General features: G+C 43.0%; 1 protein-coding gene across 2 annotated transcripts; it reads right to left on the bottom strand.

The window, feature by feature from the left end:
* Window positions 1–12,518: 12,518 nt before the first annotated feature.
* UAP1 (UDP-N-acetylglucosamine pyrophosphorylase 1) lies at window positions 12,519–42,939 on the bottom strand. Of its 2 annotated transcripts, XM_061584013.1 has the most exons (11): window positions 42,879–42,939; window positions 40,556–40,850; window positions 33,510–33,714; window positions 32,548–32,723; window positions 27,176–27,348; window positions 21,431–21,624; window positions 19,920–20,063; window positions 18,981–19,169; window positions 17,567–17,614; window positions 14,071–14,137; window positions 12,519–12,700 (listed from the first exon to the last, which is right to left on the bottom strand). In XM_061584013.1, exons 2-11 carry the CDS (start codon window positions 40,845–40,847, stop codon window positions 12,608–12,610), a joined length of 1,581 nt encoding a protein of 526 aa, XP_061439997.1. In that variant the 5' UTR covers window positions 40,848–40,850; window positions 42,879–42,939; the 3' UTR covers window positions 12,519–12,607. The 2 variants fall into 2 exon arrangements, with proteins under 2 accessions (XP_061439997.1, XP_061440005.1); XM_061584021.1 differs by lacking the exon at window positions 17,567–17,614.
* Between the last annotated feature and the right edge of the window lie 20,523 nt (window positions 42,940–63,462).

Here is a 63,462-nt window from a genome sequence, read left to right as displayed (position 1 = left end):
CAGTTCTCAATTTATTTCAAGTTAGAATGAATTAGTCCCAAAGAAGAAAAAATTCTCTCTACACCTGCAAAGAGGCTACTGCTGTTAGGAGCTGGATTACCACTTCACAGTGGTCTCCTCCTTCAGATCTACTCCATCTCTCCAAATTCTCTATTCATTGACCTTCTCTATCTTTGCACTTAGAGAGAGACAAGGCCTAGCGAGACAGAGTGTGCACTTCATGTACACCACCTGCAGAATAGGACTGTTCCTGTCTCCATAAACTGCTGTTAGCGTATTCATAGACTATAAGTAGAAGTTGTATAATTAGTATTCATGATGATATCTTTGACCTAGGCTCTTGTGTTAAGAAAATTTTGCAATCTGATTTAAATTTTAAAATTTTCAATTTAAATAAAAAAATTAAAAATAATTTATTTTTATCAACTCTGGTCCTGAATCTTCCAACTTTCAGCTTCATTGAACGTCCATGAGTTCTAGTGTTATGAGTAGGGTTGCCAGACCTCCGGTTTTCAGCCGGAGTCTTCGGCATAAGGGGGCCCTCTCCGGTCTCCGGCCATATTCACGATAAATATGTGGATCTCCAGTTTTCCAGCAGCCCCCCCAGCCACGCATGCATGATTCACGCATGCATATGCCGAAGGCTCTGGCCGGCCGCCCACCCTTTCCCAGTCAGCTAGGCGCAGGCGCAGGTGCAGGAGGAGGAAGGAGCATCTGCCTGCAGGTGCCTCAAGAGCCACCACTGCCGCCGCCACCGTCACCACCTTTCCTGCATCCGAGCGAGGCCGCCCACGTGGCCCGCATCTGCCGCCTGGGCGCCTTCTACATCTGCTTCAGCGACTTCGAGCAGTTCACCGCCGAGCATGTCCAGCCACTGCCCCTGCAGGGACCCCCCCAGCAGCAGCCCCCGCCTGCTGCCGAGCACACAGCCACAGCTGCAGCAGTGGCCCCGCCGCCCATGCAGCCGCAGGTGGGGGTCCTGGAGCAGAGCCCACAGCCGCCTGGCCTGGGGGGCCTCTGGGCATGCACAAAGTGCCTTTCCCCTTGGCGGTCCAGGGACCTCTCTCTCAGGCCCATCAAAGGGGGGCCTGCAAGACACCCCCCACTCCAGGGAAGGGCCGTTGCTAGGCAGAAACCGGCCACCCGGAGGGAGGGAGGGGCTCGTGGAATCCCAAGGGAACTGAGGGGGCCTGCAGGGCTGTCATCAGGCCCTTGGCCATCTTCTTACTGGCAGGCTGTTCTCCACTCGGATTTGCATCCAGCAGGAGCAATTCTGAAGCAAAAAAACCAAAACGGCACCTCAGCCAGAAGAGGAAGAAGCGCTTAAGGAGGTTGGCTCCTCCCGCCCCTTCTGCACCCCCAATCTCCCCAGCCCACCTCCCCTTTTATAGTGGGTTGAGGGGAGGCCTCCTCCCCCTCAGTGAGGGCCTCGCAGACCTGTTTTTTCCATCCAGGGCCTTAGGAGTTAACACACGTTGAAGGGTTATGCTGGCCCTTTGGTCTGTGTTGCTCTGGTTGAATTCAGGAAATAAATGTTACGCTGTAGTACTGCTGTGGCACCCATAACATGGAAAGCACACTTTGAACCTGGCCTGGTAGCAAATCAGCAACCAATGCAGATTTCAATGCAATACCATACCAACCACAACAAGATTCCTATGAGTAAGGCAGACAACTCAGCATCCCACAACCAGTCCGGATTCATAACCGAAAACCAAAAAAATCCTGGCAACCTGTCAGTTAATGCAGAATACTGCAACACGATATCTGACATGAGTGAGATCCTATCAGCACATGATACCTCTGCTCTGAAATCTTGTTGTGGTTGGTATGGTATTGCATTTAGGAAAGCATCACTGTCTTTTGTTTTTCATTTTCTGTTTGCATTTCATGTATCTTTGATCCTCCTCCCTTACATCCATAGAAGCAACAGCAGCGGTTGAATGTGCTCAGCTCAACCCCCTAAAACCCATTGATGATGCGCCTTGTTGGTTGCATGGCAGTTTGTTTCTTGCCCAATAGTGGTAAAAGAGAATTCACATATTTGGAAGTGTGGTGCAGTTGTTGTTCCCAAGCTGCTGCCTGTGAAGACAGACCAAACCATGGGTGTTTTCTCTCTGTCAGTTATTACTCACTAGATTTGGGTTGTCTTTCAAAGTGAGTTTATAGCTGCCCACAACAGGGTAGCCAAGAAATTGTAGAGAATCTTCTTAACCATTACTCATTCCTGTCTCTGCAGCGAAGGATAGTCTGTGAAGAAGTTTGGAGGATCATTTGATTGACTTGTGAAGCACAGGCAAGAGCACTGTGGTGAGTTTTTAAAATTATTGTTATTATGATGATAGAACTCTCACCAGGTAGCCTGATCCTATGCATGCTGGCTTCAGCATATTCTTACTACATTTAGTAACACAACCTAAAAACCACATAGCATCCAATTAATCCAACTACCCAGTTTCAATTCTAAACACATTTAAATGCAATGAGATTTGCAAAGTAATCAAAAGTAACTGTGTAATCCCCTATATGTCTGGTCAGAAGTAAGTCTCATTGACTTGAATGAGGCTTTTTGGCAAGTAAGTGAGAGGGCAGCCTAAGGATACAAGCCTAACTCCACTTATTTAGGGGTAAGCCCCATTGAATTCAGCAGGACTTACTTCTGAGTTTAGGATTGTGCTGCCAGTCTGCTATCTCCGTCCTGGGCTCCTACTGGGAGAAAGGGCTGGATATAAACCTAATAAATAAAATAAATAAATAAAATACAATCTCCTCTTCCTACACTCCATCCAGACTGCGACCAGATGTAGACACAGTGGCAACAACAGCAAGCCAGCTTTGCCATACAGCTTGGTAAAGCATTCTGGAGAACTTGACAGTTTGCTTCCTAGTTTGTGACATTTTGGTTGGTCTTAACAAAGGTATTGCTTGGCTGTGGATGTAGGCATTTTTCTTATGAACACTCTCTTCTTCCTGTACAGGTGCTGTTGTGCTGCACAACTGTTGTTTCAATGCAGCCAGAAGGAGAGAAGCCGAAGAAGAAATATGCAGCATCATTTCAGACTGAATGGTTGCAGAATGATAATTTCAAAGATTGGATCATAAAAGTAGATGACTCTCTTGCCAGATGTAAGTACTGTAATTCTACTTTCACTGTGAAATACGATGGTGTCAGGGCCGTTCGGAGACACAAGCAAAATGGTGCACACATTAGAGCCTCAAGAACGGTGAAGCAGAGTGCTGCCATGACATCCTTCTTTGCAAAGAAAAGTACATCAGAAATGCTCCGTGTTGCTGCTATAGAGGTTAGCAGCGTGTATCATGCAGTTATGCACCAGCACAGTTACAGGAGCATGGATTGTGGAATAAAACTGATTTCTACAACGATCGAGGACTCTGCTCTTGTTAAAAAACTGCACTGTGGAAGAACCAAGGCAGAGTGCATTGTTGAAAACGTGCTTGGACCAAAACCAATAGAAAATGTGGTGCTGGCACTGGGTGGACGTTCCACTAAAAAAGTTCCTTTTTCTATTGCCACGGATGCCTCTAACAAAGGCAACCGTAAAATGTTTCCTGTGGCTGTGCGTTACTTTGATGCTGACCTTGGAGTCCAAGAGAAACTGCTGGACTTCTATGAGTTACCATCAGAGACTGCTGTTGCCATCAGCAATAGCCTTCTGAAGACTGTGACTGATCTGGGATTATCTGCTGAAAATATAGCGGCTTACACAGCAGACAATGCTGCTGTCAATTACGGTGTAAGGAACTCTGTATTCCAGATCCTAAAGGAACAAAAAATTTCCATTGTGAAGGCAAACTGTTTTTGTCATGTTCTACACAATGCCGCCAGACATGGCTGGTTTAACAAGAAGTACGATGTTGAGTATCTGGTTCATAAGGTATACACAGAGTTCTCCAGGAGCACCCTTAAAAATGAGAAACTCAGAGAATGCTTTGATGAGCTAGGCATGCAGTACCATGCACTAATTAGACATGGAAACACACGGTGGCTCTCTCTTTTCCCAGCTTTTGAGCAGCTACTCCAATTGTGGCCTATTTCCTGCAGCTTGGGGAAGAGTGGACCAGTGAGATGATATGGAATTTTATTGGAGACCAGGCAGATGAGGCAACTAGTGAAACAACTGAAAAGATTTCTGTCCCAGAGTGTTACCTCTACTTTGTGCATCACTACATGCAACTGTTTCATGAGACTATTAGTGTTTTGGAAAGAAAGCACTCAGTAAGTCCACACCTCCACACCTTCATGTGCAGCTTGAGGGAGAAGCTGGTAAGTCATGTAGACAACAGATTTTTTGGAGCAAAGGTGCTTTCTGGTCTAAAACACCTCCCTGAATCTCAACGTGCATCTTTCACTACAGATGCTCTCCAGATGTAGAGTCAGGCAGTAGCATACCTTGATAAATGGTATGATTTTGAGAACTCACAATTAAAAGACTTCACAGCCTTAGATCTGGACAGAGAGTCAGATGAGCTAACAGTGGACCATGTTAGTAAAGTGGCTTCAAATCTGGGCATTGAAGTCGATGTTGATGGACTTTTTGATGAACTTTGCCTGGTTAAAAAGTTTGTGCCTGAGGTCAGAACATCTGATCTCCCTCTGGATGAGAAATGGGTGCAGTTGCTAAAGAGCATCAGATCAAGAATTCTGGTGAAGGTTGTCAGTGCAGTGTTTGCCATCCCAGTAAGCAATGCTTTCGTGGAGTGTTTTCACTCATGGGCAACGTACGGACTGACAACAGGAACCGTATGTTACCTTCCCTTGTTAAAGCAGAGCTTTGTGTCAAATTAAACTTTGGCATGAACTGTGCTGATTTTTTCAAATATGTGAAGGAAGAACAAAGGTTGCTTAAAGCTTGTGTTTCAAATGAGAAGTACAAATTCTAAACTCAGCCTGTTTAGTTATTTAACACCAGTTCCTACAGTGAAAGCACCTTGTTCATTCTTTCTGTTTTTCTTTTATAAAGAGTAATACTGTTTATAATGTTTGTAATGTTTGAGAACATCCCTTGGATGTCATCCACTTCTCTTTCGTAAGAGAGATAAATGCCTAAATCCAGCTGCTAGTCCCAACTAGAGTAGACCCATTGAATCGATGGGAACTTGGTTAATTGACACCATGTAAATTCCATTGCTTCAGTGGGTCTCTACTCTAGTTGGGACTACCAATTGGATTATGATTAGCAGTTTGATTGGTGATGTAACCTGCCTTTGTTCTCTAAAAGACAGTGTTTGTTAATAAAAAAAATTGTTTCTAACCTGGTGCTATTGGTTTTATTTCTCTCTCACGTTTTTACCTTTACCTTAATACTAGAGGTAATTGTATAATTGTGATTGTTCGATTTCTTTGAATAGAGACGGATAGAACAGTAGCCAGCCAATACATAAAGTTGCAGTGGCCTATGGATAACTTTGTGGACAATCCCCAGTCAAGTCTTAGCAACAGCACAATGCTAACAGGCAGTTGCCAACTGCTTGCCTAGAATGCCCTCCCTTGTCCTTAACACGGCTGCACCCATATCTACTCAGAAGTAAGTCCTATTGAGTTCTATGGGGCTTAGTTCCTTAATAAGCATGTTTAGAATTGCTGCCTTCAGGGGCATCCATCTGCGCTCCCATCTAACATCTCTGCAACACTAAGCTCCTTTCTTCCAATAATGGCCTGGCCTGAGGGCACGTAAACCCTTCTTGCCAGAAGCAAGTAAGCTAGATTAAATGTTCCCTAAAGGCATTGAACTGTGACCTGGCAGACCAGGGTTCGAATCCCCAAAGCCATGAAGCTCACTGAGTGACCTTGGGCCAGTCACTGCCTCTCAGACTCAGAGGAAGGCACCTCTAAACCACCTCCAAATACCGCTTACCATGAAGACCCTATTTGGGATCAACTTGAAGGCAGTCCATTTTCATTTTGCATCCATGCTCCCTAAGTTTGTGAGAAGGAATGACCTTGTCACTTCAGATGGACCTGGGAACACCCTATTTTAGGTAAGATTTCCATTTTAATTTCCAATGAGATAATATTCTTTAGAATGGTATGCTCCAAGCAACTGTGGCTGATACTTAATGTATCATACTTAATGGCATCATTAGGACCCGCCCCCATTTTCTCCGGTTTTTGGATGGTTCCGACCTGGCAACCCTAGTTATGAGGGAGAAAAACGTTTCTCTATCTGCTTTTTCCATGCTATGCATAATTTTATACACTTCCATCATGTTGCCTCTAACTCAGCTTTTCTCTAAACTAAAAAGCCCCAAAAGTTGCAAGGGGAGTTGCACCATCCCCTTGAACATTCTGGTTGCCCTTTTCTGAACCTTTTCTAACTCTACAATATCCTTTTTGAAGTGAGGTAACCAGAACTGTACACAGTATTCCAAATGTGGCCCCACCATGATATCAGTAGTTTTATTTTCAGTACTTTTCTTAATGATCCCTAGCATAGAATTTATCTTTTTCACAGCTGCCGCACACTCTGTCAACATAACTAATTATCCTTAATGGCTGATGGCCTGGGTAAATAAAAATGTTTTTGCCTGGTACCCAAGGCAGACAGCGATGGCTCCAGGATTCCATAACCAGGGAACTGTCACTGCCCTCTGTTGGACACGGGGAGAAGGGCATCAGATGATGAACGCAGTGCTTGGTTTTGTGGAGAGAAGCACCCTTGAGGTATTGGGGTCCTCAGCCACGTAAGACTTAATAGGACAAAACCAGCACTTTGAATTAAACCCAGAAACTAACTGGTAACCAGTACAGGCATGCCAAAATTGGTGTTATATGCTCAGACTATCTTGCCCCAGTCAGTAATCTAGCCACTGAATTCTGCACCAGCTCCAGTTTCCAAACCATATCCAAAAGCACCCCACATATAATGCATTGCAGTAATCTAACCTAGAGGATATCAGAGCATAGACACGAGAGGTTAGGCCATAATGTCCAAATAGAGGTGTAGCTGAGCCACATTATTGTTTGTTTTTGGTTCTTTGATTTATTGTATTTATTGTACTTATACTCTGTGCTTGTTTTATCTTTTATGTACATCGCCCAGAGAGCCTTCGGGCTTAGGGCGGTATATAAAGTAAATTAAATAAATAAAATAAAGGCACTCAGTAGCTGGTGCACAAATAAAACAACATAACTGTGCCTACTGAGTGGTGGTGAGGGTGGCAAGGAAGGCCCACTTCTCTGTCTCCATTGCATATTCAAGTAGCTGTCCAGTGGAGCTTTTTCATATTGCCCAGGGTCTGCTAACATCTTCTCTGAATCGAGGGAATAAAGTTTTAGATCCTTTGGAAGCCCACTGTGAATTTTCTCCAAGGTACTTTAAAGGTAACGTTGCTTGCCTTTATAACAATCTACTCCACATTCACTGTAGTCCCCAATGAGGTGTCCAGCGCAATGTCTACTGCAACTTTTTGGAATCAGTTTCAGTTGATGCAGCCTGATGATGTAGACAAGGTGCTTGCGACGATGTGGCCAGCAACATGTCTCCTTGACCCTTGTCCCCTCATGATTTATTAAAGCTTGCCAAGGGGATATGATCAAGTGGCTCCAGGATCTGATCAACATGTCTTTGTGGCAGGAAGTGGTCCCAGCCACCCTGAAAAAGGTGGTGAGCCAACTACTCCTGAACAGTCCACCCTGGACCCTTTGGTTTGTGAGAGTTACAAATACCGTTTTCAAGGAAGGTGATCAAGAGGATTGGGGTGCCAGAACTGCAGGTAGTCTTGGATGAAACAGATTATCTTGATCCATTTCAATCTGCATTCAGGCCTGGTCATGGGATTGAACTGGCCTTGGTCGGCCTGAATTTATCAGGAGAAGGGCAGGGGGAGTGTGATCCTGTCATTCTTACTTGATCTCTCAGTGGCTTTTGATAACATTGACAAAAAAGGAGGAAAGCACCCAAAAACACTCCAGCCAAAGACAGGGGGACCCTCAAGGTGCCCAAACAGCAGGGAGTTGAGAATGAGTATTTATTGCTGCTCAGTGGCTTTTGATATTTGATAACATTGAGTATCATTCTGAGCTGACAGTGAGATGGGTATATCGGAGACACTGTTTTGCAGTGGTTCCATCTCCAAGGTCAGTTTCAGAGAATAGCATTGGGCAATTGTCTTTCATCCCCTTGGCAGATGTGCTGTGGAGTGGTGCAGGGTACCATCTTGTTCCCAATGCTGTTTAACATCTATATGAAGCTGTTGGGAGCAGTCATTAAAGATTTGGGGTGGGATTTCTGCAGTACACTGATACAGCCCAGTTCTATTTCTCTGTAGCATCTGAATTGGGAGAGGCCATGCAAACCCTGGGACCAGTGTCAGGACTCGGTGGTGGTCAATATTAATTGTGAGTATCAGAATTCAGTCAATCTTTTGACATCTTGTGAAGGTTGAGAAAACCAACCTGTTATTTCTTTTCAGCAGTAAACAGATTTCTCTTGGTGGCTGCTTGGAATCAAAATGGAGGGTGGATGGGGTTTAAATTGACCAGGGTTGGGCCATTTTGATGTGCACAACTTCCTGCCCAGCCATGATAATCCATAGTTCTTGGCACACTACCTGAGCCCTTGTCAAATGAATTCACTTCTCTAAAACAGAAGTGTTGCAATTGACATAAATGCATTAACGACAAATTTGCATGAGTCATTTAGAGCACAAGACTTGCATGTTTTCATTGGCATACAATTTGTGTAGTCTGATGCAACAAACTGCCATCCCTAGTGATTAACCTTCAACAAACAGCTACCCTTGCCATGCTTCTGGTGTTAAGACACCAGAAATGGCAGACATTCATTTTGATTCTCAAACTCTGGGCCAGCAGGCACCTAGCAGTATACAAAATTCCAGGACGGGATAGATTCCTCAGGTAGGCAGAGCCTTTGTTTGGCTTCTCCCCTAAATCAGTCTAGCTCTGGGTGGATTGAATGCTCCCTAGCAGATGGCCCTCACTGTCCCTAAAGCAATCTGGGAAGAAGGGAGTTCAGAAAGAGTGGCTGTTTTCTTCTGATAATTCTTTTTCCTTTCCTCCTTGGCTGTAGGAGAGGGGTTAAGAGACCCTGTTCTAGCCCTCTCACTGTTGGTATTTGGGATTAGTGTCCCAGTTCACAGACCTTCACAAGTAGCAGGAGGTTCTATGCACACAATTCAATGCAACAAACCCTTATGTGATCTCATGTGGAACATCAGCCCCTGCACTCCCTACAAAAGAGTGTATATTTAAAAGAGAGTTCAAGAAGTTTGAGGAAACACAGTGTTGGGGGGGAAATGACAATGGAATCCAGTTTCATTCCTTCCCTATTATTTCAGCTGTGCAACCTCTGTAAGATACAACTGTTAATAAAAATATGGGCAGCACACACATTTTAAAAATTTATTTTATTTATTGCACTTGTATACCGCCCCATAGCTGAAGCTCTCTGGGCGGCTTACAGCAATCAAAAACATTAAAACAAATATACCATTTAAAACACATATTTTAAAAACAATTTAAAACACATTTTCAAAATTTAAAACAATATAAAAACAATTTAAAACACATGGACTGCCCAGGAGGATCCCTCCGCCTGTGCTGCCTCTGAGACGGGTTCCCATCTTGGATGAAACTTATCCAGTTTTAAATTCAGTCAGAAGGGTTTTTTCTGACTGGGGATGATTTCTTCCGGATAAGGAAGAAGTGTGAGATCTGCCACATAGTTTTGTTTTGATTGTTGGAGCCTGGAATTCATCAGAATTGTCTGTCCTCCAGCAGTTCAGACAGAGCGAGGATTTTATGCTAGCTCAGCTGGATAAGTGACCCGTTTTTTTTTAACGGACTAGCAGGCAAACCTCCTGTCTACATTTATCATTTTCTTATCTATATAGCTAAAGAGATTTGTCAAAGTAACAGCAATTAAGATAACCTAGATGAGGTAAGACTTTCCTTCTTTATTTACGGAACTAAGGGGGAAGAAAATATAAATAGCTTATCTTTTTTTTTATTATTGCAAAAAGCTGACATGGAAAATTGCGTTTTAAAGATTACAACGGATGAGAGCTTTCTGATTGGGAGAGATAAGAAATCTTTTTGATTTACAAGACTTTTGTGTAATATATATAAGGGACTATTTTTTCTGATCTACTTTTTTTTTTTTGTTGACGAATCTGCTCATTCTCTCTGCTACTAGTTATTTGAACGCTGTGAACTAAAAGCTGTTTTTGCACTTCTGGACATTTAAGAGATAAGGACTGTCTAGCGTGTGACGTTAGTTGGTTGGAAAGATTAACTCCTTTGTAACTGGATAAAGAAATAAACTGCTCTTTGCTTGGGACATTGAAAATTGAAGGAGTTTTGTTCTTTTGGTTTTAAGAATGGCAATTAAGAAGATCATGGATGTACAAGAAGGGACTTTATTTCTAGACATGCTTCAGAAAATAATGGATGGGATTAACTCAATAAAACAGGAGAAGAGGAAAGTCTTGACCTGGTGCCGAAAAGGTAACAGTGTTGGCGCCAGGCGCACCTTGTTGTAAAGATCATTCCATAATTTGGGGGCCACCACTGAGAAGGCCCTCTCCCTTGTTGCCACCCTCCGAGCTTCCCTTGGAGTAGGCACCCGGAGGAGGGCCTTTGATCTTGAACGTAGTGTACGGGTGGGTTCGTATCGGGAGAGGCGTTCCATCAGGTATTGTGGTCTCAAGCCGTGTAAGGCTTTATAGGTCAAAACCAGCACCTTGAATTGAGCTTGGAAACATACAGGCAGCCAATGCAAGTGGGCCAGAATCGGTTTTATATGTTCGGACCGTCTGGTTCCTGTTACCAATCTGGCCGCTGCATTTTGCACAAGCTACAGTTTCCGAACCGTCTTCAAAGGCAGCCCCATGTAGAGTGCATTGCAGTAATCTAATTACGAGGTTACCAGAGCATGGACAACTGAAGCCAGGTTATCCCTGTCCAGATAGGGACGTAGTTGGCCACCAACCAAAGTCGGTAGAAGGCACTCCGTGCCACCGAGGCTACCTGAGCCTCAAGTGACAGAGATGGTTCTAGTAGAACCCCCAAGCTACGAACCTGCTCCTTCAGGGGGAGTGCAACCCCATCCAGAACAGGTTGGACATCCACCATCTGGTCAGAAGAACCACCCACTAGCAGCATCTCAGTCTTGTCTGGATTGAGCCTCAGTTTATTAGCTCTCATCCAGTCCATTGTCACAGCCAGGCACCGGTTCAGCACATTGACAACCTCACCTGGAGAAGATGAAAAGGAGAAATAGAGCTTTGTGTCATCAACATACTGATGGCAATGCACTCCAAAGCTCCGGATGACCACACCCAAGGGTTTCATGTAGATGTTGAACAGCATGGGGGACAGAACTGACCCCTGCGGAACCCCATACTGGAGAGTCCAGGGTGCCGAGCAATGTTCCCCAAGCACCACCTTCTGGAGGCGACCTGCCAAGTAGGAGTGGAACCACCGCAATGCAGTAATTCCCACTCCCAACTCAGTTAGTCTCCCCAGAAGGTTACCATGGTTGATGGTATTGAAAGCTGCTGAGAGATCAAGGAGAATCAACAGAGTCACACTCCCCCTGTCTCTCTCCCGACAAAGGTCATCATACAGGGCGACCAAGGCTGTTTCCGTGTCAAAACCAGGCCTGAAACCCGACTGAAATGGATCCAGATAATCGGTCTCATCCAAGAGTGTCTGGAGCTGGCCTGCAACCACTCGTTCCAGGACATTGCCCAGGAATGGAACATTTGCTACCGGCCTATACTTAAGATTTTCTGGGTCCAGGGAGGGTCTCTTCAGGGGTGGTCTCACTACCACCTCTTTCAGGCAGCCAGGGACCACCCCCTCTCGCAGAGAGGCATTATCACTTCCCTGGCCCAGCCGGCTGTTCCATCCCTGCTAGCTTTTATTAGCCAAGAAGGGCAAGGATCCAGCACAGAAGTGGTTGCACAAACCTGTCCAAGCACCTTGTCAATGTCCTCAAGCTGCACCAACTGAAACTCATCCAAGAAATTGGGACAAGGCTGTGCTCTGGATACCTTGCTTGATTCACCTGCTATAACACCGGAGTCTAAGTCCTGGCGGATGCTAAATATTTTATCCTGGAAGTGCCTAGCAAATTCATTACAGTGGGCCTCAGATGGTTCTACCATGTCCCTGGGGCCAGAATGTAATAGCCCCCGGACAATTCTGAAGAGCTCCGCTGGGCGGCAGATTGATGGTTTGATAGTGGCAGCAAAATATATTCACATATATTTGAAAAAAAATAAAATTTCAGACTAACTCCAAATCAACCCCCGTACCATAATGACTTTTTGCAGGTATACTATAGGATTTGATACAAAATGCAGGTGTCTTGAAGCACTGCAGCATGAAACGCAGCATCTCTTCTATTTTAAGTGTTAACTTTTTAAAAAGTTATAGATGCCACCAAGATGCCAAGAGGAAAAACGACTACATCCTTTCTTACTGCAAAAACCTCCTGGATTTTGAGGAAGCTCGTTAAATGAAAAACCCATAGGGCGATACTGAAACCTTCATTTGAATATTGACAGTCTGGCAAGAAAGGTTCACAACGAATTCCGAACCAGAAAGATGATCAGGGGGATCTCACAACCCATTCTTCACCAACTCATGGACTCCACTTCTGTCAATAATCAAAGGGGCGTGGAATTCTTTGTCCTTCACAAACTCCTCCAGAGCCTAGCAAAATAAGCAGTAGCAGATATTCAGAAACTCGGCACAACATATTTAGTAGCATTAAAGGTTCGCTAGTCAAAACCTAAGTGCAATTCAGTGTGCAGCTTTGAACTTGAAGAGAGTGCCAGGTTCAAATTCCTGTTCAATCAAGAACAAGAATTAAGGGCTGTCTTAAATAAACAATTCAACTTCATTTCTGCACATAAAGTATTAATGACCTTCATTTAGGAGTTAAATTATAGGGATAAATGAGATAAGAATGTTAGAAACACTTGGATTATTTAAAGCTTCAAGCTTAGAATAAGTCATTTATCTTCCATATACAATACAGTATAAGTGGCTGGAAAAGCCTAATTAAACTTTGTCACCCCTCTTGCACAACTGAATAGGTATTTTTAAAATGTCCAGACTGTTGTTTTGATCAAAGCCCCTCAAGGAAGTCTAACAACAAATAAATAGTCTCTTGGTTAGTTGTCTGTGGCAAGGCAAGAGTCTCCATCATACATGGGAGCTTTACAAAATAGTGCCTTAGATTTAGGACTTCTTGTCATCTGGTGCTTGTAAGAACAGGCTAATAAATGTTTGTGGGCTTATCTGCAATGCTGGTTTCTAATAATATAAGACACACAGAGTGTAAACACAATCTAAAAGCCCCGTAGCAAGTAGTAGTAAACAGTCAGAAAACTTCCCTAGAAATCAGAAAATTAGATTACAAGTAAAACAGAGTAAAATCCAGTTTCACCAGAATAAGCAGCAGTTTTACATATGACCATATAAATTGCCTGTCCATAAGTATAAAATAGGTAACTATAGTAATAATGGATGGTATTCAATGCTAGTCCTACTCAGAGTCAACCCACTGAAGTTAATCAGCATGACTAACTTGCGTTCCGAGTTGAATATAACCCAATGTGTCTATCTGGTTTATTAACCGCTTTGCCACACAAGCACTCAAAATGTGTATTTCACAACTTTCAGAATATATGGGTTTATATACCCTCCTCACCCGCCCCCAAATACTAGGAACACGAATAGTTACCTAGGGGGGCTTTTGGCATGAGTTCCAGTTACACCACTGCTTGGCTAGCCAGACAAAATGGACATTATTAACTATCCATTTCAAATCCACCCATGCACCTATAAGGTAGAATGGCTCATTATGCCAGGTGCTCTAGGCTCACCTTACCCATTCTCAGTTACAGTGACAAGGATGGACAGGCACCAGAGGTAGGGCTTGCACAGAAGACCTTCCCAGGGGATTGCACCTGATGTTTAAGCTCTGCAATCTGTCCAGAGCATTAGGACAGGATACTCACAAGTTTAAACTGGAGTGGGGTGGCGAAAGAGATATAGAGAAGACCATAGCAACTTACTTCACCCCCGTAGGACACAAGAGGAGAAATCTCACACTGAATTGGCAAGTCACTGGCATCTTTCAAACTAAGGAAGAAAAGAGGCAGAGGGGGGGAGGAGAGAGAACCACAAACAAATTAGGCAAGAGATACACGTGCCAGAATTTGGAAGGTCACTCTTTGGCACTATGTTAAAGGATTAAGCATCTTGCTAAGCACCTGCCAAAGAAGCAGTTCAGCTACAGTGAAGAACCAAGATGGTGCCCACGCAACAGCTACATCACCTGAATCCAGAGATATTAGTTAAGCATGCATTCTGAGCTTGTTAAAACACACAATAGAGATACGCTAGCAGCATCTGAGAAGACGAAGTACAACATATAAAACCCCAGGCACCCCAGGCACCCTTTAATTTGTGAGCAACGAAGTTAAACTGAGCAGACAAGTAGCAAATAATCACTTCAACACATCATTTTAAGCACTCTGCTTTCCATCTTTAGACAGACCACTTCAAACATTATGGATCTCTAGGGTTGTGCAATTTAACAACTATAGAGCAGGCAACTATAAAGATTTAGTTGGCCAGTCTGAGGGGGACAAACTTTAAATAAGCAAGTCTAAGAGTGAAGAGCATGCCATGATGTTTTACGGTGGCATTTTGGTTCTGGTATGTTAGTGTAATACAGAATTATTATTTTTTTGTAAAATGGCCTTGCCTTCTCACCATGAATGGTAGCTGGCTGTTAAGGTTTTGGAACTGTGTAAATTATTTTAATTTAACTGAATAAAATCAATCCATTCAGAGGCATATGACTGACAGCCCTGTGGGTTTTCTATTTAGAAAGTATTTCAAAATAGAAAAGAGGCATACAAACTTGTTCACATAGTGGCAAGCTACAGTGCTTGTGGCTTTTCCTACACTGAAGTGTTTTCCATGTAGGACATTACACCAACAAATGTTTGAAGTGGCCCATAAAGGTCTCTTCACAATCAAGAAATTCATAACCACTTTGTTCCAAGTCATCAGCCCAGCCTAGCAGTAAAACAAGGTAGAACATATGAAGTTGTCTAACACCAAGCTGTCCTATTTATTCTCCCTTGCAACAACCCTCACCCCCACCAGAATTTCTCTCCCTTCCGATGCAGTTGTGAAAAAGAAAGAGCAGGAGAAACTGGCATTTTCCAAGTACAACTGAGACAAATTCTTGTTTTTCCCTTGAGCACTCTGGCAAACAGAGAACGCTTGAGGAAGGAGCCTTCTCTTACTTGTGGAGATTTGGAGGAGTGGAAAAACAGCAAGATACTCCTTTGCTTCTTATCTTCTCCAAACTGCACTGCAAGTGAATGCCTGTCGAAGGAGACTGGGAGTTTCTGGCCAGAGGTATTCACCCCCCAGAGAGTGGATTTGTGGGTGCCTGGCAGAAAGGGATTTCCTCAACTGGACAGGCACACCAGGCTTGAGAGGGTTTATCTCATTTGTGCCAACTCAGAAGCAGCAGGAGACATACCTTTGCTCTCTTCTGCAAGCCACAGCATAGGGAAGGGAAGACTCCATCTCTTCCCCAGTGCAGAGGGCTTGACAGAGATATATGCATTGTGCTGAAGTTTTAAGAATGTACAAAAGAGCAGGAGTTTCTCCACAGGGCAAATAAGGCAGGCCCTTGCCTCTTCCTCCCCCCCCCGACTTGCCAGAAGATTTTGGGGTGTGTGGAAGAAAAATTGGTGGCAAGGACAAATAGAGGCTGGCTAATAAGCCAATCCAGTATCTGTGGGCCTCTAGTGATTGCTCACATTCACTCCCACACAGGTTTATGTTTTAAGCAAACCTATGCTTAGGATAGACCTATGAACGACAGAAACTTCTTCCAGAGCGGTGAAATTCACCAGTTCTGTCGGGAAGTCTTGGGTTATTATCAGTCACTTTTTATTGTCTACATAAAATCTGGAATGAGCTATAAAACTCATTCTCAGTTTAAAAAACCAATGACACCCCCCTCCCAAACATAAGCTGCTTCTAGAGCAGCACAATCTACACATCTCTTAACACATTCCTGTATACTACTCTTTCATGCATGGCAGGACAGCATAAGGCACAATGCAATATGCTGTGGCTGAACAAGTATAGTGACAATTTAAGTCAAATAATTTCAGGGCTCTCTTTAGATTAAGCACTCTTTCTATACACACACACACACAGGTCCCAGCTACTCTGACTGTGACTGCAGGATTACTTGGTTACATTCTGCAAACCTTTGGTTCCCTTCATTTATCACACCTTCCAGCGTTTCCATATCTATGAAGCACTGCATTTTTTCTAGTCTCATCCAGGAGTTGCTAATGCATTCACTGGGGCACAAGAAAGGGCCCCTAGACTCTAGGTTTTCATTAAAAAAAAAGTCCCTAGCCCTCCTAGAAAAAAGTTATGAAAGAAAATGTACAGAAAGTATTCTAAGTACTTTCTGTGAAATAAGCCAGCCTGGGTGCTCCTACCTGTCAGTGTTTTTAGACAATGAGTGAAGTCAGAGTTGTGACTGATAAGTTAGTTGTTCGGATGCCTAGAGAGCTGTTTTCCTCTCCCATTTATTGCACTTTTCCTGCTTCTGTCTTTTTTCCTAGCAGTCCTTGGAATCTCTATGTTTGCCCTTCCTTTGATCCTAGCAACCAGGATGCATCTTTCCTGTGGTGGATTCATCTGAGATCAAGTACTCCCTAGAAGTTATTTTCTGCAACTACTACTACAAAATAAGTGAGGGTGGATGTTAAAGAAGCCCCTTCCCAAATGGCAAATGCAAAATGTGAAGACTTTGCGAAGAGGCTTAGGCCTGTCTCCTGCTGTGCAGGAGCTGATGTCCAGGCACTCATTCAGAATTCACTGTATAGTTAACATTACAGTACAATTATACACATCTACTTCAAAAGTAAGTCAGCTCTCAGTTAAGCCTTGCAGATTTACAGACTCCCCGGAGGAACGCAGCCAAGTTACTCTTCAATTTTAACCATAATAATAAGCAGCTAGCAGAGTGGCATGGGGTGGCGTGGAGGCAGCATTGCTGACCTGGTTTCCCAACATGTTGCTGTCAGTTATCAAGAGGGAGGGGCAAGGAAGTAGGGAGCTTGGTGCAGTATGGGCAGAGCCAATTCAATCCTTCCAACACTGCACCCATACTGCACTGAGCTCCCTGCTGCCTTGCCCCTCCTCCCTGGTAAATGGCAGCAATGTACAGCACTGGGAATCTTTGTCAGAAATGCCTGCTTCACTTGCTAGCTGTTACTGATAATAATAAGCTCCAAGAATCTATAGTCAAGACATTACCCTTTCCCAGCATGCATCTTGGCTACCATTCCATCAATAGTTCCTGAGAGACAAGTATATTTCAGCAACAAACACCCACTCCCTGGGAGGAAAAAAAACCCATAGGTTGAGCACTAAGACCCTGCATGCTGCAGATTTGTTAGTCAGTACGCAAGCACAGCCCCATCACCATGCATTTCTCACAACCCAAGGTAGTATATTTACTTGTGATTGACATCAGCTTGGATCGCATCTGATGTTCCATTAGTGTAACTGTCTCATGGGAAGAAAAAGGATTAATGAGAAAATGAAGTTATGGAATATGCCAAAACTAAAACCAGACTTTCCTGAGAGTCTGTTATACAAAGTTTGGTGGGGCTAGTTCCATCAATATACCCTTAGGGGACCTTGGAAGCACCATTTGCTGGACTGAATGCTGAATGCTGGATTTGCTGGATACTGCTTTTGACTAACTGACTGTTACGCACACACTGTTAGCTTGGTAGACCTCTGCACTCAATTCCAGTGCCAGATTTAATGGACACCTTGGTCATTTTTTCAGAACAAAGAGAAGCAGTCTCCAACAGACTTTGTCTTCATCATATGAACTCTGTGTAAATATTTAAGCACTGTTTCAAGATCCTTTATGACTCTCATCCACCTAAATTCTCAATTCTGCCACCCCCATATGTGGACACTGATGAGATGGATCATACAAGTCCCACGATCAAATGTTTTGAGACACTCAAGTATGAACAAGTGAGTCTGCTTTATCTTGAGCCAGTGACCCATCTGCTAAGCACTTTCTACTCTACCTGGCTGCAGCTCTCCAAGGTCTACCATTATGAAGCTGTTATCCCAACTGTTCCCCAACCCATGAATTAGATATTAGCCTTGGTCACTCAACTGGCTCTGAGAGACCAGCTGCTTTTAGCCCTTCTTCCTGAAGAATTTTCATTCCAGGTGGTCATGATAAGAACTGTTGCCTGTGTTTGTTTTCCTCTTCCCTCTCCATCTCTTTTCCCCTTGTTTATCACATCTTTTAGATTTTAAGTCTGTTTTGTTTTTTATTCACTTGTTAGCTGCTCTGCAAGGCTTTTCAGTAGAGAAGTGGGGCAAAAATGCTTATGTAAATAAATACACTTCGACGTGTAGAGATTTTGTAGTCTCCTGCTTGCTGCCACTATTCTAAAGGGGCCAAATCACCTGTACCTACCCACATGTAAGGATGGCAGATCTATTTAAGGAAGATGAAGCCTAGGAGAGCTGTTCTCCAAAGGCTCGGATATCCTGGCTCCATTTTGACTCATGGAGTGTGCTAGGGTTTCATTCATTCTTCCCAAATCTACTCTAAGTCCATGTATCCTTCAAGAATGTCATAGATGCAACTGTGATGACAAAGTACACCATCAATGAAGATTGCTGCCTCACATCGTGTAGTTGTCTCAGCCATGCAATGCACTCAGAAGGTGATATTATGAACTTGCAAGCCCACTGCACAATACAATTGGGAATCCTATCAACTGGAACATCCTGCATCTTTGCACACTCTCCCAAGTGGGCAGGCATTACGTCCACTCTCACTGGGCAAACTCAGGGATGGAATGTAAAAGCAAGAGTAATGCTAAAATCATTTTACCAGGGAATGGCAGGAAGGCGTGTTCCATTTTCATCCACAAAGTGGCCACCAGCATTGAGAACCCAGCAGTGATGCAGCGACATCAGGGAGTGCCGTGCAGTGGTGGGGTTGTCTTTGCCATTTTGGCTGTCTGCATTCTTCAAAGGAGAGAACTCATCTTCTCGCAGTACTTCATAAACCACAAATTTCCTGGATGTGCAACAAATCAGAAATCGGTCAAGTATTTTAGACTTTATTTTTCCATCAAATCTGAAGGAAGCCAACCAGCATTCAAGAAGATTCTTAAACTTTTCAAATTATGTAGAAGACAAAGCCACTCAACCATGCAAGCTTGTAGCTGGAAATCAGTTGCCAAGGAGAGGGGTGAGGATTTGTAAGAGCCATTGATTTCAAAGTCTGCACAAACTGACATTTCCCCCCTCTTTCTAGTGATTGCTGGGGCAGGCCCAACCTTACCCACCAAGGACTGATGAAGATCAATGGGTGCAAACAGACCTTAGTACCAGAGCCTCAGTATACAGAGGGGAAGGGCATTGACCAGCCACCTCCTCCTGTCTAAGCCAGCTCCCTGCCCTCCTTCCACCCCCACCTCTGTGCTACTAGTTGCCACAACAGTCTCAGAATGAATTAATGCTCCTGACCCTTAAGTCACGATCTATTCTCACCACCTCATGCAACATACTTCTTTCTGCTCTCTGAATTGCAAGATCATCTTAATTCCTTTCTTTGCTTTCCTCAGCTAGTTTCCAAGCAACTCAGCTCCCCAGCCTACATGCCGCATTGAGCTATGAGCACCTTCAACATTCTACAGTTGTGAAGACCCAAAAATTGGCCGTTTTGTTTAAAAGTAAAGACAAGACACCAAACTCCAGTTGACAACATACAATGTAAAATGCTCTCAGAGCTAGATGGACAAAGAAGCAGCAGCTAAGGACTTACTTGGCAAACTGGAAGATATCAAATACAAACTTCTCCATCTTAATCCCATTTGGTTTATCTGGCTTCACAAGCTTCCCAGTGGCTATATCTACGTACGGGATCTTCTTTTGGGCTATGTGGTGCTGCAGCTGAGGTTCATAAACACTGAAACATCAAAGTAAGAGTTAGCAGAGTCCACAGCATGCAGGGAATCAAGGGCCATTAGCTAAATTAAACTTCCATGTACCAGAAGTTGGGGACAGAGAACAGGGGTAGACAATCACCTTTGTGCCATGTTTGAGAGCCATTTGGCTGCACGGCTGCTGAAAACCAATATGGAATGAGATAGAACTGCTTAGTTATATCAAGGTCCAAGGTTTTCATTGAATATTAATGTATTTCCAGCAGCAGACTTCTGACATCCAGACAATCTATCCCAAGTCTGGATATCGGGTCCCCAGCTTTGCTCTACCTTTTGGCTGCAAAGGGAAAAGATGTCATTTTCTACAGAAGCTTTGCAGTTAGGAATCCCTGCCACTTTTCCCAAGCACATACAGGTAGCAGCATCTGGTGCAAATCTCAGTGCAAGTGCATTGCATCAGCATGCCGAAGTCTGCACTAACTCTTCATTTTCTTAATGGCACCATTCAAATTGCTGCTTTTGAATGAGAACTGTAGCATTTCTCTTCTAGGCCTAGACACAATCTGTATATCATGTGAAGCCATAAAAATAAAATTTATACATTTACTGTTCCAATTGCTACAAAATAACACTGAGACTAGAAGTTAGAGCTTTATGGTGGGATTAGCATCATGCACTCACAAAAAGCCTTGTCATTTCCACAAGCAAGTGCCACTGAGCTTCAAAATCTGAGAAGCGTTACCCTAGTCCCCATTCATTTCAGCCTTTAAAATGAGAAAGGGGGACATATAATCTGCAAAGAGACAGTATAAAAACATAGTAGAATCAAATGGTAACTTTTTTTTCAAAATTGTACCATCTCAGGCTTGAGAGAGGTATTTGCAGCTTCCCCCCCTCATTTGGCTAACGTTAAATCTCCCTAGACCTAGAACAGTACCATAGGGATGGAACCTGCGGCCATCCAGATGTTGCTGGATTACAACTCGCGTCACCCCTGACCCTTGGCCAGAGTGACCGGGGCTGGTGGAAGCTGGTGTCCAACATCATTTGGAGGGTAACGGGTTCCTCATCCCTGCAGTAGCATGTTGTGGAGGAGCTAAGCCTAGCTGAATTCTCTTCTTAACATGCTAGTTTCTGTTTGGAGATAGTAGTTCTCTCTCCACCCCAGGAAGCATTCCAACATGCAGCCCCCTACCTTCAGCCTAAAGTGACACAGTTCAGCAAGATTTGTCACTTGATTCTGTTGCATATATAAACTGGTCTTGTTCACTGAAAAATTCCAATACAAGGGGGAGGTAGCAATGGCAGATACAGGACAGAAAGAATTAACATATGGAAAAGTTATACCACTCCCCCAGGACAACGTTTCATGAATAAAGGATGCCCATACTTGACAACGTCTTTCAGAAACTCCATTGTGAAGTAGTGGTTGGCTATGTTCCCAGCATTAAATAGCAGCCGACCATCAGGACTCCTTTTCTGTGCTGTGGCCAGAGAGATCTCACTGTACTCCACCACCTGGTAAACACCAGCCACTCGACACACCACACCAACTGGCTCCGTGGGATTGGTCTTTTCGACTACCTAATAGAGGATAACAAGAAGGAGTCTTGCAACTAACAAATTTATTATGGCGTAAGCTTTTGCGGACTAGAGTCAACTTCATCATATGCACATTATCCTTAGTTGGACAGTATAATATTCATAGGTATAGAAGATGAAAAAATGTAAATAATGGGATCAAAAGGCAATAAAATTCAAAAAGTCAGGTCTGACAATTCAATTAAGAGGCTATTCACGAGATGAAAGGGTGTAGTTGCACCGTAAGGTATATGCATATTATCAAAATGCATAGTAACCAACAGACTTCACTTAGCAAAAATCAAACCCAGCTTTGGAAAGCATTTTAATACATTTATTATGGTCAGAGAGATGTCTAGCCAGTTCTGGCATCCTCCTTGCCACCAGGATCATAGGCAAAAAAATGGGTGGCATAGGACCATGCAGAATTTTCTGTGACAAAGAACTCTTCCATCATCCAAAATGAAAGTAAACTTGTTCATGATAACCAAATCATTTAAAATTGGGAAACTTCACCACTAGAACAAATGTTTAGATGCGCACTCCTGCACTGTAATCATCTCTCTTTATCTCTTTCCATTTTACCACATGGGGGTGTCGTGCCACAGCACTGACACTATGAACTGGTAAAAATTTACACCAGACTTTTTTTTTTTTTTTAGAAGAGAGTCAGAGTCAGTTGTCATAGCTCATGATTCTTTATATGTAGCTCACAGTTCTTTATTCATTTTTACATATATTGACTATTACTGGTATGGGGTACCATGTCTGGCAGCGTCTTGTGCCCAAATGAAACATCGACTGGATGTGCTAATGCACCTGTCATGAAATTGTAACACTGTTCAAAATAGTTCATTGTAACATAGCTCAGATGCAGAGAATTGTGGGGATTTCATCTTGGGAGAAGATGGGCCTCTGTGTGAGTGGAAAACTTTTAAGTTTCGTTTCTCAGCTGCCACTAATTAAGAACTGGAGAAGAGCACCTGGTTATCTCTGTTATCTGGTGAGAGCCTGGTACTCAAGGCCAAGCGGGCCTGAGAAGAGTTGAGATCAGGAAGGGAGGGGGGGCCTGTTAAGGCGCGAAAAGTGAAGAAGCTTCGGGAAAATTACTTCATTTGGAAGCCCCCTGATTGGCTGAATCATAGTGAACTGTTGCTAGGGTTTTTTCCTTAAGTATAGGGGGTGAGACCCATAGTCTTTGTTCCCCTGGGTTCCATCTAGACGGGTGGTTACCTGTGTGGGGTTCCACTGCCTTCACTACCCTACTTATGTCTCTCTGAGGAGAGATGAAATTTACAACAACTACCTCTTCAAGTAAGTAGAATAGGTCAGTCAGTTTTGTTATTTTTGGTTGTGTCTGAACTCTCCTGTATGTCTTACGTAAATCCCTGGTTGGATGTGGGTTTTGAGGAATTGTTTTGCTGCTATTAATTGTGCACTTATATCAGTGGTTCTCAAACTTTTTTGGTGCATGGCACACTGTAAAACATATAAAAAATTTCTGGCGAACTTCGTGTACAAAATTAAAAATATATTAATATATTTTAAACTATGAATAAAAATAACTTAATAATAATATACTTTCATAATATTCACGGCACACCTAGCCACCTCTTGCAGCGCACCAGTGTTTCCCGGCGCACCATTTGAGAATCACTGACTTATATTTTTTTAATAAAGCTACTTCTTATTTACCCTTGTATGTTCATTGAGTGAGAACAATTTTGGTTCTGCATCCAGTACCTTGACCGCTGACCATGAACTACCTAGAGTGTGTTTTGGCTTTACCAGAGGCTTCTGGACAAGGAGTGCCTGTTTGGCTCTTGTCCTTAGGAATCCTTGGTTTACCTATTTCTGGGCTCTGGGTTCCCCTGACTCAGAGTGAGAACCAGTAAAAGGGGTGGTGGCAGCCTATCTTATTTATTTATTTATTTTATTTGTTAAATTTTTATACCGCCCCACTAGCATAGCTCTCTGGGCAGTGTACAACAAGAGATACAAATATATACAATGAAATCCCATAATAAAATACAACAAAAATATAAGAGAATAAAAAATCTAAAAACAGTTACAGCACATTTTAAAACTAACTTAAGTTAGATTAAAATGCCTTAGAAAAGAGGAAGGTTTTAACTTGGCGCCGAAAAGATAGCAATGTCGGCGCCAAGCACACCTCATCGGGAAGACTATTCCACAGTTCGGGGGCCACCACTGAGAAGGCCCTAGTTCTCGTTACCACCCTCCGAGCTTCTCTATGAGTAGGAACTCGGAAGAGGGCCTTCGATGTAGAACGCAGTGTACGGGCAGGTTCATATTGGGAGAGGCGTTCCAGCAGGTATTGTGGTCCCGCGCTGTATAAGGCTTTATAGGTTAAGACCAGCACTTTGAATCTGGCCCGGAAACATATTAGAAGCCAGTGCAAGCGAGCCAGAACAGGTGTTATGTGTTCAGACCGCCTGGTCCTCGTTATCAATCTGACCGCCGCGTTTTGCACGAGCTGTAGCTTCCGAACTGTCTTCAGAGGCAGCCCTACGTAGAGCGCATTGCAGTAATCCACTTACGAGGTTACCAGAGCATGTACAACTGATGTGAGGTCCTCCCTGCTCAGATAGGGACGTAGTTGGGCTACCAACCGAAGTTGGTAGAACGCATTCCGTGCCACCGAGGCTACTTGAGCCTCAAGTGACAGGGAAGGATCTAAAAAAACTCCCAGACTACGAACCCGCTCCTTTAGGGGGAGTGTAACCCCGTCCAGGACAGGGTGTATATCCACCATCTGATCAGAGAAACCACCCACCAACAGCATCTCAGTCTTGTCTGGATTGAGCCTCTGTTTGTTAGCTCCCATCCAGTCCATTATCGCGGCCAGGCAGCGGTTCAGCACATTGACAGCCTCACCTGAGGAAGATGAAAAGGAGAAGTAGAGTTGAGTGTCATCAGCGTACTGATGGCAACGCACTCCAAAACTCCTGATGACCACACCCAACGGCTTCATGTAGATGTTGAAAAGCATGGGAGACAGAACTGTCCCCTGCGGGACTCCACATTGGAGAGCCCACGGTGTCGAGCAATGTTCCCCAAGCACTACCTTCTGGAGACGACCTGCCAAGTAGGAGCGGAACCACTGCCAAGCAGTGCCTCCAACTCCCAACTCCGCGAGCCTCTCCAGAAGGATACCATGGTCGATGGTATCAAAAGCCGCTGAGAGATCAAGGAGAATCAACAGAGTTACACTCCCTCCGTCCCTCTCCCGACATAGGTCATCATACAGGGCGACCAAGGCTGTCTCGGTGCCGAAACCGGGCCTAAAACCCAATTGAAATGGATCTAGATAATCGGTCTCATCCAATAGCGCCTGGAGCTGGGCAGCAACCACTCGTTCCAAGATCTTGCCCAGGAATGGAACATTCGCTACTGGTCTGTAGCTATTAAGGTCTTCTGGGTCCAAGGAAGGTTTTTTCAGAAGTGGTCTCACTACTGCCTCTTTCAGACAGCCAGGGACCACTCCCTCTCGTAAAGAGGCGTTTATCACTGCCCTGGCCCAACCGGGTGTTCCATCCCTGCTAGTTTTTATTAGCCAAGAGGGGCAAGGATCTAGTGTAGAAGTGGTTGCACGTACCTGTCCAAGCACCTTGTCCACATCCTCGAGCTGAGCCAACTGAAACTCATCCAATAAAACATGACAAGACTGTGCTCCGGACGCCTCATCAGGATCAGCTGCTATAAACTGGGAGTCTAAGTCCCGGCGGATGCACAAGATCTTATTCTGGAAGTGTCCAGCAAACTCATCACAGCGGGCCACCGATGACTCTACCATGTCCTGTAGGCCTGGATGGAGTAGCCCTCAGACAACTCTAGAAAGCTCCACTTTCTTCTACCTTGCAGGGTTGGTGCTGGTTTGCACAGCCTTGGCAAGGGGGGAAATTGGGTTCCGGATCAATTACCCAGGGTGGGGAATTGGGTCTGAGGCATGCACCTGGCACCTGTGGGGGGTTAGGGCATGACAGCACCTACTCAGCAAGGACAATCTGCTGCTGTAAGTGACAGCATTGGGGGCCACACACAGCACTCTGGAGCTTTTATTCTTCCTCACCCACCAGCTTGCTCTGGGTAAGATTCATACAGAATTATGATGATACACAAAACTGCTAGTGGCAGGTCTACCCCCTGTTTTTCCTTGTTTGGGGTGTAGGCCTTATACACACACAAAAATCCCATTCAGCATTTATTTATCCTCTTTGGTAATATTTTTCATCCTGGTAAGTAGATATATCAAATAAATGGTGAATTACTGGAACAAATGAGACATTATTGCTAAATCCTTCCTACTCTCTTTGTTTATTGATGCAAACCTTCTTCACTCCATCTGACTCAGTCATCTCACTCTAAGGGCCCCTCCAGATGGGTGTTTTATTGCAAGTGAATTCTGCAACATGTCAACACAAATAATGCATTAGTGGTACATTTATTCTGCTTTAGTTTGCTCTGCGATGCTTCCCCATTGCTGGGAATTACATATTATTGCTGTCTGGAGGAGCTAGAGCACAACAAAAGCAGAACAAAAATAAACCAAAATATTTATGGTGCAGAAAGTTAAGAGATTCCCACAGGAAGTAACATGGGAAGAACTGAGTGGAAGTGAAGCAGTGTCACTGCCCAGAAACTTTTGCAAACAGTATTGAAATCAGGATCGCGTGTGACCACCCCAATAGCAGCAAGGGTACTAATCATCATTAATGTGCCATAAAGGATGCGGGGGGGGGGGGCGCTAACTGAATCTTACTTACCTTCCTAAATGAATTTAATGGATTTTTAACTGCCTTGAACGTTGCTGTTACTCGAAAGCTTCTCCTCCTCCAAAGTTTTGCTAAGGCATTACAGGGATATCAGAACAATGATAAAGGTCTTAGATTATTATTTCTGCAAAAGTGTTTGTGAGTTCACTCTTGCTTTTCCATCCCGAGTTACACAGAATTCAAAAGTCTGCATATTCTTACATCACCAGTTAAGTTTATCAAGATCTATATTAAATAGATTAGGTACTATTACTATTAATAAAACCTGCATATAGCACTTTTTGAGTTGTTCCTCATATACTGGTATTGCTGAGATAATATATCCTTATGTATTAATGCTGAGATAATTATCCTTATGTATATCCATCATACCTTCCAACCATGTCCCCTCCAGATGTATTGGCTGGGACTGAGGAAAATCAAAATCCAACATATATGGAGGACACCAGGTTGGTGAAGGCTGAAACATACACTGTGGATGGAGAGGCTGGTCCTGAAAGAACAGATGCCCAAGGCCACCTGACAAGTTTGTGACTGAAGTGAGATTTGAACCAGGGGATTACCAGCTCTCCTCTTAGCCACTATGGTACACCATATCTCCATTTTCTCTCTCATTCTCTGGGACCAAGATCACACTGGTTTTCTACACCTAGCATTCCCACCCCCAAGGTCTTACAGAGTCACTTGCCCAAACACAATGATAGCAAAAGGAGGTGGGGGGCAACTTATTATCTACAGTCTGTGTAAACACTAGTTACCTTTGCTCCACAGTCTGCTCCCTTCTGTAAACAGAACCCAATGAACCGAGGGTCAGCCACTTTTACCAAAATGTTGTCAACACAATAGACATGGATGCTGCCAATGCCTCGCTTTTCCATGTCTTCCATGATATGATGGGCTCCCAAAGCACGGTACAGGCCACCATTGCCATCTTTGAGGGAGGGGGAGAAAAAGAAGCAGTTCAGTATGTCAGATAAATAGATGTAAATAAATATTTTTGTCCCACTTTTAGAATTACCCAACGCAAAGTTATCATAGCTAACATTTGTCAATAAAAATCTAGTGCTATAACACAAAAAGTAAATTAGTAGCAGCACCTCTGAAAATTTTGATTTAGTCTCCTCCAAATGCTTTTCAATTTTTTAAAAAAAGCTTCTTCCCCCTCCTCCCAACACAAACCACAGAGAAAGTGACCCATTCTCTGGAGAGAGTTCTGCAGTGATGGTGCTACACCTTATGGTCACCTACATTACCTCACATGCCGCTGGCACTTGGAGCTTGTCTGAGGGACCAGCAAGGCCCACATGGGAGGAAGCATTCCCTTTAGACAGGCAAAGCCTATTTAGGGATTTTAAAACTAAGAAGCAATGCTATGATCTGGGCTCCACAAGGGATAGCATTTCAGTTCTAACTGCCAGTTGGGCAATCCAAAGATAATATATACATTAATCACAAGATTTGCTGGACAAGAGATGAGACACGGAAGCAGCCACAATGGTTGCTGCAAAAAGGACAACCTGTGCCTCTACAACACACCTTCAACTAGCCTGCAGCCCTTCTGTATCTTCTTTCATATACATGTTCTATTAACACGCTGTGGTCTGAAGGCACAGAAGGCTACCATTTTGCTGAACCTAAGCGGGTCTGATCAACAGCTTAATGACAGACTGCTTGAGAACCACATGTACTCTCTTTGGATTACATCAAAGAAGAAAAGCAGGACACACGTGTAAGAAAAATAAAAGTTGTGTTCTCCCCTTACCCCTTAAAAAGGTATGAATTGGTTGAAGAGAAGAACAGGTTACTCTCCAGAATGATGATGAAGCAATTTAAACTCTGAGTATTGGTCTTATGTAGCCAAAACAGCACAATAAAGATATCAGCAATCTAAGGGGAACCCCAAAGTATGCAGAAGTAAAAATAATAAAATAGAAACCCACAGGGCAAAAAACAGTCCAATCAGGACTGAACATCCTCAGTGGACACAGAATGTTAACAGTTGGGGGGGGGGGAAGAGAAAGAGAGAGAGAAAAAGAGAGAGAGAGACCAGTTGGGAAGGGAACTAAAGCTACACTTTTTTTAATCTATACTGTTTTGTTTTCACTTTTTTATCATTGTAACTATTTTACTTGTTTTTATAGGATTATGTTGTATTATTGCCCACCCTTCACCAATAAGTCCCAGGGCAGGTTACAAAATCTAAAATACAACATTAAAAAGAATTAAAACACATTTCAATCACAAGAATAGGTGACTGAAAACATACATCTAAGGAGCCGAAGGCCTGGGTAAAGAGGTGTGTTTTTAGCATTTGCCGAAAACTGTATAGTGAAGGTGCCAGAAGGATCTCTGCAGGGGGGGAATTCCACCATTTAGGGGCTGCCACAGAGAAAACTCTCTCCCGGCCACCATCCCCCAAAATTTTAAGGATGGCAGAACTACCAAGAAGGCCCCCTCTGCTGATCTTAACACCCAAGAGAGTCTGTAGGGAAGGAGATAGTCTTGAGATATTTGGGGCCTAAGTTGTTTAGGGCTTTAAACACTAACATGAGCACCTTCTATTGGGCCCGGAAACAAACTGGCAACCAATGCAACTATTTTAGAATAGGGGTTATAAAAGTTCTAAAAGGAATCCCAGCCTTGACGCTGCATTTTGGACCATTTAAAGTTTCTGAGACACCTTCAAGGGCAGCCCCACATAGAGCACATTGCAATAATCCAATCTAGAAGTTATCAGAGCATGGAGGACTGCTGCCAAGTCATCTCAGTCATAAGAACATAAGAACTGGATCAGGCCAGTGGCCCATCTAGTCCAGCATCCTGTTCTCACAGTGGCCAACCAGGTGCCTGGGGGAAGCCCGCAAGGAGGACCTGAGTCCAAAAGGAGCCATAGCTAGCAAACCAGACGGAGCTGGAAATAGGCACTCCTAGACATCGAGGCCACATGCACCTCTAGTAACAGTGCTGGATCAAGGAATACCCACAAGCAACTAACCTGTTCCTTCCAGGGGAGTGCAACCCCATCCAGAATAGGCCGTCTTTCCATAACTAGAACTTGGAACACACAACACCTGTCTTTTCAAGATTCAGCTTTAGTTTGCTGCCTCACATGCAGTCCATCACTGCATCCAGACACTTGTCTAGCACCTCAACTCCCTCTCCTGATTCAGATAAAACTCCTTATGAATGCTCCCAGAGGGTTCATACAGATGTTAAATAGCATGGGGGACAAGATGGAACTTTGCAGAACACCACAGGAAAACTCCCATGGTGTTGAACAGAAGCCTCCCATAACTACTTTCTGGCAATGTTACTGGAAGCAGGGGCAGAACTGCTGAAGTAAAGTGCCTCCAGTTCCCACCTTCCTGAACCGCTCCAGAAGGATACCATTGTCAATGGTATCAAAAGCCGCTGAAACATCAAGAACAAGCAGGGTTGCACTCCCCCCATCTCTCTCTCAGCATGTGTCCAGGGCAACTAAGGCAGTCTCAGTGCCATGACTGGACCTAAAGCTAGACTGAAATGGATCCAGATATTCCTTCTCCTCCAAGCATGCCTGAAGTTGGATTGCCAGTACCTTCTTGAGCACCTTGCCCCAAAAAGAGATATTTGCCAGTGGGCAATAATTATTTTACACTTCTGGGTGCAAGGACGACATCTTAAGGAGAGGATGCACCACCCTGAGACCTTATGGTAAAGGGCAGGTAAGATATAAAATCAATAAATAAACAAAGCACTATGGAGGAAGACATGACTGATTGGAAAAGTGAATAGGAGCCCTCCAAAAAGCAACATTCTGTTGCAGGTCACACTTTTTCTTTCAGATTTAACAATTAAAAAGAGCAATGACTATAACAAGAAATGGAAGAAAAATGTTTACTAACCTATCCTTCATGAAATATGTAACTTCCTTTTTAATAAGGACTTACACTAAACATAAGTCTTAAATTTTAAACAAAATGACTTCAGGAGGCACATAGAGCAGTATTTCCACATTTGAAATATCTATAAACCTATCAATTGAAGACGTTGGCTTTGTGAAAATAACTGAGGGGAGCACTGTGTAAGGGCTCAGTAATGCTGGGGCTTGGTTATATAATTCAAGAAATTCAGCATCTTGCTTTACTTAAAGGCCCCAACACATTTTTATTGAGGTATGTTAAAAAAAAAGTGTTACCCACCTGAATAGCATGAGCTAAATTTCTGCCTCACTTGCATTTAGAAAATACTGGAGATCTTATTCGGAATCATAAAAAAAGGACAGTCACTCAAAGTTTGGACTTGTGAAATCACCCACTACTGAGAACCAAACTGAAACTACAATTTAGCAATCAAATGTGGAGATGAATTATGTAATACCTTAAGAATACACATCAGAAGACAAATTCTTACAGTGTCTCTATTATAATTACTGGTGTTAGTCAAGTTTAGCTACTGATTGGTATAATGCTGTATAAAGTTTGGAAATCTGTCTTATTTTTGTTTATTTCTAACTTTTACACTGTTTTGTCATGTTTATCACTCTTTGTATTTTTTTGTATGATAAAAAATTGAATGAGTTAATGTGGAAAGCCAGCAAAGCGGGGTGGGGGGGGAGAGGAATGAGGACAAAATGACAATTCTTTTATCAGGGCTACACCATTATGTTAAACTGTGGATTTGCCTAGATATTGTGAAACAAAATGTGGGAGCAGGGGAGGCTTGCTGGTGAATGTGGCAGCCTGAGCTATTCAGCAGAAGCCCCAACATCTTTCTCTCCTCAAGTAATGGGAAGCTAGTCATGGACATGAGCAGAAGCTCAAATCCCAAACAGCTTACATCTTCATGCCACTTGCCACAAGGCAAGATATGCTGTAGGCTAGAGCGCAGAAACAGAAACCTGGTCTCCTTCTCTCATCCACTCTCCAAAGAGGAAGGACACCTAATTGTTCCTCTAACAAGTTGAGGGTCATAATAAGGTTACATTCCAGAGGTCCCTTGTAATGGCTTCTGGCAAGATAAGCTTTCTTAACAAATATAGTATCTGAACAAAATGGAGATTTACAGAAAAGAACAAAAATAGCTGTATTCAAGTAGATAATCACATGTGGGTTAATTATTTAAAGTGTTTATATCATGCCTATCATGAAAGCTATCTCAAAGTCAGTTTATAATAAAATCCATTAAAAATACAATAGCAAAATAAATCCAGAAGTATTAGCAGTCTGGTAACACAACAACCTTGGTTTTAAAGCTAACTAGCACTGTATAGTTATGGGATGTTTAGACCCACATGGATGCAAAACTCATATTGCTACCTGGTTAACATACTATATCAAGACCTGTCAGAAATGAGGGTTTTATTTCTTATTCAGGATTCATGGCAGAACCAGAGTTTTGACATGCAAGGTAAGGCTTTGGGAATGGTTCAAAAAATTCCATTTTTAAAAAGTGAGGGGAAAGGTCTCCTTTTTAAAAAAGGAAAGGGATGGGGGACTCTGCTGTATCCCCATTATAAATACTAATCTCTCACTGTCCTACAAACTAAGGCTCCAATCCAGTGTGCACTTATATGGGAGTGTGCTCTACCGAACACAGTGGGACTCACTCCTGAGTAAGTATGGATAGGATTAGACTCACTACACATTAAGCACTGGATCATAACAAAGGCTCTCCTGCTGGCTGTAATGGAACCTGCTTGCTCTTGTTTGTCTAAAATTTTAGGCTGCTAGTCTGTGCTAGCAACCCCTTCAAAGAAAGGGAGAGAAATATAAATGGTTCTTTTCTTTACTCACTCTAATTTATTGTTGGTATTTAGTCTTCTGCTGTTCAGATTAACTGTCTGAAACATTATAATTGAAGCATTTGCTACAATTTGCTTGCACGTCCTCCCCACACGCACACACTTTTTTTTTAGACTAGCATACCGCCTAGCTCCGATGAGCAAAAGATAAGATGGTCCCTCCCTGCAAAGCTTTTTCAGCTTCTTATATCTCAACACCTTTAGAATTTGGATGGTTAGCACAAGCAAGTCTGCTTGAACCTTGTATTATTGGCTCATTCACTTGAGCGAAAGGAAGGGACACTTGCTAGAGCGGGAGAGGGGCAACTGCCATGGTGGATTTGGTTAGTGCTTTTATGGATGTTGTACCTGGTGCCATAGAAACTTTGCCCTTCTCTTCCAGGAGAGTTTTCCCATCAAAGTCCATAGCAGGCAGCATACCCTGCTGGAAGAAGATCACATTCTCCTTCTTTAAGCCAAAGTATTTGTGCTTCAGGAAAAAATTCTTAGTCAACTCCATTGTCCTACCACTTGTCATGATGTACCTGTTTGGCACAAACAAGAGACTGATAGATTATTAAAGCAGGTACAAACATGTTATGGGACAGGCAGCCCATGACCTTTCCCATCTACTAGCCTTGCTCCTCGAAGAGCCATAAGGAGCCAGGCATTCACCAGGATTATTTCACACTGTTTGTGGGCTCTGAAAGTGCAGGTGCCCAAGAACTTCAGAGAGCTCAAAAGTCCAAGACATTAAAGGTCAAGGGCAAGGGGTGAGGAGGAAATCGCTCAAAACAGGGCAAAGGGATCTTTTGGCAACTTACGGATATCTGCCCCTTGCATTGCAACCCTGTAAAATATAGTTCCACTGTTGAGGGCCTCCCATGGTCCTCTGGAGAGGCTTGGGGTAGGGACTGAAGACGGGAAGGAAGGGAAGAGAAATATTCTGCGTGCAAGCTGTCTTCTGCTCATGCATCTATTACAGCCATGAATAGAAGGCTAGCAAAAGTTACCTTTAAACCAACAAAATAAAAACTACTGCCAGGTATCCTCAGCTTCTTCCAACTACTGAATGACACTAATACTATGACCAAGGGCGGTATCCAAAGTTGCTCTAAGTCAGGGTCCGTCAGTGCAAGGATTTCTGCATTGAGACTTCCTCTCCCATGTACCCCCTAAATCTGTTCTAGAGGTTGCCCCAAACTTCTGGAGCAGATTTGGGGAAGGTGCTGGGTGCGCATGAGTGGGGGGAAGCTCCCATTGCATAAGTGGAAATTCTTGCAAGTGGAAATGTTAGTTGGATGCTGCCCTGAAGTGTCCAAGATGCTTACCATGTAATAACACATTTGAGGCCATGTTGTTTTTCAGCCAGCTGCTGCAGTTTCAAGATGCGCTCTGCTTGGATCTGGAAGAGGGTTTTGTGGGATGGCAGGCCTACATCATACATTCCTTTGGGGTATGAGACACCCAGCCTTGTGCCTTGTCCACCAGCTAGGAGAAGAACAGCTACTTTGTTTTGAGCAATCTGCTGGAGACCTAAACAGAGTAAAAAAATAAATAAAAGTGAATTATCTGTCCCAGAGTCTAAAGCATATTGTTCCTTTAACTCCAGTGATAAGGATAGCAAGCTTATTATTTGCACACAACTCTTTTTCAGCCACGCAAGACACAACTAAAAGGAAGTCACTAATCTAAACACAAGTGCTTCATGTGGTGAAGCCAGAACCATTGTACCCTTGTCGCTCTTGGAGACTCTTGTCCTCACTACTCATCTGAGATTGTTTTAGGCTCCATTTCAAACCAAGAGCAATGAGAAATTCTTTAGCATCCTTCTACATAACTGGAATGTTATGTCTTGAATCAAAAGCTTCACTTAAGGACAGGAAGAGTACTTCGAATTCTGGAGAGACATATGCATTGCTTAAAAGTGTGTTTTTGTTGCTGTTTTTAAGTCCCCATTAGTATAGGGGTATAACACCTGTTCCATCCTGCTGCACTACCCTATAACACAATAGATCCTAGAAGATGGCATTTGGATGTTATGCCAAACCACTCTTTGGCATTACATGCACAAGCTTGGAATGAATCTCAGGCTCATGCACCTCCATCCCACTTTCACTTGGAAATGTCCTGCCTAATTTCCAAGTATGAGGGGGGAAAACATGGTTTGCTGGCTTGGATGAAATGGCAAATGGATGGTCTGCCTCAGACGAGGCAAGGTGGCTAGACAAGAGGTAGTAGGAGAAGATAAAGAAAGTTGCATGCAGATCTGAGATTCACTCAAGTATGTGCACCTTAACACCAAATCATCCCTCCAACTTGTCCTTGGAACTTAATTTGGACAACTTTGGCACAAAGAACCTACCTAAACAGATTTTTAAAATTAATCAGTTACTATCACCAGCAACTGAGGAAACATAGCTTTTGAAAATTACCTCTGCTTCATTCTATACAAGTCCCCACTACCCAGCCCATTTGAAAATATCATCTTCAGCATGGTCTCGATATGTGGCAAATCAAGGACAGCATAAGCAAAGGAAAACTCAGTCCCAAACTCTCTGCTAAACTGTGTATACACCAACCAGAAATTGTACCAGATCTTGTAGATATCCTGTGGTCCAAATGCAACCAATACATTGCTGGACCAACTAGCAACTGATCCAAATCTTTGTGTTAAACAATCTTAAAAAGAAAGGATAAGACCACGCAATAAGAAAAACATTCTAGCAGGTCTATGATTTACACCTAGGGGTATTTACATCCAGCAAATTCAAAGGTTCATCAATGATTTATTTAATACTCTGAAAATCTATTTCACTGTAGGCAATGACCATGTTTCTTGTTCTTATTACAGCAAACAGCTTAAAAGTATTTCAGGAAATGTCTGTGAGAACTTAGAAACAAGGTTTTCAAAACCTGCTCAGGTGCATGTTCCTTGTCTCTAACTGTACACTTACCATTCTCCATCTCTACTCCAAGCAAGAAAATTGGGGTACCATGACTCAGAAAGTATGTTACATACTTACCCTATACATGCTCACGCACAAGAGTATCCAAGGAGGCTCGCTTACGAGCACCCCAGCATCTGAAATATAGTGGATGGCCATGAATTCTGCAACCAATGACAAAAGGGTTTAGAACCCTCAATCCATGAAGAATCTTGCCTGGCACCTTCCCACTGGATTTCAGTAGGAAACAAACTATCTCAAATAGCTTTTCATTAAATTTATTAACTGAAGTTTGTCTTACATAATTTTGCATCTCATTTTTGTTTCATCTTTATATTGCAAACCACTCCCAGAGCCTTGATGTGGAACAGTATAAAAATGTAATAAATAAATTGAGATAATATACACAGTTCAGCTGATGCCCTACACCAAAAAACTGCACACACAACTACTCACAGAACTGGAATGTGTTACACAATGTCTGCTCAGTTTTAAAATACAGTTTTCTTCATTACCATTTTACTTATGAGACCTACACTCAGTTTTAGCATCTTTGCCTAAGGAAAGGCATTCATGACCTGCACAAACAAACTAGCAATATATATAAACTGAAATTTTAGAATTCAGTTCTGGACAAACATGGGAAAGCAAAAGATGAAATGGGATAGGAGGTCCATGCTCCACAGGCCAAATCCTATAGTCTTATCATAGGAGTATCCGGTATGGGTGTTTCCCCATGTAAGTTATATAGACATGCAGCCGATAAGTTATATAGACATGCAGCTGAGACACCAGACTAAGATGCATCCAAACTCAGAAGAAGGCAATGGTAAACCACCTCTGAATACCTCTTACTACAAAAACCCTATGAACAGAGTATCCAAAATGCAACATGAGATAGTGCTGGAAGATGAGACCCTCAGGTCAGAAGGTACTCAATGAGCTACTGGGGAAGAACAAAGGACAAGTACGAGTAGCGCTGTGACTAATGACACAGCTGGGTTAAAGCCGAAAGGAAGCCCAGAGGCTGATGCGCACAGATGCGAAAGGAGAGTCCGGAGTTGTACGACGCACACAGTAGGAACATGGAATGTGAGAAGCATGAACCAGGGAAAGTTAGAAATTGTCAAGAAAGAAATGGAGCGTATCAACATTACAATACTTGGCGTGAGTGAATTAAAATGGACTGGAGTGGGACATTTTCAATCAGGCAACTACAAAATATTTTATGCAGGAAATGAGAAATCAAGAAGAAACGGAGTTGCTTTAATAGTGAGAAGTGATGTAGCAAAAGCAATTAAGAGCTACAATGCAAGGTCTGAACGGGTGATATCAATGAGATTAAATGGGAAACCTATTAACATAACCATCATCCAAGTCTACGCTCCAACATCAAACGCAGAAGAAGAATTGGAGAGATTTTACTTCAAAGTACAGGAGGAAATTGATCACACACCAAAACAAGATATGATAATCATGGGGGACTGGAATGCAAAAGTAGGGAACAGAGAAGAACTAGGAATTGTGGGGAAATGGGGCTTATGTGACAGAAATGAAGCAGGAGAAAGACTTATTGAATTCTGTGAAGCCAATGATTTGTTTCTTGCAAACACATTTTTTGAGCAACCAAAAAGACGACTGTACACATGGACATCACCAAATGGTCAATATAGGAATCAAATTGATTATATAATTGGAAACAGAAGATGGAGAAGTTCCATACTTTCTGCAAAAACAAGACCAGGAGCAGACTGCAGTATCGAAAATCAGAGTAAAGCTAAAGAAGAAGAACAAAGCACTCATAATGCCAAAATACAATTTAAATAACATCCCAGAAGAATATAAAGATCAAATAAGGAACAGGTTTGAGGGTTTAAACTTAGTTGACAGAGAACCAGAAGAACTATGGAATGAAGTCAGACTCATGATCAGGGAAGAATGCAAAAAGACAATACCTCTTGTTAAAAAGAGAGAAAGACCTCATGGATGACTGAAGAAACTCTTAAAATGGTTAAAGAGAGAAGGAAAGCAAAAGCAAAAGGAGACAGAAACACGGTCAGAACCCTAAATGCAACTATACAACGACTAGTATAGGGACAAAGAAAAGTATTACAATAGTTATTGTATAGAAATAGAAAAGGACAACAAAATGGGAAGAACAAGAGCCCTATTCCAAAAGATTAGAGAAATGAAAGGGAAATTTAAACCACGAGTAGGGATGTTGAATAATCAACAGAAAAACACACTGACTGACCGAGATAAAATAAAAGGAAGATGGAAACAATACACTGAAGAACTCTATAAAAGAGATGCCAGGATGACAGATTCATTCACGGAGGAACCATGTGATGAAGAACCAGAAATTTTAGGATGTGAGGTGAAAGCTGCTCTTAAAATACTTGGAAGAAACAAATCACCAGGAACAGATGGCATACCAATAGAGTTGCTACAAGCTACTGAGACTGAAATCTGTCCAAAAATTTTGACAAAAATTTGTCAAGAAATATGGAAAACTAAACAATGGCCCACAGACTGGAAGCGTTCAATATATATCCCACTTCGAAAGAAAGGGGATCCCAGAGAATGCAGCAATTACCGAACTATTGCCTTAATATCCCATGCAAGTAAAGTAATGCTCAAGATTCTACAACAAAGGCTCTTACCATATATGGAGCGAGAAATGCCAGACGTCCAAGCTGGATTTAGAAAGGGAAGAGGCACCAGAGATTATATTGCAAACATACGTTGGATAATGGAACGGAGCAAGGAATTTCAGAAGAAAATCACCCTGTGCTTTATAAAGACTACAGCAAAGCCTTTGACTGTGTAGATCATGAAAAACTATGGAATGCTTTAAAAGAAATGGGGGTGCCACAGCATCTGATTGTCCTGATGTGCAACCTATACTCTGGACAAGAGGCTACTATAAGGAAAGAATATGGAGAAACCGATTGGTTCCCCATCAGAAAGGGTGTGAGACAGGGGTGTATTTTATCACCCTATTTGTTTAATCTGTACGCAGAACATATCATATGGAAAGTGGGATTGGACCAAGATGAAGGAGGTGTGAAAATTGGAGGGAGAAATATCAGTAATTTAAGATATACAGATGATACCATAATCTTAGCTGAAACTAGTAATGATTTTAAACGAATGCTGATGAAAGTTAAAGAGGAAAGCACAAAAGCAGGACTACAGCTCAGTGTCAAAAAGACTAATGACAACAGAAGATTTATGTAACTTTAAAGTTGACAATGAGGACATTGAACTTGTCAAAGATTATCAATACCTCAGCACAGTCATTAACCAAAATGGAGACAATAGTCAAGAAATCAGAAGAAGGCTAGGACTGGGGAGGGCAGCTGTGAGAGAACTAGAAAAGTTCCTCAAATGCAAAGATGTATCATTGAACACCAAAGTCAGGATCATTCAGGCCATGGTATTCCCAATCTCTATGTACGGATGTGAAAGTTGGACAGTAAAAAATTCAGGTAAGAGAAAAATCAACTCATTTGAAATGTGGTGCTAGAGGAGAGCTTTGCGCATACCATGGCCTGCAAAAAAGACAAATAATTGGGTGTTAGAACAAATTAAACCAGAACTGTCACTAGAAACTAAAATGATGAAACTGAGGTTATCATACTTTGGATATATAAAGAGAAGACATGATTCACTAGAAAATACAATAATGCTGGGGAAAACAGCAGGGAGTAGAAAAAGAGGAAGGCCAAACAAGAGATGGATTGATTCCATAAAGGAAGCCACAGACCTGAACTTACAAGATCTGAACAGCGTGGTTCATGACAGATGCTCTTGGAGGTCACTGATTCATAGGGTCGCCATATGTCGTAATCGACTTGAAGGCACATAACAACAGGATAAAATGCTTCCTGGATTACTTCCTGCTTGGAAACACACCTGAAACTATTTAAGCATTTGGTTACAAACAGACCTATAGTACAGGTGAATAAGGAACACAGGCAAAAGAGCAATTTGAACAGCAAGGCTACTGAATAAGCTATCTTTAAAAATATTCAGTAGTATTGGTATGCAGTACCAAGTTTTTTTGGCCTGAAAAGTGCTGTATTGATGAAAAGCTTGCTTTCTGGCATTTTAAGCATTTGATACAGTAAAAGCACAATCTTGGTTGCTCTTTTCTTTGTAGCAACACAGCTACTAAGCCTATCATTCTTGTTTCTTTTTGCAAGTTTTAATACTTGGCTAGTCTAGATCAATCTGACTTGGATCTTGATAATAGTTTTGTTTTTTGTGTCTTTCCTTAATGTCACTACTCCAATCCAGACCAAGTAGCTCATCATAACAAGTAATCTTAAGGCTACGGTACGATAGAGTCAATAGCCAGCCTTCCTGGTAGCATACAATGGGATTGCAAAAGCATTGTTCAAACCAACCAGTGTGCAAGGCACTAACTTGGAAAAAATAGCTGAAAGATACCAAGAAGACTGAAAGTACAACTTTACCATACACATAAATGTTATAGGACACAAGGGAGAGGCTGTGAGAATGTATGCATGTATGGGGCCCAAGTCTCAACCCTCATTATCTGCAGCTAGGAGGCTTCAGGAGAAAGGGCTGGGAAAGGTTGTAACTTTTTGGAGTCACAAGCAAAGTTCTTATGGAGACACATGTACTTAGTTGGTCCACTGAACTGACTCAGCTTGCTCCACAGTCAGTTGCTCCTACTTCATTCTGTAGTCACACTGTATAGTTTCTACAGGTAGCTGGCCTATTATACACTAAGGATCTAGACCCTTTGGAATGGTAGACTAGCATGTAGGCCACCAAACTGTTTCCTAGTAAGCTCCCTAAAGTCAAGGCAGCCAGCACAGGAACTCACCAAGATAAAGTTAATTTGGAAAGTGGCATTCAGTTTTGTTCCCAACAGAAAGGAAACTAAGGCACTGGTATGTTTTCCCCACCCCAAAAGAATTCACAATATGGTATTCAACAAGCAAGAGTCTAGAGACATGCACAACCAGTTTTAAAAATTTAAATATCAAAACACATAAATTTGCCTATCACATTGTATTCTTGTGTTTACACAGTGTCTCAGGAGCCAATTACTAACACTGCTGATACATATGAAAGTTTTATGAAGTCATGAGATCCAGTTCTTACCCCAGACATGAACTGGTAAAGACATGCTAGTCTACCAACTCCTACTTCCATCAAAACACATGCAAAAACTGAGCTATAAAGGGCCCTGGCTGAGCTATAAAGGGCCCCTAACCTCAGCTTATAGCTCCTGAAGGAGAGTTTTTTCACATTTGAAAGACTACAGATCTAATGTATAAAGTAGAGAGAAGCAAGCGAACAATCAATGTCTCTACATTGTCTGGATCACTTCAGGGGCCAGGTCTGTTTCCCTAGAACTACCCTATGTGGCAAGTAGGAGTTCCTCTTCGTACCTTCCTTCTCCCAGGCTGACAGTTGAGCTCGGTCCCGGGTCACACTCCCTAGCACTTCATGTGGCACAGGTTCTATTTTGGCATCCATAATCTCCTGCCCTGGTAAATGGCTGCTGTCCTTCATGGCTTTCTGGAAAGCCTGACCCAGCTCCTCCAGGTCCAGGCCTTTCACTTCCATATGCAGTTCTTGCTGCTCTGACACACTCAGTTCCTCCCAGAACCGAAGCAGATGGCTCTGTCCTGCCTCAGCCAAGTGGTGCTGGAGTGCATGGATATCATTGTCTCTGTCCATGGCCTGTGGAGGGGAAGAGAACCGTGTTTGTAAGACTCACTGAGAAACTCTGAGCTGGAAACACATTGTATTTTCCCCTGCACTGACCCTTGAGTTAGCTACAGCAGCCTTGCATTTAACAACTCATTTTGCAGCCATAGGCAAGCAGGAATTCCACATACACAAGTTTCATGAAGGCGAGTGAAAAGACGGGCAGAGGGATTTGTCATTTCATCCCACCTTTACCAGATTACTTGGTTTTCATGCTAGTCACAGAGGAAGGAAGGCCTTCGGCAACCATCACAGAAACACAGTGCTCCATCCCTCCTCCACCAGTCCATTTACAAAGTAGCAATTTTTTTCACTAGCCTGCCAAGAGGCTAGCAGCTTGCACTTTCATGCTGACAGCAGTGGAGACAGCTTATCTTCATCTCTGGCTAGCAAGGAAAATGCAGACTACTAGCCCCTTAGCAGGCTACTCAAGTTTTCTGCAGGCTACTAATTTTCATGAAATTATTTACAATGCTGTACTACAGAACACAGACCTTTTGAAAGGGGTCAGAAATGTGATGGATGCCCCCTTGAATCTTGTTCCAAGAAAACCACAGTTCTGGAGGGAATAGCAACAATGCTAGTGATATCTAAGTGCGCAGATCTGCAGAGGGAAAGATTCTCAGATATATAAGGAACACATAGGAAAAGACTTCCTAGAATTCCCCATTCACTTTCCCCAGTTTAAGTACCGGATGTGGCCCTCCTTGCATTGTAAGGTAAATGCAACACACAGTAGATTTTTGGTTAGACCGCAGCTATCTCTCAGAACATCAACACAGATGTAAATATAATAGCCCTATATGCTCAAGGGAGAACAGAAGCTATGTATCTTCTGCTGCATGCAAGGACTGCTCCAGTCTGCTGCTGACATTCTGCCAGTGCCAACTAACCTGTTGGGGAATGGGCCCCACTCCCCACCCCCAACAGATGACCAGCACTGATAATTTCTTCAGTGGGGCATACAGGCACTGGATTTCTCACTGCCCACCCAGAGGAGCCTTTTGCACTCCCAGAAGGATTAAGTTTTTGTGTAGAAACTGATTTAATCGCATTTCAGCAAGAGAGACCACAAGAAAAATGTGCAACAACAACAACAAAAACAATCCTCCAAGAGCAATTATTGGTCCACAGGACAGAAATGACTAAACTGGTGCCCTGACACCTCTCAGTACCATGAATGTGTTCATTCTACCTTAAGCACAGTTCGCCTAAGGCAACTGCATACACTTGTGGCAAGTTTCCATGGGGGGGGCATAATTTGGTCTCTCATTTATCCATTTCCCTCCTCCCACATTGTAGTTATGGAATTACTTGACAGGTAAAGCATTCTATTTCCTTTCACTCTCCCAACACACATTTACAAGGGGTACAGAGATCACAATCTGCATATACAAAGGTAAATACAGAAACCGGGTTGTAAAGTTTAGTTGTGGTTACTTTAGTGCTTATATCTCCTCTTATTTCCCAAAAAAGAATTCAAGGTAGCAAGAAATCATATAACAATTAAAAACAATATATCACCCCAACTTTACTAACAGCATCAAGCACAAAACCCAAATATTACTATAAACAACAAATGCCTACTGTTATGATTATTCCCAATTACTCTATGGAACAATGGGAACATAAAAATAACATATACAAACGTTTCTTTTAAAATGTTCTTCAGGATCAGCATCTGTGTTTTGCTTATGCTACGCTGTGAAGCACTATTTAAACAGTCAGCCCTATAAAATTAACAACAACAGAAGCCTATATAAAAAACCACTTTGAACTGTGTTGCTAGAATGGTTAAACTGAGCACAATTATTCTAATTTTTTGGAACTTATTACATTGGCTCAGCTCTAACAAGAAAATATAAGATGCTATTTAGCTCTCTTCCCCTCATCAACATACAATTCTTCAACCAAAATAAGTGCAACCCTCTCCCAATTGGGGGGGGTGAAATTCCCTCTCCCACAGTAAGATACCACCTCCGACTACGTTCAGCCTCTCACCTCAGAGAGCAATTTGCAGCGCTGAGCAGTTTCTCCGACCCAACCTCTTGTACCTTTCTTCCTCCTCCCACTACCAGCCCATCTATAGCCCTTGGCAAGTCCCGCCCCCTTAAAGTACACGTTGACCAATAACCATAAGGGAGGCGGTGCCTAGAGCTCAGGCACCTTTTTCTCCAAGTTAGTGGGTGGGAGAAATCGCTGGAAGGCTGCCTCTGCCACGTTACGCTAGGGAGCGGACCTGCCGCTTAATGCTATTGACTCGATACCCGGGTGGGGGGGCAAGAGGAAAAGAAAGGTCAGAGCCTGAACAGGGCGACGCTCAGAAGGGAAACGGAACTTACGCGGCGTGGCTCGAAATGGGCGTTGTTGTTGTGGCAACGGTACTTCCACGTCATTGTTACCAATGGGAGGGGTCTGGAGATTGGGGCCCTATTGCTTCTGAGTCATAATGTGGCCGCAGAGCTTCAGTAAAGCTGAACGTTTATACGACAAACAAGAATAGTCATAAAATTACTCAGAGAAGTATGACGTTCTTGAGGTCCCGTAAGAGGGCCTGCCCCGGGGTGCTTACTAAAATCAGTCCGTCAGCTAATCTGCTGAGTCCAGACTTCGATTTAAAAAAACCCACCTCATCTCCTACTGACTTGTAAGAGTGCAGCAGGAGTGTCCCTTTACTCAAGCATATTTGCAGAAGAAATGTGGGATGAGGCATATTTACCTTAGAATACACCCAGACCCTAACACAGACACTTAAAACGTAAACGTACATTTAATTACATAACATTAATTTATAAAAAGTATTTCCAATCTGACCTGCACCCAAAGGTCCCAAGGGGAAATATATACAATATAAACAAAAATTAATAAGATTAAAACAGTTTAAAGTAAAAATACAAGAATATATAGACATTTTATACTGAATACTTAAGAGTTCTAATTTCCTAACCTAACCTGACTCCTAATTTTTTTACCAATTATCCTAACATGCTTTCGTGTCTCCTTGCAGCCACACCTTTCATCTGTCATTTTGAAATGGCTCCACCTGTCACTTGCTGTAGCTCCTGCAAACTTTCCATTTTACTCCCCTCCTGTCAATCATTCTTCCACTCTGCTATCACAGGAAACTCACAAGGTAAACATTAAAATAAATTTAGTCACATTTGATCTTATCTTGTACAGTAATTGAAGAATCTGGTAGCTGCATTCATTTAAAGAAAACCTATCTCATAAGAACATGGGAACAGCCCCACTGATTCAAGCCAACAGCCCAACTAGTCCAGCATTCTCTTCTCACAGCGGCCAACCTGATGCTTATGGGAAGCCCATTAGCAGGACCTAGGTGTAAGGGTGCTCTCCCCACTTGGGATTCTCAGCAGCTGGTATTCAGAGATATACTGCCTCCAACAGTGGAGGTAAAACATAGCCATTGTGGCTAGTAGCCATTGATAGGCCTTATCCTACATGAATTTGTCTAATCCTCATTTAAAGCCATCCAAGTTGGTGGCCATCACTACATCTTGTGGTGGTGATTTCATAGTTTAACTATGTGCTGAATGAAGACGTATTTTGTCCTGAATCTTTGAACATTAATAATAATAATAATAAAATTTTATTTTTAGGCCGCCTATCTGGCCGAATGAACGGCCACTCTAGGCGGCGTACATAGATTAAAATAAGATACAACATATAAATACAATTATAACATCAGTCTTCAGATAATCAGCCCACCCACATCTGTACGTTATGAAACTAAAATTACCTAGGAATCCTGTATGCCCACTGAAACAGCCAAGTTTTTAGTCCTTGGCGAAAACCTACCAGGGAGGGGGCATGGCGAAGGTCATATGGGAGAGAGTTCCAGAGGGTGGGGGCCACAATCGAGAATGCCCTCTCTCTAGTCTGCACCAGCCTAGCTGTTCTCACCGGTGGGACCGAGAGAAGGTCTTGTGAGGCTGATCTCGTCAGGGAGATTTGGAGCTGTCTGAAGGTCGCCCGGTCGAAACCCTGGTGACAGAGTGGAATAGGGAGATCACCGGGGCGATAGATCGGGTGGCTCCGAAACGTCCTCTCCCCCTGAATAGAACTCAAACTGCACCTTGGTATACACCACGTCTGCGGGGCTTGAGGCAGGAGGTGAGACGACTAGAACGCTGGTGGCGGAAATCTCGCTCCGAAGACGATCGGACACTGGTTAGAGTAGCAATAGCAGCCTACCAAGTGGCAACAAAGACAGCAAAGAGAGGTTTCTTTGCTGCCTCTATTGCATCCGCAGAATGTTGTCCCAGGAGGTTGTTCCAAGTGGTCTGAAGCCTGGTTGGTCCAGTTGCGCAGGAACCCATGGAGCACTCTAAAGCCTCCTGTGACGCATTTGCAAAACATTTTGCTGATAAAATCGATCGCCTGAAGAGCTCGATTCCGTACGCAGTGGATACAGGAAGCGGGCCAGAGACGGCCAGTTGCTATCCGGTCCGGTGGGATCGGTTTCAGCCTCTTCCCTCTGAGGAAGTGGACAAGGTGCTCTCTACTGAGACCGACCACCTGTTTGTTTGACCCTTGCCCCACGTGGCTCATTGTGGGCTGCAAAGAGAGACTGAGCGAAGGGATCAAGGCGGTGGTAAATGCTTCCTTGGAAGAGGGTGCACTGCCATCTGCCCTCAAGGAGGCGGTAATAAAGCCCATCTTAAAAAAGCCCTCCTTGGATCCCCAAGATCTGAACAACTTTCGCCCAGTCTCTAATCTACCATTTTTGGGCAAGGTAATCGAATGCTTGGTGGCCAAACAGTTACAGACACACTTGGAGGAAGCAGATTATTTAGATCCATTCCAATCGGGCTTCAGGACTGGATATGGAACTGAAACAGCCTTGGTCGCTCTGGTGGATGATTTGAGGAGGGCGTTGGATAGGGGAGAACACTCATTCCTCGTCCTCCTGGATCTCTCAGCGGCTTTCGATACCGTCGACCACGGTATCCTCTTGGATCGCCTGGAGGGAATGGGAATTGGAGGCACTGTTTTACGGTGGTTCCGTTCCTATCTGTCTGACAGGCATCAACGGGTGGCACTGGGAGAGGAGGTTTCAGACCCTTGGCCTCTTAATTGTGGTGTGCCACAGGGTTTTATCCTCTCTCCCATGCTATTTAACATCTATGTAAAGCCGCTGGGGGCAATCATCAGGAGATTTGGGTTGCAGTGCCACCAATATGCGGATGACACTCAGCTCTATCTCTCATTCAAGTCCTCACCGGAGTTGGCTGTGGATACCATTTCCAAGTGCCTGGAGTCCGTAAGTGAATGGATGGGAGGTAACAGGCTGAAACTGAACCCCGACAAGACCGAGGTACTGCTTGTGGGAGACAAGAGAAGATTAGGAGATATTGACCTGGTGTGGAATGGGGTAAGATTGCCCCTAAAGGACCAGGTTCGCAGCCTCGGGGTCATTCTTGACTCCCAGCTGTCCATGGAGGCTCAGGTGTCAGCAGTGAGCCGGGCAGCTTGGTATCAATTACATCTGATACAGAGGCTGCGACCCTATCTTCCGGTTCATCTGCTCCCGCGGGTGGTGCATGCCCTGGTCTCCTCTCGCTTAGACTACTGTAATGCGCTCTACGTTGGGCTACCCTTGAAGACGGTTCGGAAATTACAACTGGTACAGAATGCGGCGGCACGGTTGATCAAGAACGGCCGCCGCTGGGATCATATTACCCCAGTGCTAGAAGATCTACACTGGCTACCAGTTGTTTACCGAGCCCAATTCAAGGTGTTGGTGTTAACCTTTAAAGCCCTATACGGTTTCGGTCCAGCTTATCTAAATCATTAGATGCTTCCAAACTCAAGTATTATGAGAGAGGGAGAAAAACCTATCCCTGTCCACTTTCTGCACACCATGTATAATTTTATACACCGCTATCATGTCCCCCATTACTTGCCTTTTCTCTAAACTAAAAAGTCTCTGATGTTGTAACCTTTTCTTATAGGGGAGTTGCTCTAACTCCGTGATTTCTGAAATTTGTACTGCAGTGCTCTAAAGATTTTCTCTGCTGAAATTATATTTTTAAAATCACACTATGTGTTAATTGGCTTACCAATTCCGGTGTACTGTGTTTATCAACAAGTTGTTTTGTGAATAGGGTTGCTAGATGTCTGGTTTTCGCCTGGAGACTTCAGTTTTTGGGGGTCCTCTCCGGGTGAGTCACCTTAATCTCTGGACTCTTGGCTTTCATATTAAAAAAAAAAAGTTTCTAGGTGGTCTAGTTCAAAACATATAAACCAAACCATCAGCTGCTGCCCTCCTTGCAACTTCTGTTAATACCGGCTGCTGTAATCCATGCCCTTTCAGGTTTTTAGCCAATAAGTGAAGTCAGGGTTCATAGAATCAGAATAGTAGAGTTGGAATGGGCCTACAAGGCCATCGAGTCCGAATCCAAATCAAAGCATTCCCAACAGATGGCTGTCCAGCTGCCTCTTGAATGCCTCCGGTGTCGGAGAGCCCACTACCTTTCTAGGTAATTCGTTCCATTGTCATATGGCTCTACAGTTAGGAAGTTTTTCCTGATGTTCAGTTGAAATTTGGCTTCCTGCAACTTGAGCCCATTATTCCATGTCCTGCACTCTGAGATGATTGAGAAGAAATCTCGGCCCTCCTCTATGTGATAACCTTTCATGTACTTGAAGAGTGCTATCATATCTCCCCTCAGTCTTGTCTTCTTCAGGCTAAACATGCCCAGTTCTTTCAGTCTCTCCTCATAGGGCTTTGTTTCCAGTCTCCTGGTCATCTTTGTTGCTCTCCTCTGAACCCGTTCCAGTTTGTCTGCATCCTTCTTGAAGTACGGAGACCAGAACTGGATGCAGTATTCAAGATGAAGCCTAACCAGTGCTGAATAGAGGGGAACTAGTACTTCACGCGATTTGGAAACTACACTTCTGTTAATGCAGCCTAATATAGCATTTGCCTTTTTTGCAGCCACATCACACTGTTGGCTCATAGTCAGCTTGTGATCAGTGACAATTCCAAGATCCTTCTCACATGTCGTACTGCTGAGCCAAGTATCCTCCATCTTATAACTGTGCATTTGGTTTCTTTTTCCTAAGTGTAGAACTTTGCATTTATCCCTGTTGAATTTCATTCTGTTGTTTTCAGCCCAATGCTCCAGCCTATCAAGGTCCCTTTGAATTTTGTTTCTGTCTTCCATGGTATTAGCTATGCCCCCCAATTTTGTATAATCTGCAAATTTGATAAGCATGCTGTGATTTATAATAGCAATAGCTAAACCTCATTTCAAGTTCTGAGAACAGTTTCTTTTTCATACTTCTAACATCAAGAATTCAGTAAATATATAGCTTTCAGAAGCATAAAGAGTACTTTTTCTGTACAGGATTGGGACTTGTTTCTGAGTAAACATGCATAGGATTGCACTATAAGAAGATCACAGCAGGATCTTGGTAGGCATAAAAGTGTACATGCAGGCTTTTTTAGTTACTTGAAAAAAATTGCATATTATACTTTTTATCTTTCAGATAATTTTTTAACAGAAGTTTTAAAAATGTACATGCTGCAGTGTTATACTTTTCTAATTAAGGAGTCGAATAAGTTTAAATTTTACTGGACTGTTGAAGAGGGCAGCTTATTTGTCTTACTCATAACCTGTTTTAAAAACCTTCCCAGTATGAAGCTTTTCTGGGAGTAAAGCTGCAATGCTAATTTAATTGTATATTTTTGTATTTTTTTTACCTATGTGTAGTTTTTATTTGTAAGTCACCCTGAGTTCCAGTTTTGGAAAAAGGGCGGGGTAAAAATAAAGATTTCTTTCTAATTCCACATACCTGGGAGTTAACCCCATTGAATTCAGTAACTTACTTTTGAGTAGACATGGTTAGGATTGTGCAGAAAATCAATGGGACTTTTGAGTGAACATAGAGAAGGATTATGATGTAAATCTTCCTCTCCCCCCTCCAATTCTTTCTCTTTTTTTAAGCAGTTAGGCAGGGCTTACTTAGGTGTCACTGCTTTTATTTGGCAGGAAACTAATACTTATTTTAAAAAAATATTCTGCAACTGGTTTTGACAATAAACAATATGGGTGTATGTATTTTTACATGTCCAGAGTGTGTGTGTATGGAATTGTTCCAACAACCCTGTGAAGTAGGGTTGGAAACCAAGGCAGCTCACAACAAGAGATAAAGCCAGTTAAAATCCCAAAACCATACAACATAAAACAGTTGCAAAACAGCTTAAAGCGGCATGATTCTGAATTTTAGATTGGGAAGTGAAGTTCCTTATCATTGAATTGCAGTCCTGTGCATGCTTCCCTGTCCAAGTAAGCCCCATTGAATACATTGGGACTTGCTTCTGAGTAAACATGCATAAGATTGCCCTATAAATATCTGTACAGGTTGTGTAAATAATAAACATCTTTGACATTCATGTGTATATAAACATTTCTTCATACTGTGTCTTGATATGGAACTGATTTCACACTATAGTTATAAATTATTATTTACAAATTATTATTTCCTTTATATTTTAAGTGTGTGGTCCCACTCTGTTGTTTTCATCCTCAGCGGCAGATAGGCTGAGAGATGGTGCATAGCCCATGGTCATGCAGTAAACTTTATAGCTTATTTACATTTTAAAATTTAATTAAAATGATTTATATGCAGGCAAAGTTTATGACATACAGCAGATCCACATAATACATTTTAAAGCACATCCAACTTGCATTTAAAGCACATAACTTCCCCCAAAGAATCCTGGGAAGTGTAGTTTCCCCCTCACAGTTATAGTTCCCACCACCCTTACAAACTACAGTACCCATGATTCTGTGATGGGATTCATGTGCTTCAAATGTATGTTGAATGTGCTTTCAGTGCATGGTGTGGATTTATCCTAGTATGCTGTGAACTGAAAAGAACAATTTTAAAGATATGTTTTTAAATAGGGCTGTAGCTCAGTAGTAGGGCACATGCTTTTAATGTAAAGGTCCAAAATTCAGTCTCTGGGAGAGATTATTGCCTGGAATCCTGGAGAGTCAATGCTAGTCCATGTCATCAGTACTGAGCTAGATGGTACCAAATGGCTTGAGTTGGTACCAAAGAGGACAGAGACCCAAGCTCCACAGTGACTCCAAAATTTGTTTATGTATTTTATTTACAACATTTATATACCACTTTATTGTAAAAAAAACCCTCAAAGCAGTTTATAAAAGGAATTAAAACAATAAAATTATTGACAAAAAGTTACAGACAGGTATTTAAAAACATTCAAAATAATAAAACCAATAATGAGTTAAAAACAGATTAAGAACATAATAGCTTCTACATGCCTGGGTAGGCTTGCCTAAACAAAAATGTTTGTAGCAGGTGCCAGAATGAGTACGATGAAGGTGCCTGCCTAATGTCAATAGGCAGGGAATTCCAAAGTGTAGGTACTGCCACACTAAAGGATTGATTTCTTACAAAAGCAGAACAAGCACTATGTGTCACCCATAATACGGAAAGCACACCTTGAACTTGACCTGGTAGCAAATCGACAACCAGTGCAGATTTCAGAGCAGAGGTATAATGATAGGGTCTCACTCATGTCAGCAATCATATCGTAGAATTCTGCACTAACTGTAGCCCCCAAGTCAGGTTGTGCTGCATGGGGATTTCTGTGACCTTGGCTGACTGGCTGCCAGGATTTTGTTTAGTTAGGAACGCTGACTGGTTGTGGGATGCTGAGTTTTCTGTCTTACAGGAATCTTGCTGTGGTTGGTTTGGTATTGCACTTAGGAAATCATCACTGTCTTTTGCTTTTCTTTTTCTATTTGCATTTCATTTACCTCTGACCTTACTCCCTTACATCCACAGAAGCAACAACAGTGGTTCCATGTGGTCAGCTCAACCCTCTTAAACCCACTGATGATGCACCTTGTTATTTGCATGATGGTTTGTTTCTTGGCCAATAGTGGTAAAAGAGAATTCACATACTGGGAAGTGTGGCTTCAACAGCTGTTGTTCCCAATCTACTTTTCTCTCACTCAATTATTATTCACTGGAATTGGGTTGGCTGTCAAAGGTTGGTAGAGCAGTGTCCCATTCACTCTAATGGACCAGTCTCTTAGTGGATGTGTTTTTCTTCCCTGTAAACATTCATTTCATTGACAATCACTCATGGCCGAGTAAGATTGTCTTCCAAAATAAGGTCTTTAACAGTGGGTCCGTAAGTGACTGTGGAGGCCAGTTCTGGATCCACATAGCCTCCCACAGTGAGGACATAGGTTTCTAGATGGAAGATGGTCGCGATGAGGATTTGTTTGACGTGTGTTCCACTTAGCTCGTTTGTCTTGTTCGCCCTGTATTCGTGCTTCTTCGAAGTCCATAGCACCTTTGATAATAGCTGACCTCCATTTGGGACGTTCATGGGCCAAGACTTCCCAGTTCTCGATGCTCATGTTACATTTTTTTAGATTCGCTTTAAGAACATCTTTAAACCTTTTTTGCTGTCCCCTGATATTCCATTTTCCATCCTTAAGTTGAGAGTAAAGTAGTTGCTTTGGAAGACAGTGATCAGGCATTCGAACAATATGGCCGCTCCAGCAAAGTTGATGTTGAAGGATCATTGTTTCAACATTGGTAGTCTTTGCTTCTTCCAAAATGCTAACCTTAGTCCGTCAAAAAAGTAATTTGCGGAATTTTCCAGAGGCAGCATTGGTGGAATCTTTGAAGAAGTTGGGAGTGGTGTTCATAAATGGTCCATGTTTCACAGGCATACAGTAAGGTCGGTAGTACAATGGTTTTGTAAATAAGCATTTTGGTCTCCCTGCAAATATCCTGATCCTCGAATACTCTACATTTCATTCGGGAGAATGCGGTACTCGCAGAGCTCAGACGATGTTGAATTTCAGCATCGATGTCAGCTTTTACAGAGAGATGGCTGCCAAGACAGGGGAAGTGATCAACGTTCTCTAGCGTCACATCATTAAGCTGATGGTGCTACAGAGAGACTAGTTCACACCTGTTGATGAAGCACTTTGGTTTTTTTAATATTGAGAGCCTAAGCTTTCCATATGCTTCTGCGAAGACATTTAGGATAGTATGAACATCTTTCTCTGAATGTGTAGAGACTACATTATCATTGGCATATTGAAGTTCTATGACAGAGGTTGACATTACCTTACTTTTTGCTTTCAGCCTATTGAGATTAAAAAGCCTTCCATCTGTTCGATACATGATTTCCACACCAGTAGGAAGTTTCTCCTCAATAAGGTGTAGAATCATTGATAGATAGATAGATAGATAGATAGATAGATAGATAGATAGATAGATAGATAGATAGATAGATAGATAGATAGATAGATAGATAGATAGATAGATAGATAGATAGATAGATAGATAGCAAATAAGGTAGCAGCAATAACACATCCCTGTTTTATGCCTGATCCGACTCTGAATGTATTGCTCTGAAAGCCATTGTTATCCAAAATTATCGCTGTCATGTTGTCATGAAGGAGTCGCAAAATATTCACAAACTTATCAGAACATCCAGTTGTCAGAAGGATGGTCCAGAGAGCAGTTTGATTCACAGTATCAAAGGTATCAGATCAATAAACGCCATATATAAAGGTCAATTCTGCTCCTAGCATTTTTCTTGAAGCTGTTGTGCAGTGAAGATCATGTCCACTGTCCCCCTGGAAGGGCGGAAACCATTTTGAGATTCCGGGAGGACAGCCTCTGAGATCGGCAGGAGGCGATTTGCGAGGATCCTTGCAAGGATTTTACCTGTGGTAACAAGAAGAGAAATACCTCGATAGTTCCCACAATCTGTTCTATCACCCTTCTTAAAAAGGGTGATAATTATGGCGTCCCTATAGTCTTCCAGATCTCCTCCCTCATCCAGATTATTTCAATGAGCTTATGAAGTTGTTGCATAAGTTCAGGCCCACCTTTCAAGGCTTCAGCAGGAATGCCATGAGGTCCACTAGCTTCGTTGTTCTTCATTTGATTGATGGCTTTTACTGACTTCATCCAAATTAGGGAATACTGCAAGCTCGTCTCTAGTTTGTTGTTGTGGAATTTGTGAGAAGACCTCACCAGCCACAATAGAGTCACAATTAAGGAGGTCGTGCTCTTTCTAGCACAGTGCAATAGACTCTTTATCCTGAAAGTTTGGTACCATCCATTGAACGTAAGGGATTTGTACCATAATTTGTTGGTCCATAGATGGCCTTTGTGGCATTAAAAAAGCCCTGTGCATCGTGATCATCTGCCGAGTGCTGGATTTCTGGAGCTTTCTTTATCTGCCAGGCGTTCTTAAGTTCTCTAGTTCTTCTTTGGACCTTGGCCTTTGCACTGGCATAGATTTTTTTCTTAGCTGCACAGTTACTGTCTTTCTGCCATATCTGGAAGGCTTTCCTTTTCTTGTCAATAATATGTTCAGTCTTGTTGGAAGTGGGGCAAGAACAACTCCTGTTCTGTTCTTTTGTTTATATTCCAGAAGGGAGATAGAGTTAGGGTCCTCCAGATGGCTAGGCTTGATGACCTTTACCTGTGATGCTGTAACTGACTTCCTTCTGTCATTAGACTGATATGCTTAGGGAAGCTTATCTGCCCCTCCTCCTTCCGCCCTTTCCCCTCTTCTCTTCTTCGACTGTCCAAGAGAGAGGAGACACCTTTGTCTCTGCTCTCTCTCCTGAGCCATGAGGGCAACTCCCAAACCTGGGTGTTGTGCCTCCAACGTAGTTAGTTAATTAGAACTAGGTATGCCTTTCTATCTACTAGTATTTCTATAAATAAAGTAGCTTTTCTTATTTTACTAAGTGTTAAGTTTCAGTGATCTCAATGCAGGGTAAAGGCTTTCTTTCTTATGTAAACGCACACTGGCACACAGCATCTTAGACCATTGACAATCTCTGCTAATATAAATACAGAATTTACACAACAAAGGGTTATGCTGGCCCAGTAAACTAAGTTGGATTGCAAGTTGTGCCTAAAAGCTAAAAAGGCTAAATACTGTGCTTAATTTACAAAGAGATCAACAAAAGGAGACTTTAAGTTATAGAAAGAAAAGCAGAACAAAATATAGGAAAGGATGGCTGAAGAATCAACACTTAAGAAGCATCCTGAGGCTGGAAAAGGACAATTATGCGGTTTGGAGTCTTCACATGACTACACTCCTGGAAGGAGAGGATCTGTATGAAATCCTGACCGATCCTGAACCCTCAGCAGAGGATGAAACTGCTACAGCATCCTGGAGACATAAGCATGCAAAAGTGAAATCTCTTCTTATTTCTGGATTACAGGTGGCCCCCGCTTATACGGCAGGTTCTGTTCTGGACCCCCGCCAAAAAGTGGAAATCGCCGTAAAGTGGAACCCCATTGATTATAATGGGGTGCGTCGTGTGGAAATGCCACGGAAATGCCGCAAAATCAGCTTTAAAAGGGGGAATTATAGCTGCCGCATTAGCGGAATGCCGGGTAGCGAAGCGCCAGGAAGCGGGGCCCTACTGTATCAGATGAGGCACTACATGTTTGCATAGGATGTAAGAATGTGAAAGAAATGTGACAGAAGCTAGAAGAAATATATGACAGAAAGTCTAAAAATCATGTAATATACCTTTACAATGAATTGTTTACTCTGAAAGAGAGAGAGGCAGACACTCTCAATACACATCTAGAAAAATTTGCAAGTCTGGTCCGAGAACTGGAGAGAGGTGGAAGAAAAATTGATGGTGAGATGCAAAAAGCATTGCTCCTCAGCTCTCTCCATGGGTGTCATGAATTAATTGCTTGTGTGCTACAACAGACAGACCAGAATTTGAATCAGATTATGTCATATTTAAAATATCAAGATTTTGCAGAGAGACAGGAACATACTCTGTCTGAAAAGGCAAACCTTACTATGGGCAGGGAACACAAACAAAGAATAGTGACATGAGTCATTGCCTGAATCCATAGGAGGTCACAAAACACAGAAGGAAGCTCTGTTTTAAGTGCAAATCTCCAAATCATCTTCAAAGAGGTTGTGATAGGTGTCAGACAGGAGCCAAGCCTGACTTTATACAGCACTCACATCTTTCTGTGCATTTGCACTGTCTCATTTTAATGCCTCTAGCCAAATTCGCTTTCTCTAGAGCACTTACTCTGGCTAAGTGGGCATGTCCCATGTCTATGCCAAATATGCAAACATTTGGAATTACAGGTTTCTTTAACCATATTTGCATACACAGAAGTAAAACTTGGACACTGACCAAGCTTCCTCAAGAAAGGAAAGCTGTAGGCTACAAGAGGAAATTCAAGAAAAAGCCAGATGCTAAAGGAAATGTTGAGAGGTATAGGACAAGCCATCAGAAAATGTCTGTATATCAGTACTGTTACCAGGCCATGTAATGTGGTAGAAGCAGTGGGATACTTGTGCAGAAAAACCAGCTTGCCAACCAAGAAGGACTTGGAAGAAATCAAGGGTGCAACAGACTCATGGAGTCAGAAGGGGTGAGTTCACAAACCAAGAACATAGAGAATACAAAATTTACAGAACAAATCTCAGGAAGAGAGATGAGGCAAACTATGTTTAGGGCACCTTTTCTAGCCCTCTCCCCATACGGGGTGAGCAGAGTGGATCCTGAATAGGACTGCTCAGTCATGGATATAGCTGCCAAACTACTCAGCTGCCTTGGTCCTTGAGCCAGGACAACTGAGTCTGTATCCACTGCCCATGTGCCGGTCCATGACTAAGGGCTTCCGGATTTCACAGTCCTGTACCTGTCACCATTCGCCGATCGCCATGGGACTTTTGGTTTGGTTTGGTTGGAAGACACCTGTGTGTGAATTTGTTTTATGTGGGAAGATTGGCACACAACAATCAACACATAATCTTGACAGAAAAAGGCTTTGATCCAATGGCATGGATACCACGATGATTGGAAGTCTTTTATCTGCTACAGCCTTCATCCGCCTTCACAGCCCTTGTAACATACACATTGTTATCCTCCGCCTGTTCTGCCATTGAGGACATTCTTGGATCGTTCTTTGTCTGGTTCATCTCCCTTGACCTTACCATGATGGGTGACCCTGCTGGGAGTACATGACTCCCGACAGCATCGCTCATAGGGTTCATTGGAACACACAAGCCCACTCACCACTACAAGGTGACAATCCAGCAAGGGGTTTCTGTAAACATAGCAGCCCACAGAGTAGGCAGAAAAGAGTAGAGAATCTTCTTAACTCTTACACATTTCTCAAACCTGTCTGCAGTGAAGGGTCAAGTCTGTGAAAAAGTTTGGAGCAGCCATGTTAAAATGCAGGCAGGGCATGCCAGGGAGGGGGTTGCCAACCCTGCTTTGAGATGGATATACAGTAGTTGCAGAGGATCCCTAGTTAAGCCTTACCAACAGCACAATCCTAACAATATCTACACAGATGTAAGTCCTGTTGAGGTCTATGGGGCTTAGTCCTTTTGTAAGTGTATTTAGAATTTCAGCCTTCAGGGGCATGCAGGTTTACTCCTGAGTGCTCCCATCTAACATCTCCACAACATTAGGTTCCTTTCTTCCTACAATGGCTTGTTGATGACTGGCCTGGCCTGAGGGCACTTAAACCCTTCTTGCCAAAAGCAAGTAGGCTAGATTAAATGTTCCCTACCCAAGCTCTCTAAACAGGTGAGAAGGACTGATCCCATCACTTCAGCTGGACCTAGAAACACCCTCATTTAGCTAAGATTTCTATCTTAATTTCCAATCAGAGAAATGGTTTTGTTTGAGTAGTATGCTCCAAGCAACTGTGCTTGATGCTTAATGTATCATACTTAATGACATCACTAGGGACCCCCATGACATCACTAGGGACCGCCCCTGAAATCTCAGGGTTTGGGATGCTTCTGACCTAGCAACCCTATTTGTGAATTATCACTGTTGATTTTTTAATTTTGGTCTCTCTGTACTTTCTGCATTTTATGTATCTCATACCTCATGCTTTACAATCCATTGCTGAAAGAATTGCACTGGGTGCCCATTAGCTTCCAGGCCAAATTCAAGGTTCTGGTTTTGCTGTACAAAGCCCTATACAGCTTGGGACCAGGATACCTGAAATATCATCTTACCCCTTATATACCCAGTTGATCACTGCGCTCTGCTTCCAGCAGATATCTTATCAGGAGGTCCACACAACATAGGAAGCAGACCTTTAGTGCGTGGCAACTACCCTTTGGAATTCCCTCCCCTTAAATATAAGACAGGTGCCATCTCTGTTATCTTTTTGGCAACTATTGAAGACCTTTCTCTTTCAACAAGCCTTTTAAGTAGAGACCTTATCCTAGGCTGCATCTGTGTTGGAATAGCTTTTTAAATATTTTTAAAGATTTTTAAAAAATATGTTTTTAAAGATGTTTTGTTTTAATATATTTTAAAGTCACTTTTTAATATGTTTTAGAGTGTTTTTAGTGTTTTGTTTGCTACTCTGGGCTCCTTCTGGGAGGAAAGGCAGGCTATACATTTAATAAATAAATATATAAATAAACTCAGAATAACACTTGATGTGTCTGATGAAGTAGACTGTAGTCCATGAATGTGTTAGACTTTTTATTGTTATTATGTGCCTTCAAGTCGATTTCGACTTATGGAGACCCTATGAATCAGCGACCTTCAATAGTATCTATTATAAACCACGCTGTTCAGATCTTGTAAGTTCAGGTCTGTGGCTTCCTTTATGGAATCAATTAATCTCTTGTTTGGCCTTCCTCTTTTTCTACTCCCTTCTGTTTTTCCCAGCATTATTGTCTTTTCTAGTGAATTATGTCTTCTCATGATGTGTCCAAGTATGATTAACTGTTTCATCATTTTAGCTTCTAGTGATAGTTCTGGTTTAATTTGTTCTAACACCCAATTATTTGTCTTTTTCACAGTCCATGGTATGCACAAAGCTCTCCTCCAACACCACATTTCAAATGAGTTGATTTTTCTCTTACCCGCTTTTTTTACTGTCCAACTTTCACATCCATACATAGAGATCAGGAATACCATGGTCTGAATGATCCTGACTTTAGTGTTCAGTGATAAATCTTTGCATTTGAGGACTTTTTCTAGTTCTCTCATAGCTGCCCTCCCCAGTCCTAGCCTTCTTCTGATTTCTTGACTATTGTCTCCATTTTGATTAATGACTGTGCCGAGGTATTGATAATTCTTGACAAGTTCAATGTCCTTGTTGTCAACTTTAAAGTTACATAAATCTTCTGTTGTCATTACTTTATTCTTTCATTCAGTCAGTGGGTTCAGTCAGTCAGTATTTCAGTCAGCCAGTGGGTTCAGTCAGTCAGTATTTCAGTCAGTCAGTGGGTTCCCCTGTTAATTATTCAACATCCCTACTCATGGTTTAAATTTCACTTCAATTTCTCTAATCTTTTGGAATAGGGCACTTGTTCTACCCTTTTTGTTGTCCTCTTCTATTTCTATACAATAACTATTGTAGTAGTTCTTTTCCCTATGTACTAGTCTCTGTATAGTTGCATTTAGGATTATAACCGTGCTTCTGTCTCCTTTAACCATTTCAATAGTTTCTTCAGTCATCCATTGATCTCTTTCTCTCTTTTTAAATAGAGGTATTGTCTTTTTGCATTCTTCTCTGATAATGTCTCTGAGTTCACTCCATAGTTCTTCTGGTTCTCTGTCAACTAAGTTTAAAGCCTCAGAACACGGTCTTGTCCTTCATTATTGGATGAGTTTCAGTTGGTGCAGCTTGAGGAAGTGGACAAGGTGCTTGGATTGGTGCGGGCGACCACGTCTGCTCTAGATCCTTGTCCATCTTGGCTAGTGAAGGCTAGCAGGACTAGTACCACCGGCTGGGCCAAGGAAGTGATAAATGCCTCCTTGAGTGAGGGAGTAGTCCCTAGTAGTCTCAAGGAGGCAGTAGTGAGACCTCTTTTAAAGAAACCTTCCTTAGACCCAGATAACTTGAACAATTGTAGACCGGTGGCGAATGTCCCCTTTTTGGGCAAGGTTCTGGAGCGGGTGGTCGCCGGTCAGCTCCAGGTGCTCTTGGATGAGACCGATTATCTGGATCCGTTTCAATCCGGTTTTAGGCCTGGTTTTGGCACTGAAACAGCCTTGGTCGCCCTGTATGATGACCTTTGTCGGGAGAGGGACAGAGGGAGTGTGACTCTGTTGATTCTCCTTGATCTCTCAGCGGCGTTTGATACCATCGACCATGGTATCCTTCTGGGGAGACTCGCGGAGTTGGGAGTTGGAGGCACTGCCTGGCAGTGGTTCCGCTCCTACTTGGCGGATCGTCACCAGAAGGTAGTACTTGGGGAACATTGCTCGACACCTTGGACTCTCCATTGTGGAGTCCTTCAGGGGTCAGTTTTGTCCCCCATGCTTTTTAACATCTACATGCAGCCTCTGGGTGCCGTCATCAGGAGTTTTGGAGTGTGTTGCCACCAGTACGCTGATGACACACAGCTCTATTTCTCCTTTTCATCTTCTACAGGTGAATCTGTGGACGTGCTGAATCACTGCCTGACCGCGATAATGGACTGGATGAGAGCTAATAAACTGAGACTCAATCCAGACAAGACTGAGACACTGTTGGTGAATGCCTTCCCTGCCCAGATAGTGGATGTTTACCCTGTTCTAGATGGGGTTACACTCCCCTTGAAGGAACAGGTTCGTAGTCTTGGGGTTCTTTTCGATCCTTTCTTGTCTCTTGAGGCGCAAGTGGCCTCGGTGGCAAGGAATGCGTTCTACCACCTTCGGTTGGTAGCCCAGCTACGCCCCTATCTGGACAGGGATGACCTCGTCTCAGTTGTTCATGCTCTGGTAACTTCTAGGTTGGATTACTGTAATGCGCTCTACGTAGGGCTGCCCTTGAAGACGGTTTGGAAACTTCAGCTAGTGCAAAACGCAGCAGCCAGACTGCTGACGAGGACCAGCCGGTCAACGCATATAACACCTGTTCTGGCCCGTTTGCACTGGCTACCCATTTGTTTCCGAGCCAGATTCAAGGTGCGGTTTTGACCTATAAAGCCTTACACGGCGTGGGACCGCAGTATCTTGTGGAACGCTGTGATGCGTCCTTCCCTGGCTCTCCCTGTCAGGTTCCTACCTGCTCGTGGTTACTGCCTGTCACTAGGCACCACCAGGGACTCCACCAGTCCGGACCGCTCTCTCTTATGGTTTCTCTCCCCGCTCTAGTACAGATCTCAACAGATCCCCCTGCTAGGCAACCACCAGTAACGTCCCAATACTAGTATTCCCAGAGACTCTGAATACTGGTATTGTTATTCTCTTCACCGCTGCCACCATTTGTTACAGTTCCCCTTCAGCCTTGGTCATTACCTTACCCTCCCTTCTGGTCTGTGAAACCCCAGCCAAGGATCAGGCCTTTGGTAAACCAAATTAAGTATTTATTACAGATAACAAAGCTAACAAGATTAACAAGATTTCTTCTTAAGGCACATAAGCATATGGTTTTACTCAATACTAATCCGAACTCCACCTCCCTCCTGGCAAACAACTCTCTAAACCCCACCAAACAACCCACTCAGTTCTCTTCTCCCCCCCCCGATTACACCCTCACTCTTCCTTTTATACATTCAGCCATTTTAAAAACTCAGCCAATCATCTCGCATTCTACTGCCCATTCACTCCCCCTCCTCTTTCACTCCACTTACCATGTATCTTCTAAAACAACAACACTTACCATATATACATTAATATAGGAACATCACATTTCCCCCCCCTTAAACAACAGCAGAGTATTATTCCTGTTCCAGGATTTATACGTCGCGTTAACAAATAAAAGTCTCTATGGGGAAAATGCCTTTCTTTGTTCCTCTGTCTGGTCACGTCACTGCAGTCCCAGCCACTTGCCTGGAAAGTCCATCGGCCAGTACGTTGTCCTTGCCTTTTATGAACTGGAAGTCCACTTGATAGTCCTGTAGGGCCCAGGACCACCTCTGCAGCATAGTGTTATGGTTTTTCATAGTCTGCAACCATAAAAAGGCCCAATGATCCGTAGTCACTGTGAATCTTCGTCCCCACACGTATGGGCGCAACTTGTTCAGTCCCCACACGACCGCTAGGCACTCCTTCTGGACCGACGAATAGTTTTTCTCCCTCGGCGTCAGCTTGCGACTCAGGTACGCCACTGGATGTCTGGTGCCTTCTCTCTCCTGTAGCAAGATGACTCCCAGCGCCAGGTCCGACGCATCTGTAGCCACGATGAATGGTTTCTCATAGTCTGGTGCTATTAATATGGGTCCTTGGCACAAGGCTTGCTTCAGTAGATCAAAAGCCTTCTGACATTCATCCGTCCATACCACACGCTCAGAACACTTCTTCTTTGTTAATTCATGCAAGGGGGTTGCTATTTCCCCAAAATTTCTCACAAACTTCCTATAAAATCCAGCCACACCCAGAAATGCCCTTACTTGTTTTTTGGTTAAGGGGATCGGCCATGCTTGTATTGCCTCCACCTTGCTCCATAAGGGGGTGATTTTCCCACTCCCCACCTTATGTCCTAAATAGATTACTTCCTTTAGTCCAAACTGGCATTTCTTAGCTTTTATTGTGAGGCCTGCTTTTCTTAAGGCCTCCAATACTGTTGTCAGGTGTTGGACATGCTCAGGCACCGACTTGCTAAAAATGGCTACGTCATCGATATAGGCCACTGCAAAATCTGACATGCCTCGCAACACAGTATTGATTAGCCTCTGAAATGAACTTGGTGAGTTCCTTAGTCCCATGGGTAAGGTCACAAACTCATATAACCCATCTGGTGTATTGAAGGCAGTTTTGGCTCTGGATTGCTCATCTAGTTCCATTTGCCAAAATCCTTTACAGAGATCTAGTGTAGAGATAATGGTTGCTGCCCCCAATAACTCTAACATTGCGTCTACCCTAGGCATAGGATACGCATCTGGGACAGTAATTTTATTGATTAGCCGATAATCAATGCAAAACCTTGTCGTTCCATCTTTTTTCGGAACCAGGACAATACTTGAGGCCCAGGGACTGATGGATTCCCTGATCACTCCTAATTCCAGCATATCTTCCACCTCCTTTTTGATCTCATTCAAAACTTTCCCATTCACACGGTACGGAACAGATCTGATTGGGGCATGATCTCCAGTATCAATGGAATGTATAACTATACTGGTTCGGCCAGGTTTGTTGCTAAAGAGATTCCTATAGGTTTTCAAAACTCTCAGAATCTCTTCTTTTACTTCCTCCTCTACCTCCTCTGACCATTCCACTTGATCTACCCCTCCTTTGTCTTTGCTTTCCTGTACCAAATCTGGAAGTTCAGGCCCACTTCCCTCAGGGAATAAGGTAACTTGCAACACCTGTGCATCCCTGGTATGGTAAGGCTTCAACATATTTACATGAACCACTTTGCTTTTGTTTAATTGGTTTGTGGTGATTACATACATCACTGTGTCAAGCCTTTCTCTGATGGTATATGGTCCTTCCCAGTTAGCCTGTAATTTGTCATGTTTCCTGGGTATGAACGCCATAACCATATCTCCCACATCATACACACGTTCCCTGACTGTTCTGTCATACCAGTAACTTTGCTTCTGCTGAGCTTGACTGAGATTCTTTTTCACCACTTCTGTTGTGCTGTTTATCTTTTTCCTTAGCCTCCATCCTCAATCTCTCAGCTTCCAACTCTCTCTGTTTTTCCTTCTCTGCACCTTCCATCCTCAACTTCTCTCTCAAGTACTCTATATAAGCGGGATTGCTTAAATATCCTTCTGGGGTCTCTTCTCTGACAGGTTGTTTTTGCTGGGCAGTTGCAAATCCTATAAGTGCTACCCTCAATTCATCTACCCCTTTACCCTCATGAGGTAAATTGAATGTTATGCACTTCTCCACCAGCTCCTCTCTTTTCATTTTTATGTATTCAGCCATGGTGTTTGAGTTCACTCACTCTTTGCCACACACTCTTTGCCAGTCACTCTCGCAAGAAATCTTGTTTTGTTATTTCTGTTTGCCACACAACTATTAGGGATTGTCTAGTATTCGTATCTCACTGCTACAGCCAACACCTGTGACGTAGTCTCCTTTGTCACCACGTGTCTTTGGGACTCTCTTTGGTTCGTATCTGGATTCTCTGTTGTTCGTATCCCACCGCTACTGACACCACATGTGAGGCGTCCTTCCCTGGCTCTCCCTGTCAGGTTCCTACCTGCTCGTGGTTACTGCCTGTCTCTAGGCACCACCAGGGACTCCACCAGTCCGGACCGCTCTCTCTTATGATTTCTCTCCCCGCTCTAGCACAGATCTCAACAGATCCCCCTGCTAGGCAACCACCAGTAACGTCCCAATACTAGTATTCCCAGAGACTCTGAATACTGGTATTGTTATTCTCTTCACCGCTGCCACCATTTGTTACAGTTCCCCTTCAGCCTTGGTCATTACCTTACCCTCCCTTCTGGTCTGTGAAACCCCAGCCAAGGATCAGGCCTTTGGTAAACCAAATTAAGTATTTATTACAGATAACAAAGCTAACAAGATTAACAAGATTTCTTCTTAAGGCACATAAGCATATGGTTTTACTCAATACTAATCCGAACTCCACCTCCCTCCTGGCAAACAACTCTCTAAACCCCACCAAA

Source organism: Rhineura floridana, chromosome 1 (assembly GCF_030035675.1).
Source record: "Rhineura floridana isolate rRhiFlo1 chromosome 1, rRhiFlo1.hap2, whole genome shotgun sequence".
In the NCBI taxonomy this organism is placed as follows: Eukaryota; Metazoa; Chordata; class Lepidosauria; order Squamata; family Rhineuridae; genus Rhineura; species Rhineura floridana.
Note: the sequence above shows the minus strand (reverse complement) of the source record. Positions and strands in the feature narration are given on the sequence as shown.

Bases quoted from the DNA above. Each gene is read 5' to 3' on its own strand.
- UAP1 (XM_061584013.1), bottom strand. From the start codon at position 40,847: ATGGACAGAGACAATGATATCCATGCACTCCAGCACCACTTGGCTGAG. The intron at 21,625-27,175 runs GTAACTAGTGTT...ATCCTCTATTAG, and splicing joins GAGCAGACTGTGGAGCAAAG to GTAGTCGAAAAGACCAATCC. The intron at 12,701-14,070 runs GTAAGTTGCTAT...TTATTTTGCTAG, and splicing joins TTGTGTCCTACGGGGGTGAA to GCTCTGGAGGAGTTTGTGAA.